The sequence below is a fragment of the Dipodomys spectabilis genome, unplaced genomic scaffold (assembly GCF_019054845.1).
Source record: "Dipodomys spectabilis isolate Male_0828 unplaced genomic scaffold, ASM1905484v1 ptg000083l, whole genome shotgun sequence".
Lineage (NCBI taxonomy): Eukaryota > Metazoa > Chordata > Mammalia > Rodentia > Heteromyidae > Dipodomys > Dipodomys spectabilis.
In genome coordinates, this window is record NW_024870760.1 from 3,269,612 (window position 1) to 3,331,456 (window position 61,845).

A 61,845-nucleotide genomic window follows, 5' to 3' on the forward strand; every position below is an offset into this window, starting at 1 on the left:
TTCCTCCTATCTCAGCCTCCTGAATAGCTAGGATTACAGGCATGAACCATCAATGCCAGGGTGAGGATGGGGGTTTGGGTTTGTTTTTTAAGCTGGTTTTGAATTCTACTTATTAGATCCTCGTCAGGATCATTAGAAAAGATCTTTTCTAATTCTATAAGCTCTTTTTAGCTGTGACTATGTTTTGCTGTGCAAAAGCTTTTTAGCTTGATTGAAGCTCACTTGTCAATCCTTTCTCCTATTTTCTTTCATAGTCCTATTCAGGAAGATGTTGCCTATGCCAACCAGTCCTAGTGTTCTTACTCTTTCCTGTAGTGGTTTAAACGTTTCCAGTTTTACTTTAAGGTCTTTGATTCATTTTGAATTGGTATTAGTAGAAGATGAGAGACAAGGATTCATAAGGGATCTGGTTTCAATGTTTATCTCTTCTATTTAGCATTATGCCGGGAGGGTGCTAGCCAGGGCAACCAGGCAAACAAATGAATAGAAGAGAGCAAGATTTGGAAGGCAAAAGTAAAACTGCTTCTTTCATAGATGACATGGCTAAGGAATATGTTGAAAACAATTAGAATAAGTAAATTCACCAAGATTGCAGGATATGTATGATAAATATACACTTGCAATGAATTTTATTTTGTGAGATTGTGTGTGTGTGTGTGTGTGTGTGTGTGTGTGTGTGATACTGGATTTTTTTTTTTTTTGGTTGGTCGTGGGGCTTGAACTCTGGGCTTGGGTGCTGTCCCTCAGCTCTTCAGCTCAAGGCAAGCGTTCTACCACTTGAGCTACAGCACCACTTCTGGTTTTTCTAATGGTTTATTGGAGATAAAAGTCTGATGGACATTCCTGCCCAGGCTGGCTTTGAACCCTGATCCTCAGATCTCAGCCTCCTGATTAGCTAGGATTACAGGCACGAGCCACCGGCACCCGGCGATACTGGATTTTGATTTTAGGACCTTGTATTTGCTAGGCAGATGCTCTACCACTTAAGCAACTCTTCTATCCTGCAATGAATAATTTGAAAATAAAAGTAAAGAAACAAGTCCAGAGTTGGGGTTGTAGTTTAGTGGTAGAATGCTTGTGCCACATGCACAAGGCCCTGATTTTGAACTTAAAGAAATGTCAGACACTGGTGGCTCATGCCTGTAATTCTAACCTATAATCTCAGGAGGCTGATATCTGAAGATAGTAGTTCAAAGCTAGTCCAAGCAGTAGAGTCCATGAGACTCTATTTCCAACCATCCAAAAGCCAGACATAGAGCTGTGAATTAAATGGTAGAGCATCAGCTTTGAACAAAAAAAATAAGGGACAGTGCCCAGGCTTTGAGTTCAAGCCCCAGTACCACCACCAGCAGCAGCAGCTGCAGCAGCAACAACAACAAAACCCCCAAAGACTAAGTAACAGTGCTGGAATGTGGCTTAGTGGCAGAGTGCTTGTCTAGCATGCATGAAATCCTGGGTTCGATTCCTCAGTACCACATAAACAGAAGAGCCAGAAGTGGCGCTATGGCCCAAGTGGTAGAGTGCTAAACTTGAGCAAAAGAATCTCAAGGAGAGTGCCCAGGCCCTGAGTTCAAGGCCCAGGACTGGCAAAAAAAAAAAAACAAACAAACCAAAACTACGTAATAGGTGTTTTGAAGGATGTAAAGAAATCAGAAAGGGTAGGATTATAAAATGATGTAGCTGCTCTAGAAAACTGCCAAAATGTTGAACACTCATATGACCCAGACATTCTTCACCATCAGTGTTCATTGTATAGAACTTCAAAGGTGCCCCCCCCACAACACACACACACACACACACACACACACACACACACACACACACACACAAAGGGTGGGGATGTGGCCCAAGTGGCAGTGCCAGCCTAAAAGTTCAAAGCCCTGAGTTCAAACTCCAGTACTGTCCAAACAAAACAAAAACCATGTTTTAGAGTAGTACAAATCCAAATTCATTAATCAGAAAAAAAAAAAAATTTGAGTCAGCGTCTTATGGTGCCCAGGCTGTCTTCAAACTCTAGATGCTCCTGCTTCAGCCTCCCAAGTGCTGGGATTACAGTCGTATACCACCACACCTAGCTAAGAGAAAGAAATCTTCCATCAAAATTTACATTAAGTTGTCAAATCAGTAGCCCTCTCCCTTTTCCTTCTAAAATTCATTATTTCAACATTTGTGCCAAGAAGTTAACTTACAAATAAACCATAAGGGCAAATGTACTATGCCAATCAAATATCATAAATATTAAGCAACAGCCAACATTAATATTTAAATACATTATCAGTGAACTTGTACTCAGAATGTTTAAAGGTGTTATGCTACAAACAACATGCTAAGACTAAAATTGGATAGCTTCTAGATCATGTGTTTGGCCATATTGGCACTCTCTAGCTAATTCCAAGTTGTCCTTCAGGTAGCAGCTGTTGGAAGGTCATGCTATTTTTATTGGTACAAAAGCTAAGTACATCTTAAAAATAGACAATATAATTCCCTGAGTATTTATTGACAAGTAGAAAGTAAAAGATTGTTAAAATCAATAAAAATTATTAAGTTGTAATCATTGTGTAAACTGAGGTTTTTAAAACTTATACTTGAATTACATCCCCAGACCTTTTAGTTTTGTAGTTCATTTGTAAGATCATGTGCTTTTGCCCCAGCTGGTCTCAGACTATAATCCTCCTATTTCCAATGTAGCTTAGTTTACATACATGAACCACCACATCAGCTTCTTTCGTTTTTTTGTTTTGCTTTTTTTTTTTTTTGCCAGCTGTGGGGCCTGAACTCAGCTCTTCAGCTCAAGGCCAGCACTCTACCACTTGAGCCACAGTGCCACTTCCAGCTTTTCTGCTTATGTGGTTCTGAGGAATCGAACCCAGGGCCTCATGCATGCAAGGCAAGCATTCTACCACTGAGCCACCTTCCCAGCCCTTAGCTTGTTTTTTGAGATAGGGACTCAGTTTTGCCCAGACTGGCCTCAAGCCTCATCCTTCTTCTCTACCTATCTATCCAGGATTGTTTCATCACTACCAGCCCAAAGCTAATGCTTTCCAATGATCATGTACTTATAAATTTTCTAGGGGCTGGGAATATGGATTAGTGGTAGAGTGCTTGCCTAGCATGCATGAAGCCCTGGGTTCGATTCCTCAGTACTACATAAACAGAAGAAGCCAGAAGTGGTGCTGTGATTCAAGTGGTAGAGTGCTAGCTTTGAGCAAAAAGAAGCTCAAGGTCAGTGCTCAGGCTCTGAGTTCAAACCCCAGGACTGGCCAAACAAAAAAAAAAAAAAAGGTTTTTCTAATATAAAAGCCACTGGTGGCTAACACTTGTAATCCTAGCTAATCAGGAGGCTGAGATCTGAGGCTCAAGGTTTGAAGCCAGTCTGGGCAGGAAAGTATGTGAGGCTTTTATCTCCTAACCATCAAAAAGCTTGAAGTGGAGCTGTGGCTAGAACACTAGCCTTGAGCATAAAAACTCAGGGACAGAACCCCATGCCACGAATAAAGAAGAAATTACCTGACTTCTGTTACTGTAACCCCTCAGAGTAAATCACCTTTATAATAACACTTCATTTGACCCAATGTTGCCTATAATAGGCAGTAGAAATGTAAATTCCAAATATAAGCACTGCCAAGTTTTGCAGATGTATAAAAATGTGAATCTGTATATTAGAAAAATTCTAGAAGGACCTGGAATGTTCAAGTTAGTTGGAACTGTGCTTAGTTCAAGTGGTTTTGTGTGTGTGTGTATGTGTGTGTGCCTGAGGTTTGAATTTAGGGCCTGGACGCTGTTCCTGATTGAGCTTTTGTGCTAAAAGCTAGCACTTTACCACTTGAGCCACAGTTCCACATCCAGCTTTTTGGTGGCTAACTGAAGAGTCATGGACTTTGCTGCTCCATCAGAACCATGATACTCAGATCTGTCTCCTGAGTAGTATGATTACAGGCACGAGCTACCAGCACCTGGCTTAGTTTACTTTTATATGTTTCTGGGTTTCATATTTTTCAACTAAGTAAGTCTTACATATTTTATACAGAGAAGACTGTAAATACATGTTGTAAAAGAGAAATACATTAAAAAAAATGTTAGAGCCAGGTGGTGGCTCACACCTGTAATCCTAGCTACTCAGGAGGCTGAGATCTGAGGGTTGTGGTTCAAAGCCAGCCTGGGCAGGAAAGTCCATGAGACTCATTATCTCCAATAAACTCCTCAGGAAAGCTAGAAGTGGTGCTGTGGCTCATGTGACAGAGTGCTAGTCTTGAGCAAAACAAGCTCAGGGACAGCATAGCACCCAGGCAGAGTTTAAGCCCCAGGACCTAGGGCTGGGAAGGTGGCTCAGTGGTAGAGTGCTTGCCTTGCATGCCTGAGGCCCTGGGTTCGATTCCTCAGCACCACATAAGCAAAAAGAAAAAAGCTGGAAGTGGCACTGTGACTCAAGTGGTAGAGCGCTAGCCTTGAGCTGAAGAGCTGAGGGACAGCGCGCCTAGGCCCAGAGTTCAGGCCTCACGACTGGACCCAAAAAAAAAAAAAAAAAAAAAAAAGCCCCAGGACCTGGGGGTGGGGAGGTTCCGGGAGAGATAATGGGATGGACACATAAAAACCACACTAGAGACATTACATAAAATTAAAATTTTTAATAGGAAACAACTTATGATGGCTAAGTATACAAGACAAATTTAATCCTTAAAAATAATTACAGAAGTCTAGTGGTAACTTGAAATAACTATGAAGCAAACCATCTTTAGAGAAAAGTATTAATGCCAGACTCTACTAAAGTGCATAAAAAGCAAATTTATTTTAGAATTTATAAGAAAAGTACATTGAAAGTACATGTTATTGCTACACAGCAAGGTAGTCCTCAGTGTCAGTAAGCCCTGATCTAATAGTCTGCCTCTTAGTATAGGCCTCGAACTTTGTTTCAAAAGTCCAAAGTTACAAGCAACTTTCTTTGATAGCTTTATGTGTAGCATTAGCAGCAGATTTAAAAAAAAGACTAATTCTTGGTTTATTAACTCTCTAAAGCTATGTCAGTTTCACAAGAAAAATCTATCATTTTTTCATGAAAACTGGTAACAGGACTGTAAAATGTTCAGACTTTTACAACAAGTTATAAATATTCATTATTAACAACAACAAAAAAAGCTCAATGTAGTGGCTCACACCTGTAATCCTTGCTACTCCAGAGGTGGAGATGAGGAGAATCATGGTTGAAGCAAGCTGGAAAATATTTGAATCCCCATCTCAACCAAAAACCTGAGCATGGTGTCATTCCAATAGGCCCAGGCAAAAAGCAAGGCTCTATATGAAAAATAATGAAACCAAAAAAGGCCAGAGACAAGACTCAAGTTATAGAGCAGCTACCTAGCAAGTGCAAAGCCCTAAGTTCAAATTTAGCACAGTCAAAATACAAACAAAATTTAAAATACAGTTAGATTTTAAATAAAAAATAATTTACAACTAGATGCAGTGGCTCATGCTTTTAATGCCAACGCATTGGGAGGATCCTGGTTAGAGGACAGATAAAGCAAGTTCGTGAGACATGCTGGTGTGCAACAGTGATGTCAGCTACATAGGAGGTCATAGGAAAGAAGATCATGGTCTGAGGTCAGTCCTGAACAAAAATGCAAGACTCTACCTTAAAGGAAAAAAGGGTTAGGGGCATGGTTCCAGTGACAGTGCACCTGTCTAACAAATGACATGCATTTAAAAATCATTTTTGTTACAGTACTGACATTTAAGTGATGAAAATGAAAAGAATAATGTACTTTCTTAAGACCACCAATGGACAAACCTACTAAATTAGGGACTGTGCACGACGGACTAAGAGGACACCTCAGTGGTAGGATGCTTTGCCTAGCAGGAGTGTGCCTGGGTTTCTATCACCCCCAAAACAAAACCAAACAAAATGTGCAGAGATGACTAACAGGCAAGCCTGACATCTATCACAGCTTCTTTCAGAGTCTAACTGGCAGTCTTAGTAACCTTTATCTTTGTTCACTTAAAAATAACCTAGGCCTGGGAATATGGCTTAGTGGTAGAGTGCTTGCCTAGCATGCATGAAGCCCTGGGTTTGATACCTCAGTACCACATAAACAGAAAAAAGACCTGAAGTTGTGCTGTGGCTCAAGTGGTAGATGCTCAAGGCTAGTCACTGCTCTGCCACTTGAGCCACAGCGCCACTTCTAGCTTTTTTGGTGGTTAACTAGAGATGAGAGTTTCACAGACTTCCTGCTTGGATGGCTTCAAACCATGATCCTCAGATCTCAGCCTCCTGAGTACCTAAGATTACAGGCATGAGCCATTGGCACCTGGTGTACATCAGTGTTTTTATCACAGTGAAAAAGAAAAAATATGGTTTCAGAAGGAAGCCAGAGAGACTAGAATGAATCTTTTTGACCAGAGAGATTCAGCAACAAAAGACAAATTAACTACAGAAAAACCCACAACATATTACAGCAGTATTTTCTGAAGTACCTACCCAATTCAGTCTTATAAATATTTATATAAATGATTTGTGTACTTTCAGGTGCTTTGTTACTAATATTTATGCTTTTCTTGCATTATCATAATTAAGCAAAATGTGTTTTCACTTATGTAATGGTATTGTAAAGCTAGTTTCTCCTAAATTGTTTAATATATTCTCATTTATCTAAGAAAAATAATCATTGATTTGACTATGACCCAAACCCTTACAGAAATACCTCCTTGATTACTTATTAGCATAAAGAAAACTAAGTATATTTTTGTTCATAAACTATTGAGTACCTGAAAATAAAATACCATTTATTAAAATAAAATATCTATTTAATTCATACTAAACACAATAAAGATTTGTACAAGCTTTTTATCCTTACTTTGTAAATACATCATGATTTTTAAAGCATTATCAATCAGCTCTATACAAAAATGAAATATGACATCCAAATAAGATAGTGGTTTTAAAATAAGAAACATTCAAACAGCTAATAATGTACCATGTGTAAAAATTTAAATAAGAGACAGATACAGTTCTAATTGAAATGTCAACCTTATAATACAGAGCGATATTTACAAGCAAACATGATCCAAACAGCACATGCAGATTCAGGGTAAGTAAATACTCGAACACGAACTGCCAGTCGCACCTGGTCTCCACGGCAACAAATTATTTCTTCACAAAAAGGAGACCTAAATAAAGAAAATGTATTCAACTAAGAATGACTGTAACATTTTTTTAATTAAAAAAAATTTTAGAGCTCATTCCTGTGGCTGACACCTACTAACTACTTAGGAGGCAGAAATTGGGAGGATCATGGTTTGAGGCCAGTGTGGACAAAAAGTTTGCAAGACCCTCCATCTCAACTTAATGAAAAGCTGGATGTGGTAGCATGCAGTACCACACAAAGTACAAATAAGAGGATCACTATTTAGGCTGCCTAGGCAAAGGCAAAACTCTTTGAAAAATCACCAAAGTAAAAAGGGATATGGGCACTGATCCCATGGCAACATCTGCCTAACAAGCATGAGGGCCTGTTATTCAAACCTCCGCACTACCAAAAAAAGAATTTTATGTGTGTGTGTGTATTTATTTTTGGTCATGGTACTTGAACTCTGGGCCTGGGCGCTGTCCCTCAGCTCTTTGGCTCAAGACTAGCGCTCTACCGCTTAAGCCACGGTACCATTTCTGGTTTTCTGGTGGTTAATTAGAAGTAAGAGTGTCATGGATTTTCCTGCCTGGGCTGGCTTTGAACCGTGATCTTCAGATCTCAGCCTCCTGAGTAGCTAGGATTACAGGCGTGAGCCACTGGTGCCTGGCCCCAAATTACTTTTAAGTAACCATAGATTTAATCTTTTTCTACTTAAGTCAATATTTAAGTATTTAAGAACTTCAGAACTAGATGCATGGCTCTAAGTAGCAGTACGCCAGCTGTCAGTGAAAGCACTATGGCCCTGAGTTAAAGCCCCAGTACCTGCACAACCACGTTAAAAAAAACTAAGTATTAAATATTTTAAAACATTATCAAAATGGTTCTGAAGTTTTAGTTGAGCTACTCATACTATTTTCTAATAATGTGTAAATTTAGGAAATTACACTACAGCACCCAGATGCTAGTGGCTCACATCTGAAATTCTTGCTATTCAGGAGGCTGAGCTTTGAAGATGGTGGTTCAAAGCCAGCCTAGGCAGGAAAGTTCATGAAACTCTAATCTCTAACCACTAAAAAAGCTGTGGCTTAAGTGGTAGAGTACTCAGTGGAAAAAAAAAAAAGGAAAAAAAAGAAATGCCAGGTGCCAGTGGCTCACAGCTAGGTGCTGGTGGCTCACGCCTGTAATCTTAGCTACTCAGGAACCTGAGATCTGAGGATCACAGTTCAAAGCCAGCCGGGGCAGTAAAGTCTCTTATCCAATTAACCACCTGAAAAACAGAAGTGGCATTGTGGCTCAAGTGGTAGAGTGCTTGCCTTGAACTGAAGAGCTCAGGGACAGCACCTATGCCCAGAATTCAAGCCTCACAAGAAAGAAAGAAAGAAAGAAAGAAAGAAAGAAAGAAAGAAAGAAAGAAAGAAGGAAAGAAGGAAAGAAGGAAAGAAAGAAGGAAGGAAAGAGAAAGAAAGAAAGAAAGAAAAAAAGAAAGAAAGAGAAAGAAAGAGAGAAAGAAGGGAGGAAGAGAGGGAGGAAAGGAGGGAAGGAGGGAAGGAGGGAAGGAGGAAAGAAAAGAAAGTAAGTATACTAGAGAAGATCAGAGCTTTTCAACCGAGTAGCCTATACTCACTGGAAAGTCACTGGGAAAATTATCCCAGACTATCCAGGTCTATCTTTCAGACCCAATGAATCAAAATCTGTAATAGAGCGTAAGTCATGGCTGAAGCTCCCAGGATTCTACTAGACTGAGTTCTAAGATTCCTAAGCCAAAAACATTATGAATCCATAAATGACACCTTACCGGAGACAAGTGGCAAATGCACGCCTTGCATTTCTATACACAAAATGTATCGGAAACCCTTTAAATGTGTGACCATCAGGCACAGCCCTCCTTATGGCATCTTGGAATTCTTCATTGCCTGCAGATATACTTGTTGTACGCTCAAATTCATAAGAAGCCAAAGCTGGAGATAAAAGGTAGGAAAGTTGGTCTTCCCAAACAGTAGTAAGGCCAAGATCCTATAACAAAAGGAAAAGTGAAACATATTAACATTTAAAAAATCTATTTAAAAAATGTTTTCTCTTTTTTGGGGGATGAAGGGTTTTGTGGTAGTAGAGTTACTAAGCAGGTACTCTAGTACTTGTCAAGCCCAAAGCCCTTTTTGCTTTAGTTATTTTTTGAATAGTCTCTTGTGTGTTATGCCCAGGACCAGTCTGGACTGTGATCTCCCTATTTATATGTTCCAAGTAGAAACAACAGATGCATACTCCACAACCAACTATTGGTTGAGGAGGTGTAGAAAGCTTTTTGCCTGGGCTGGCTTTGAACTGTGATCCTCCTGATTTCTGTCTCCCAAGTAGCTATGATTATAGATGTGAGCCTTATTTTTTTAATAGAAGTGTGTATGTGCGTGCGTGCGCGTGTGTGTGTGTGTGTGTGAGTGTGTGTGATCTAATTCTATAGCCCTGCTCCCACATGCTAGGATTACAAAAGCACATCATATGCCTGGTTAATTGTTCTTTAATAGATGTCAATAAATTATTTTTAAATGAAGGGCTTTCATGTCCAGAAGTATAATCAGTAAGATCCTCTTGCCAGCTCCACTGCTGAAAACATAACTACAAAATACTCTTTCAAATGTTCCAGGAATTCCAAGTAAGGAATATATTAAAGGTAAAGTTAGAGAACATATTTAATGAATCACATCGACATTTATGGGTTAAGAAAAATGGAAATGAAACATAGGTCCCATGGTTTCCCTTATTTGCAATAAGTATAAGTCTAGGACAAGCAGAAAAGATCAAAAGCTATATACATATGACCAGATAAGATGATGTTAAGTGAAATGAACCCCAAGATAGGGACACAAGTAGTTTTTTTCTCTCTTGCTATTGTTTTTAACGTATTTAAAATGTACTATTTTTTTTTGCTTCTCTTGTATGTTCTTCCTCCACATTATAACTCCTGTTTTCACTGTATTTGATGTCAGTGCCCTGAATCTTGTATACATTTTTCTAATTTGGGGAGGGGAAGGGAAATAACAAAATAAGGATACAGGTAGACCCATTGTAACAATGAGATATACAAGACGCTATGTTGAAAATGAACTTTACAATTTGGGGGGGGGAGGATTTGGGGAGGTGGGGAGGGAAAGGATGGTAGGGGAAAAACAAAGGAGGAGGAAACAATGCTTGATAATTGTAATTGTAATTGTAACCCCTCTGTACAATATCTTTACAATAAAAAACAAAAAAAGAAAAATGGAAGAGAGAGCTTCCCTAAGAAGTAGAATTTAATAAACACCAAAAATGAATGAGGCATAAATCTTTTATAAGAATTTTAAATTTGGTCTTTTGTTGGTTTAATATATTGCAGATAACTTTTCCCACTCAAAGGCTTCAGTCTCTTCATGGTTTCTTTTGCTGAACATTAAAGTTTGGGTTTATTTGCTTGTTTATTTTGTGGTACCCAGGATCTAACTTCAAGCATTCTATGCAAGTATTTTGCCATATAACTACATCCTCAGCCCAAGGAGATTTTTTTTTGTTTTTTTTTTTTGCAGAGGAGAGGGGAACAGTTAGTTATGGGGCTTGAACTGAGGGCCTTGGTGCTGTTCTTGAGCTCTTTTGCTCAAGGGTAGTACTCTACCACTTTGAGTCACAACTCCACTTTGTTTCTGGTTATGAATTGCAGATAATTTCAGAGGGACTTTTCTGTTGGGGCTGGCTTTGAATAGTGAGTTGGGCTAGTTTCTAGCCATGACCCTCAGACCTCAGCCTCCTGAGAAGTTAAGTGTGAGAAATATGTACACTTGGCTAATATCTTCATCTTAAATGACCCTTTAAAAAAAAATCTTTCGCAAGGTCTTTTACAAAAATAATCTACGGAGCTGGAAAGGTGGCTCAGCGGTAGAGTGCTTACCTCCCATGCATGAGGACCCTCCCATGCATGGGTTTGATTCCTCAACACCACATAAGCAGAAAAAGCCAGAAGTGGCGCTGTGGCTCAAATGGTAGAGCGCTAGCCTTGAGCTGAAGAGCTGAGGGACAGCACCCAGGCCCAGAGTTCAGGCCTCATGACCGACAAAAAAAATAAAATAAAATAATCTACGTGGGAGGGGGTGGGGAGAGTGAGGCAGGGGAGGAGAGGGAAGGGATAGTGGGAAAACAATAAGAGAAGAGAAATCAATGCTCAACAAGAAACGTACTCGTTGCTTTACTCATGTAACTGTAACCCCTCTTTACAGCATCTTTACAATAAAATAAAAATTTTTAAAAATCTATGTGATTCATAGACAAGAGATTTGATTTTAATTAATAATACAAAAATGCAAATTAAAGCCAGAACTGAGTACCATTTTACATACAATGAGACAATAAAAATAGAAACAAGCCTGGGGGGGGGGGGGGAAGTGAAAAAAAATCCAGGTTTTATTGGGAGGCAGTAATGAGATGTAAACTCAGGGCATCAAACTTGCTAAGCAGGTGCTCTACCGCTCAGCCATAAATAATTTTTGTGCCAGTTATTTTTGAGATAAGGCACTTCTTGCCCAGACACATGCCTAGACACATTTAGGTCCTATAGTAGTTGATGACAGGTGCATACCACTATGCCCAACTTTATCCCTTGATATGGAGTCTCATTGGCTGGCCTGGAATTGTAATCCTCCCAATCTTAGCCTCTTATGAAGCACATACTGTTCTCAATAGTTGAAATGGGTGTTTCTTGAATTATTCTGCCTAAGCTGCCCTTAAACCAAAATCTTTCTGTTCTTAGCCTCCCAAGTAGCTAGAATTACAGACACAAACCAAAGGGTATAGCTTAATTCAATATTTTAATGGAGCAATTATCTGAATAAGCCACTTCATAAAGAGGAATACTAATAGTGATATTCCACAAAAGTCTGATGTAAGTCCAACATTTCTCATTTCTAGAAGGAAGCAATAATTATATAAAAAGTAGTGGATCCAGCAATTTTTGAGTCTTAGAATTGATCTCTCATCATTTTTAAAACTGCAAGCTTTATAAAAGCAGGGACTGTAAGGGGGATGGGGGCCTGGTAAAAGTGAAATAGACTTGTTTTTGTTAGTGCAGGGGTTGGATATCAGGAGAGGGTAAGTCTGACAGAGAGAATGAAGGAGTTTAAGTTGAATGCCATCACAACAGATTAAATGGCTGGGCACCAGCGGCTCACATCTGTAATCCTAGCTACTCAGGAGGCTGAGATTTAAGGACTGAGGACAGGAAAGCCCATGTAAGACTCTCATTTCCAATTTAACCACCAGAAATCTGGAATTCAAGCCTCACACCCAATACAAACAAACAAGCAAACAGATTAATTCTAACTATGACAACCTGTTGAAGATACTTTTGTGCAGGGAGGGAGAGCAGAGAGTGAAGCAGAGGATAAGCCTGGAATACAGCCCAAACATGGAAATACAATGAATGAAATCCTTCCACCCCTATATAACTAATATAAGAAAAAGAATAGAAAGCTGGATGCCAGTGGCTCACGCCTGTAATCCTAGCTACTCAGGAGGCTGAGATATCTGAGTATCATGGTTCAAAGCCAGCCTGGGCAGGAAAGTCCATGAGACTCTTATCTCCAGTTAACCACCAGAAAACTGGAAGTGGCACTGTGGCTCAAATGGCAGAGCATTTGTCTTGAGCAGAAGAGCTCAGGGACAGCGCCCAGGCCCAGAGTTCAAGCCCCACAACCAACCAAAAAAAAAGAAAAAGAACAGAGGAGGTGATGGAGACAAAATTTGTCTGAACCCCTATATTTTTGGCTAATTAGTAGAATATCAAAGACATTTATGAAAAATAAGATCAGAACATAAATCTCCCATGTGTTAAATATTTCAATAGTCGTTCATACTGAAAATCTTCTAATGTAATTCTCATGTAACTATGTTTGAAACATTTTTTGCCAGTGAGCTAACATGCTTTTATCATTATATCTTTGAATAGCCTATTATTTACCTGACCTAGAACATTTTATATAAAAGAGAAGCTAAGAAAGCAAGAGAACACTTCATAAAGATGTGCTGTTAAAATTTATTTAAACAGCACACACTGTTTTAATCAGAAGTCATTAGAAATAATTCAATGAAGTGTCCTCATCATGTAAGAAGCAGTTACGAAGACCAATAGAACTCCAGGATGCATTAAGGGAGAAAATAGTATGGAATGAGTTGATAGTATATCAATTAATGCCACATTTTCAACTGCAATACCAAGTCTAATTTCAATCAACACACCTTAACAAATAGAAAATGAAAATATCAGGAATGAAAAGAGAAAAAGAAAGGTAGGGACTGTATTTGCCTTTTTTGGTTAGGATAATGACTAGCACTATCATACATACTAACAGGAAAAAAAAAAAAGGAAAAAAACAGATAAGCTTACAAATCAACTATTTCAATATTAGTTACTTACTTTCCTGTGTTCTGACACCAGGAGCCTCAGCTGCATTTCTATTTCATTACTTGTTACTGATGCATCAATTGTGGATGCACACAGGGGTGGGAAAGGAGGAAGGGATGTGGTAGCTCCTGGAGCACACACAGACTTAATTGCTTCTTCGCTCATGGGTTTCCACTTAGATTCATCATTCAAATCAAACACGCAGGTTTCTACTGCATCTGAGGGTTGGCAATTTCCCAGGAACATCTGATGGTTGAAAACACAACCAATGGTTCTATATGGGTACAATGGTTTGGGCTGTTCAGCAGGTGGAGGTTCATCGGGATTGGTAGGTTTGTGGATGTACCTAAAAAAAAAAAAAAAAAAAAAAAAATCAAACAATAATTCCCCTAGTTACAATTCAAAAACTACAAAGACAGGATCCTGTGGAAGAAAAAAAAGTTATCCAAACAATTAAGGCCATAAAGTTTAATACCTGTTTTTCCCTAGGCTAACTACATGGTATATTTATAGAAACCAATTTTATTCCATGAACAACAGACTATTCTATGCCCACTGTCAAGATAAAAAAAATTAACCTTAGAATATATAACTAAAATAGCTATACAGTAAGCATAACTAATCAAAATGATCATCAGCCAGGAAGAAAAGAGTGCCCAGTGCTGTTATCTTTAGAACTCTTAACGCTTAGAGAAAAACTGAGAAAGAATATAGACGAATAATTTAAAATTATAAGACAGTGATATGGCAGAAACAAAGAAAAAGAAGCAACTCCAGGAGAGAGGAGGCTCACTTCAAAAATATGACAAACTAAATACTGAAATAAATATTTAGTGGGATTACCACCATGAAATTGTTACCCAATCAAAGTTTCCAAAGACGACTCTATGCCAGGTACATACAGGCTCATGCCCATAATCCTAGCTACTTAGGAGGCTGAGATCTGAGGATCGAGGTTTGAAGCCAGCCCAAGGCAGCAAAAAAGCTCAGAGGGTCCAGAGTTCAAGCCCCAGGATCAGCACATAAAACAAAAACTCCCTAATGTATAATCCAAACTTATGTGCTAACTTAGGGATGATGATCAAGAAAAAAGTTTACCAATTACATAAAACTAAAAGTCAATGTGACATATTTCTATCAAAATTATGTGGTAAAGAATATTTTAGGAGTACCATATTTTTCCTTAGATTTCATTACTTAGCTGCTATAAGTGAAATAGTTTTCATAGTTTCAAGAAAAAACTTCTAATAACTAAAGTATAAGATGTACCTTTGAATAGCATTGTTATAAATGAAATTTCTCTAATTTAAAATACTTAGGGCTGTGCCAGGTGCTAAAGCCTCATATCTATAATCCTAGCTACTCAAGAGGCTACTCTGAAAAAAGGCCAGGCTCTTAAGTTCAAACACCAGTATCAGCACAAAAAGAAAGAAAAACATCATGACTGGGAATGTACCTCTCAAAGGTAGTGTCAAACTTAGCATGCACAAGACCTGGGCTTTGTACCCAGTCCTATAAAAATAAATATTTATGCTTTAGTATCCCTATGAAGTTAGTTGACTAACCTGTGTCCTGTTAAACTCTCCCAAAAAGTGATGGTTCCATCAGTTCCACAAGTCATAACCCATGCATGCGGTACCCCTTTTGCCTTGGTCCCAACACAGACAAAGGCTTCTAATCCGTATCCAAGAAGAAGACTACACAGAAGATTAGCATGATCTTCACAATCTCCCTACAAAATGAATTTAAGCATTTAAAATAAAATTAAGTATTCATATTATTTCATTAAGTACAAAATTACAATGAAAATTTACTAATAAATGTTTTCACATTAGTCCTATGTTAAGCTGAAACAATGCAAGAAAAAGATACACTAATTACTTTTCAAAGTTAGTGCTCATAAATCTGATGGTCCTAACAGTATATAGGAGGCATTTAGACCCAGAAGTTTACAAAGAACTCAGTCTTCATGGAAGGAAAACTAAGAGGCTTTAATAGATGAAGAAAGGACATGAATGGGCAAGCCAACCTATCATTCAGATAAAAAAAAAAATGAAAACTTCAGTGAGTTATAGTGTATATATGTAATTTTAAGGAAATAGGTATATATGAAAATGGAGGGAAAAAAGCAAAGTTATCATAATGCTTTCCATTAGGGTAATATATATAGATAGATAGATAGATGCACATGCTTCTCTTTTTTTCCAAATTCCCTTTGATACAGTTATATACAATTAAAAAAAAATTATGAGCCAGCTGAAATGGCTTATTCCTGTTAATACCAGCTCCGTAGAAAGCATGTATCAGAAAAAAATCAGTTAACACCAGCACAAGGCAAAAAAGCAAGATCCTATCATAGCCAGACCAGTGACTCATGCCTGTAATCCTCTACTCAGGAGGCTGAGATCTGAGTGTCACAGTTAGAAGCCAGCCCCAGCAAGAAGTCCATGAGACTACCAAATTTACTACCAAAAAGTCAGAAGTGCAGCTGTGGCTCAAGTGGTAGGTAGAGTGCTTGCTATCCTTGGACAAAAAAGGGACAGCACGGCACCCAGGCCCTGAGTTCAAGCTCCAGGACTATCACACTCACACACACAAGTAGGACCTGAGAAAATGCTAACACATGAATTATACAATTGGACCCTTGTTCTCATCTCCTATTCACTCTATACCTGGTTCCTTTTTCAATTTTTTGGGGCACAGGGTCTTCCTATATAGCCCAGGCTGAGCTCAAACTTGTCAATCTCTACCTTCCATCTCCAGAATGCTGTGATTACAGGATTTTGTCACTACACACAGCTCTATAACTTAAATTTCTTAATCACATTAAGGAAGAAACTACAAGAGCAATTTAAAGATGCTGATTCTTTATGGGGGCAAGGGCAAGAAGTGGTACAGGAAGTTGAAGATATAGCCTCATGCTTACAAGGCAGACATTCTACCTCTTGAGCCATTCCCCCAGCTTCTATTTTTGAGGTAGGGTCTCACTTTATGCCTAGGTTAGCCAAGGTTGAAATCCCACTTATGCTTCCTAATATTGCTGGTGTGCCACCATGCCCAGGTATGAGTTCAGATGGAGTCTCACTAACCTCTATTTTGCCTTGGTTGGCCTTGAACTATGATTCCCCAATCTGCCACCTAAGTAGGATTATAGGCTTAGGGTACTGCACCTGGCTCTTAAGTCGTTCCCTTTATATACTGATATATGTTATTTAAAAATGGTAATTGGGGCTGGGAAGGTGGCTCAGTGGTAGAGCGCTTGCCTTGCATGCATGAGGCCCTGGGTTCGATTCCTCCGCACCACATAAGCAAAAAAGAAAAAAGCCAGAAGTGGTGCTGTGGCTCAAGTGGTGAGTGCTAGCCTTGAGCTGAAGAGCTGAGGGACAGCGCCGAGGCCCAGAGTTCAGGCCCCATGACCGGACCCAAAAAAAAACAAAAAAACAAAAAACATGGCATTAAAAAAAAATTTAAGCCAGGCACTGGTGGCTCACACTTGTAATCTTCGCTGCTCAGGAGGCTGAGATGTGAGGATCATGATTCAAAGCCAGCTTGGGCAGGAAAATCTGTGAGACTTCTCTCCACTGAACTAAACTACTAAAAAGTCTAGAAGTAGATCCATGGCTCAAGTGGTAGAGCACTAGCCTCAACTCAAGGATGGCAACCAGGCCCCAAGTTCAAGCTCTAGGACCAGCACAAACAAAACAAAAACTTGACTTGTTCCAGCTGACAGCATGTACATGTACATTTTTCCTAAAGTAATTCTTTCATAAGTATACTATCATTTCCAAATAGCTATGTTGTACTGCTGTAATTATGTGTGTATGGTACCTTGTTTCTACAGAGAAAGGCCAGCAGAGTGCACCACTGCTCCTGTTTACCTCCTCCTCCAATAACAGGAGCGCGTTCATAACCAAGGACATTAACAAATCTTGCTGCTTGCCTTGGGGTATCCAGAAGTCGTCCAGCTCGAAGTGGTTTGACATAGGAACACACTGGTCTATTTATCCCATTCTCATCCTGGAAAAAGACAGGAAAACATTATCATTATCTATAACTATGCTACTGTGCAGTTTAACACCAAAACTTTTCTAAATTTTAATAAATTAAAATTAAGTAAAATTCGGGCTCTGAAGGTGGCTCAGTGGTAGAGCACTTGCTTTGCATGCATGAGGCCCTGGGTTTGATTCCTCAGCACCACATAAGCAGAAAAAGCCGGAAGTGGCACTGTGGCTCAAGTGAGAGCGCTAGCCTTGAGCTGAAGAGCTGAGGGACAGCACCCAGGCCCAGAGTTCAGGCCCCACGACTGACAAAAAAAAATTAAATTAAATTAAATTAAAATTGTTTCAGTTACATTGTGAGTTCTCAACACAACTGGAAGGTACCACATCAGAAAACACAACACAGAACATTTCTATTACTGGAGAAAGTTCTACTGAAAAGTGGGGCCTGAACACTGGAAATGCCCTTTTCAGACTATGTTAATAGGTTCCTAGTTTTACTTTAGTTTTTATGATTAGATTGACTGTCTTAACAGTTGTTCCTTAATTTCACAGCTAGTCAAACACAGGAAGGAAATCAACTCAGAAATTACATATTATTCTAACTATACAAACAGAAGTAGCTGTGACATGCTGTTTGATCTTACAAAGTCATTTTCCCCTTCCTATACTATTAGCCAACTAACTACCAATCTTCCCCATGCAGAAACTAAACCATTCTTAGTGTATCCTTAGTATAGGATAGGATCAGGAATATATGGTAAAGCTAGATGAACATACAGTATCTGAGAAGCATAAATCAAAATAATATACCATTATATATAGAAGAATCTATATGGGGTGATATATATATATATATATAAACATATAGATAGATAGATAGGCAGATAATCATTCTTCAGAATTTACAGCTATAGGGGCTGGAAAGGTGGCCTAGTGGTAGAGTGTTTGCCTTGCATGCATGAGGCCCTGGGTTCGATTCCTCAGCACCACATAAGCAAAAAGAAAAAAAAGCCGGAAGCGGTGCTGTGGCTCAAGTGGTAGAGCACTAGCCTTGAGCTGAAGAGCTGAGGACAGCGCCCAGGCCCAGAGTTCAGGCCCCATGACCACCCCCCCCCCCAAAAAAAAAGAATTTACAGCTATATGCACATTCAGTACAAATTATACTTTAAATTTTTTTTTTTTGTCGGTTATGGGGCTTGAACTCTGGGCTTGGGTGCTATCCCTGCGCTCTTCAGCTGAAGGTGTGAGCACTCTACTGCTTGAGCCAGAGCGCCACTTCCGGTTTTCTAGTGGTTTATTGGAGATAAGTTTCACGGACGTTCCTGCCCGTCTTTGAACTGCGATCTCAGCCTCCTGAATAGCTAGGATTACAGGCATGAGCCACCAGCACCCAGCTTTACTTTAAATTTTGGATTCTGGGGCAAATAGACACCTGAAGAAATCTCTGGCCATAAAAGAAATGCAACTCAAAACAACATTGAGATTCCACATAACCCCAGTTAGAGTGGCCATTATCAAGAAAACTAATAGGGGCTGGGAAGGTGGCTCAGTGGTAGAGCGCTTGCCTTGCACGCATGAGGCCCGGGTTCGATTCCTCAGCACCACATAAGCAGAAAAAGCCAGAAGTGGTGCTGTGGCTCAAGTGGTAGAGCACTACTAGCCTTGAGCTGAAGAGCTCAGGGACAACGCCTAAGCCCAGAGTTCAGACCGCAAAACTAACAAAAAGCAAAACAAAACAAAACAAAAATAATAACAGATGCTAGAGGGTATGTGGCCAATGGGAATGCTACTATACTGTTGGTGGGAAAGTGAACTTGTTCAATCATTCTGGAAAGCAGTATGGACATTCCTCAAAAGACTAAATATAGAGCTTCCCTAGGACCAAGCAATCCCACTCCTGGGCATTTAACCAAATGACTACAAATTAGCCTACATTAAAGCCACCAGCACAACCATGTTCACTGAAGCATTATTTACCATAGGTAAGATACAGAATCAACCCAGATGCCCCTTAGTAGATGAATGGATCAAGAAAATGTGGTATATATACACAACTGAATTCTATGCTTCCATCAGAAAGAATAACCTCGCCCCATTTGTAAGGAAATGAAGAGACTTGGAAAAAATTATAGTAAGCAAAGTAAGCCAGACCCAAAGAAACACGGGCTGTATGGTTTCCCTCATTTGTGATAACTACAATATGTCTGTAAATCTACAAGTTAATCCAATGGATAGTAAAAGACAAATAATTATACTTGGACATAATTAAACTGCACTTTAAGCATCGCAGTGAGAACATAGGAGGATATTCTTAGGAGAGGATCACAATGGCTCAGTAGCTATGTGCATATGACCATATAAAATGAGGCTTATCGAAATGAACTCCGAAAAATGGAAACAAGGTTTTTTTTTTATTGTACTGTTTGCAGTTATTTCTTTCTTTCTTTCTTTTTTTCCTTTGGTCTATTCCCTGTTGTCACTACTTTTTATTTCTGTACCCTTTGTCTTGTATATATGTTTATCTGATTTGGAGAAGGGAAGAGGAATCACAGAAATAGTGGGACAAAGGTTGAACCCACTCAACAGTGACACTAAATGAATTTTACAACTTGGAGGGAGGGGAGATGAGATGGGAAAAAGTGGGAGAAAATGGAGGGGTTGCACTGTTCAAAAAGAAATATACTGCCGGGTGCCAGTGGCTCATTCCTGTAATCCTAGCTACTCAGGAGGCTGAGATCTGAGGATCACAGTTCAAAGCCAGCCTGGGCAGGAAAGTCCGTGAGACTCTTATCTCCAATAAACCACTAGAAAAACACAAGTGGCGCTGTGGCTCAAGCGGTAAAGCGCTCACCTTGAGCTGAAGAGTGCAGGGACAGTGCCCAGGCCCAGAGTTCAAGTCCCATAACCGACAAAAAAAAAAAAAAAGAAAGAAAGAAAAAGAAGAAACATACTGATTATCTGACTTAAAAACTGTAAATCACCTTTATAATAAAATTTAAATTAATAAAAATTTTGGAGGGGGCTGGGAAGGTGGCTCAGTGGTAGAGTGCTTGCCTTGCATGCATGAGGCCCTGGGTTCGATTCCTCACCACCACATAAGCAGAAAAAGCTGAAAGTGGCGCTGTGGCTCTAGCGGTAGAGCACTAGCCCTTGAGCTGAAGAGCTGAGGGACAGCGCCCAGGCCCAGAGTTCAGGCCCCACGACTGAGAAAAAAAAAAAAAAATTTGGATTCTGTTCTCCAGAATCGCAGAAATACAATGTATGATACTATCTCCCAATGCTGGGAAGCCACAGCTTCTAGTCACCATATGATTACAAGGGTAAACAACTAATCCTCTACAATAAAATGTGTGGCTAAGCTATGATGCATGGCAGTTTAGATGTACTTTCAACTTCCAGTATTTAATTGATGTAACTCCATCATAAGTAAAAAAGCATCTGTAGTTTAAATTCTCCAATTAAATACTTCTGGTCACCACTGGCTTAGAAATCTTGGTTCTACAGAATTATTACAATTAATATTGTTTTTGCTTAACTCTATAACAAAAATATGTCCAGAGCCCTTGTTTAGCACACAAGAGCTGAATTTACAAATAAATCACAACATGTCCAACTAGTTAATTATTTGGTTGTAACTATAAGGCCAGGGTATAGTCTAGTAAAACAAATTCTATCCATTTTTGTTGTTGTTGGTTGTGGAGCTTGAACTCTGGGCCTGGGTGCTGTCCCTCAGCTCTTCAGCTCAAGGTTAGTGCTCTACCACTTGAGCTACAGTGCCACTTCTGGCTTTCTCTGTTTATGTAGTACCAAGGAATTAAACCCAGGTCCTCATGCATGCAAGGCAAGCACTCTACTACTGAGCCAACTTCCTAGGCCCAAATTTTATCTACTTAAATGAAATACATTTAAGAAAAGGCTTAAAAGCCCAGTAGCTGGTATGAAAAGTAAAACAAACATTGTATTACGCTACTCACCTACTCAATGAAATAATTATAAGAATCAAACTCATAGAAACAAACTCATATTTCTACAAATGTAGAATTAAATATTTACGTATGCAACACTAAATCTCAAATATAGGCATTAAACTGTTGAATGTAATTTACCAACCTGTGCAAAAATCTTAACCAGTCGTGAGTTGTGTGAGGGTCGAATTTGCAAATATTCTCTCCACCACTGTTTAGCATACACGAGAAATAATCGTTCTTTCTCTGCAGTTTTTTGACGTTCTAAGGCAAGCTTGAAATTAAAAGAACACATATTTCTTAATTTCCTTTCAATCTCTTTAACTACATGTATATAACAATTATACCACCATCCTTGTCTGCACCTACATCATTTCTTATTTGTAAGAGCCTCAACACTTTCCTATTTCTAGTTACCCCAGTACCTCATTCAGTCTTTCCATGACAGTCAAAGTAAGCCAGGTACCAGTGGCTCAGGCCTGTAATCCTAGCTACTCAGGACCTTGAGACCTGAGTAAGAATCACAGTTTGAAGCCAGTCCATGCAGGAAAAAGTCCATGAGACTCATCTCCAATAAACTACTCAAAAAAAAAAAAAAAGCTGCCGGGAGCTGGGCACTGGTGGCTCACACCTGTAATACTAGCTACTCAGGAGGCTGAGATCTGAGGATCAGAGTTCAAAGCCAGCCCAGGCAGGAAAGTCCGTGAGACTCTTTTCTCCAATAACCACTCAGAAAAGCGGAAGTGACGTTCTGGCTCAAGTGGTAGAGCTCTCACCTTGAGCTGAAGTGCTGAGAGACAGTGCCCAGGCCCAGAGTTCAAGCCCCATGACACACACACACGCACAAATACACACGCACAAATACACATGCACAAATACACACACACACACACACACACACACACACACACACACACACACACATGCTGCCGGGTAATGGTTGCTCACACCTGTAATCCTAGCTTCTCAGGAGATTGAGATCTGAGGATCACAGTTCAAACCCTGGCAGCAAAGTCCATGAGATTCTTATTTCCAATTAACCAGCAGAAAACCAGAAGTGGTGCTATGGCTGAAGTGGTAGAGCACTCACCTTGAACTCAAGAGCTCAGGGACAGTGTGCCCAGTCAGAGTTCAAGCCCCATGACCGACCAAAAAAAAAAAAAAAAAGCTGAGGTACAGCCACAGCTCAAGTGGCAGAGTGATAGCCTTAAGTAAAAGAAGCTCAGGAGGGGCTGGGAAGGTAGCTCAGTGGTAGAGTGTTTGCCTTGCATGCCTGAGGCTCTAGGTTCAACACCTCAACACCACATAAACAGAAAAAGCCACAAGTGTCACTGTGGCTCAAGCTGTAGAATAGAGCACTAACCTTGAGCTGAAGAGCTAAGGGACAGCACCCAGGCCCAGAAATCGAGCCCCATTACAGACAGACAGATAGACAAACACACATGTATGATCATTTCCTTGTTTAAAACACTTCAATCATTTCCATTATGCTCTACACCTCATTGGGCTTTAAATTTGATAAGCTCAGCACTGTTTAGACTACTATGCTTCTTGCCATGCAGATTTTTACCTACTTTAATCACTTGATACTAAATGTCCCCCTGCCCCCCACAAATCCCTCTGCCACACATTACCCTGTTATTTTCCACAGAGAACTTTCTACTACTTGCTATTGTTTGTTGAGTCCACCAGGAATATCTATCTATCTATCTCCCTATCTATATCATAGCAGAAGCATGAGAAAATACTTCAAAATGTTAAATTTTACATACATAAATGTATATACTTTTTAAGAGTTTCATCAGGATGGTTCTCTTCCCCATCTCCTTTTTTTGTTGTTGGCAATGCTAGGGATCAAAGCCAGGGCAAGGCACATGGTAAGCAAGCATTCTACCACTGAGTAGAAGCTATTCAAGTCCTTGCTTTGCAATTCTGACCTGGTTCTGCATTCCCCAAACTACACTACTGATTTCCCTATAGGAACAATACCATCATTATTTTTCTCATCCCTTTTGTTAACCTTTGAGTACTAATCTAAAAAGTAACTGTTATCATGCCCTCCATCTCAGGTCCTGACCCCTCCCACAAAACCAGTTGATCTGTCCAGGCCTAACTGCAGGTGGCCTTCAGCCCTAGCTGTTTCTCCCACTTCACTTCCCAGAGCCCTGTTTTACCCCAGTCCCCAGCTCCATCAGAGAAATGCTTGCCTAATTGTAACTGTTATAATCAGAAAACCCCATCCCAGCTATGTGCCATCATTAGCATTCAGCTGACAGGCATATACACAGATTTCCCATACTTCCTGCCCCAAGCCCCCTGACTATAAATTTGACCTTAAACAAAGGATGAGTGCTATTCTCCCTCTCATTGAGGGAGGTGGCCTTGTCAGCCTTGCTGACAATAAAACTCCTTTTCCTATATGTGACTGTGTCCATGTGGTCTTCTGGGATGGTGACTTTCAGTAACAAATTATGATTTTCTGAATAAAAAGTATTTTATAGGATCAATAAATACTACAAAAAAACATGCATAAAGAAGAAAACTATTTACCTGTGTATTCACTACTTCTTGGGATAATGTTTGATTGAGTGCTGGGTACATTTCAAGTTTTATATTTAAAATTCCCACAGAAACTTTTGATTCTGTGCCTGCAAACATAAATACGTATATGTTAATACTTATATTCAGAAATCAAATGTACTTTTGGTGTGTGGTTATGTGTCCGTACTGGGGTTTAATCTAAGGTCCCAGATGCTATCCTTAGTTTTTTCACTCTAGGCTGCACTATACTACTTCCAGATTTTTGGGGGAGTGGGGTGGGGTAGAGTGGGGTGGGGTGGGCAGTGTTAATTGGAGATGAGAGTCTCACAGACTTTCTTGCCTGGGCTAGATTTGAACCATGATCCGCAGATCTGTCTATTGAGTAGCTATCATTATAAGCATAAACCACGAGCCCCTGGAAAATACTGCATGTATTTACTCAACTAAAGTCTTAACAATTTTAGGACTGTCATGCTTTCCTATTTAAATAGAGTACTTAATATTAACTTTAATATGCATGTTAAAAATAACCAATTCCCCAGGCACTGGTGGCTTGTGCCTGTAATCATCTTTACTCAAGAGGCTGAGATCTGAGGATCAAGGTTCAAGGCAGCCACAACAAGAAAGTCCATGAGACTTTTATTTCCAATTAACCACCAATAAGCCAGAAGTGAAACTGTAGAGCATTATTAGCCTTGCACAAAAAAGCCCAGAGAGGGGCTGGGAAGGTGGCTTAGTGGTAGAGCACTTGCCTTGCATGCCTGAGGCCCTGGGTTCGATTCCTCAGCACTACATAAGCAAAAAGAAAAAAAGCTGGAAGTGGCGCTGTGGCTCAAGTGGTAGAGCGCTGGCCTTGAGCTGAAGATCTGAGGGACAGCGCCCAGGCCCAGAGTTCAGGCCCCATGACCGGACGCAAAAAATAAAAAAAAAAAAGCCCACAGACAGTACACCAGTCCTGAGTTCAAGTTCCAGGACTGGCGCGTGTGTGCGCACATACACATATACACATACACACACACAAAGAAATCAGTTCATTTTTCATTTACAAGACCATTTATCTACTAGTAAGAGACATATTTTCTTAGTAACCTAATCACATTTTTTACACTCTGATTTAATAATTTGTGAATTTTTCTTCATTAAATACACAGTATCAACCAGACTTACATTAAATACAAATCCAAAACACCTGCTAATAACTCACTCATTGTACCTCCATGAAAAAAGCAGAAACTATACTTGGTCATATACAGTAAACCTACTTACTCTTTCTTCTTACTATATCACTTGAGTACAGATTTTTCATTCATGCTTAGACTTAACAGAATTTTTTTTTTTTTTTGGGTCTGGTCGTGGGGCCTGAACTCTGGGCCTGGGCATTGTCCCTCAGCTCTTCAGCTCAAGGCTAGCACTCTACCACTTAAGCCACAGTGCCACTTCCGGCTTTTTTCTTTTTGCTTATGTGGTGCTGAGGAATCGAACCCAGGGCCTCATGCATGCAAGGCAAGCGCTCTACCACTGAGCCACCTTCCCAGCCCTAGACTTAACAGAATTAAAAAAGTCATGTGCCAGTGACTCACATCTGTAATCCTACTTAGAAGGCTGAGATCTGAGGATGATGATTCAAAGCTGGCCCAGGCAGAAAACTCTATGAAACTCATCTCCAATTAATCACACTTACACTCTCACTCTCACTCTCACTCTCTCTCTCTCTCTCACACACACACACACACACACACACACACACACACACACACACACACACACAGCCAGAGTAGAGTTGTGGCTCAAGTGGTAAAACACTAGCCTTGAGCAAAAAAGTCCAGGGACAGTGCCCAGGCTCTGAGTTCAAGCCCCAGGAATGGCATAAAAAATAATTAGAAACCAGCAGGGTGCTGGTAGCTCTTGCCTGTAAACCCTAGCTACTCAGAAGGCTGAGATCTGAGGATCACAGTTCGAAGCCAGCCTGGGTAGGAAAAGTCCATGGGACTCTTATCTCCCATCAACCATCTAAAAGCCAGAAATGGAGCTGTGGCTCAAGTGGTAACCTTGAGCAAAAGGGTTCAGAAAAGTACCCAGATCCCAAAACCAGTAATGAAAATTTTTAAAAAGAAAAAGGAAAATATACTTCACATTAGAACTAGTTTACAATTTCTTCAGCAAATCAGTGTATGCTGGTTTCCACATTATAACTATAATTATAACCATAGGCCTATTTTTGAAGGCATATAACTAGGATTATTTTTTAAATACAACTATATAAAGCAAACATTTTTCCTCTAGTTTTCATTTTATTCTGAGTCTGACTTTAAATTCAAATTTTTATTAAGGCTAGGCTGTCTATAGCCTTGTTTCACACTAGGAATAATCTTCAGTATTCTGAGTCAGATTTAAAATTCAAATTATTAAGGATAGGCTGTCCACAGCCATGTTTCATTCTAGGAATAATTTTCAATAACAAAGTAATTCCATTATATGTTATACATAAAACACAAGTGGGGTGCTGGGAGGATGGCTCAGTGGTAGAGTGCTTGCCTTGCATGCATGAGGCCCTGGGTTCGATTCCCCAGCACCACATAAGCAGAAAATGCTGGAAGTGGCGCTGTGGCTCAAGTGGTAGGGAGCTAGCCTTGAGCTGAAGAAATGAGGACAGCATCCAAGCCCAGAATTCAGACCTCCCGACTGACAAAAACAAACAACCACAACAACAACAAAAAAAGGTGGGTTTTGTTTTCTTCATTTTAGCAGAAATATATTACATAGAAAGCAGTATGTAAGATTCCAAAGAAATAATGATAAATTCATCATTTTTACCCTTTACTACTTAGTCATACCGATATTGAGTATGATGTCATCTCTTCCAGGTCTCACTGCACTGAAAAAGGCTAGAAGACCTACTCCCTACTTTAAGAAGCACTAGTCGGAGCTGGGCATGATGATGCAAACCTGTTATCCCAGCTCTGAGGGGGCTGAGGCAGGATGCCAGACTGGAAAAGCTTGTCAAGGCTGGGAATATGGCTCAGTGGTAGAGTGATTGCCTAGCATGCATGAAGCCCTGGAGTTCAATTCCTTATACCACATAAACAGAAAAAAGCCTGAAGTGAAGTGGTGCTGTGGCTCAAGTGGAAGAGCACTAGCCTTCAGCCAAAGAGGCTCAGAGACAGTGCCCAGGCCCTGAATTCAAGCCCCATGACAAGCCAAAAACAAAAACAAAGTTTGTCAAGCTAAAGCCAGACACCAGTGGCCCATAATCCTAGATACTCAGGAGGCTGAGATCTAAGGATCAAGGTTCAGAGCCAGTCCAGGTAGGAAAATCCATAAGACTCATCTCCAATTAATCACCAAAAAAAGTAGAACTATGGCTCAAGTGGTATAGCACTAGCATTGAGGTAAAAAAGCTCAGAGACAGTGCCCAGGTCCCAAGTTCAAGCCTAGGACCAGCACCCCCCCCAAAAAAAAGTTCAAGACTAAAAAGACAGAACCATAATACCTCTATCCTCCTTCCACCCCCCCCCCAAAAAGAACCACTGTACTATGTGTGCTAGAGAGTAAGCTATTTTAGTAGATGTAAGAACATTATTTTTCTTTATAGTCAGACTTATTCCAATATATAAGCAAAAAAAAAGTTTGAACCTCAATTTTTCTGCAATAATTTTACTGAAAAAAAATTTTCCCCTTAAGGTAAAAGGCCAGACTAACTCTAAAGTATTATATTGTTTATTTCTTAATATATTCCCTAAGGTTACTATTGTAATCCTAATAAAATTCTGTTTTACAGGTTTCTCTCCTGGCCTATAAAGCTGCTCTGAAGATATAAAATGCATTTACAAACTGCTTACAAAAAGTTAACACAAATCATCATACCTACACCCATAAGTTCCACAGTCAGACTGGTTACTCCATTTTCTGAGCCCAAAACAGATCGCCATTCCAGAAAATAAGATGCTATTAAAGTGGTCTCACCAAATATATCTGTTTTGATTAATACCATATGAATTGGATCACTTATTGATAACATTGTTGTTGAATCAGCCATTCTAGTTCCATCACCTAGCAACGTAAACCAAAAAAGAAATATACCACGTTATTTATTTACTCAGGGAACATAAAACAGTAATTTTCTTAAAAAGTATACTAAATAGAAGGCTTATAGAAAACCAGAGAATAATTTGGTAATGTCTCAAAAACCATGCCAGAGCCTGGAAATAAAAGTAGAGTCCTATTTTCACCACTTTTTTTTTTTTTCTTCAGTCATATGGCTTCAATTCTGGGTCTGGGTGCTGTCCCTGAGCTCTTCAGCTCAAGGCAAGCGCTCTACCACTTAAGCCACAGTACCACTTCTGGTTTTCTGGTGGTTAATTGAAGATAAGAGTCTCATGGACTTTCCTGTCTAGACTGACTTTGAACCATGATCCTCAGATCTCAGCCTCCTGAGTAGCTAGGATTACAGGCATGAGCCACTGGCACCCAGCTCACCACTAACTTTCGGTGAGTAGAACAAATATGAATTACCTAATTAGAGCATAATCAATGCTTTCTAATCCATAAGAAGTCACTAAGGTAGGGAACCTTTTCCTACCAAAGGTCATTTGGATATTTATAGCATTCGCCAGCCATACAAAATTATCAATTCAGGAAGATGACTGAGAACAGCCTACGACAAGTGTCTGGCTAACCCTAACCCTGTCACGTACCAAATGTTTGTGGGTCTCATGCAGCTCATGGGCCAGATATTCCCCACTACTGCTTTAAAACTACTTGTATGCTACAACACAAAACCATCAAATGTCAACTTTAATCTTCAAACTACCTTTATTCTCTAGCCTCCAGAAGTTTATTATCTACACTGTATTACTGACACAAAACTGAAAGGTCTACCGCCTTAAATCCAGCAAATTATCCCATTAATATTTTTATAGAGGAAATCTATTTTAAAACCCCAAATTACAAAGGCATAATTGGTAACTGTGCTTACTTCATGATTATAAAGTTTTCTAGGTTGACAACTAAAAGGCATAAAATAGAACTTTGTTATTGTCATTCTCCACTATAACGCTGCAACTGCTTAATATTTAGGGAAAATTTGCAAACAGAATAAAAGAAAGATGAGGAGAAGTCAAATCAAAATCAGCAAGAGGAAAAAAGAAGAGATTTATCCACTAAAAATCTCCTCTAATAGCAAAAGTTGGCACCGTTGTTCTACAATACTTAATAAAGATCTGCTCAATTAAATGACTATTAATGCTCACCTAAGCTTTCCCTGTGTACTTCAAGTAAAAAGCCATCATGAAAATCTGGTTCACAGGCACATGGAACAGGTTTAGAACGAAAACGTTGATTCCGATAATGTAAACATAAGGTAAAAGTTGAACAAACTTGTCCTGGTAAAGGCTCAGGTTCTTGTAGATGTTCCAAGAAAGCTTTTCCACCCAAAACCTGAAGGTAAAGATACCTCCGTGTTGGATCAATATTAGCTGTAAAGTGTAGCAATAAATATGAGGAGACTGCCAAACAATTTAATGAATGTGATCAAAACATAAGGAAACAACTTGACAACCAAAGATTAAAGAGAGAATAACAATTTTACTATATTATATAGCCAGATTATTTGCTTTCTGGGAAGGAAATGTACATAATGGTATTCTTTTGAGTTTATATTCTAGCTATTTTCAACAATGAATTCAGAGCCCAGATCTTTTGCTTTTTGTTTAGTTTTATTTTTTTTTGTGCTTTAAGTATCTTGCCTAGGCTGGTGTATTCCCTAGTCTGACATTTTCTACATAGGGCAGACTGACCTCAAACTTGAGATCCTTCTACCACTGTCTCCCAAGTTCTGGGAGTACAGGCCTGGGCCACCCCACGCAGCTGTACCTTTCACTTTCTGTTTATATATGTTTTATGTAACTTCACTTTCATAAACCAACTTAGCAAGCATATTTGTCAATTATTCTACCATTAAAAAAGCAAAACACTGGAGAGGGAAGGGATGGTAGGGGAAAGACAAAGGGGGTTACAATGCTCCATAGAAAATGTACTTATTGGGCTGGGAAGGTGGCTCAGTGGTAGAGCACTTGCCTTGCATGCTCGAGGCCCTGGGTTCGATTCCTCAGCACCACATAAGAAAAAAAAAAACGGAAGTGGCGCTGTGGCTCAAGTGGTAGAGTGCTAGCCGCTAGCCTTGAGCTGAAGAGCTGAGGGACAGCGCCCAGGCCCAGAGTTCAGGCTCCATGACCGGACCCAAAAAAAAAAAAAAAAAACCACGAAAATGTACTTATTACCTTATTCATGTAACTGTAACCTCTCTGTATACTATTTTTACAATAAAAAAACAAAAAAAAAGCAAAAAAAATTTCTGTAAAATGAATTAAGATATAAGAAACCAGTCTACTGGTTTTTGCATGCTCTGTGCTATATATAAAATCTTGAGGGGCTGGGAAGGTGGATCAGTGGTAGAAAGCTTGCCTTGCATGCCTGAGGCCCTGGGTTCGATTCCTCAGCACCACATAAGCAAAAAGAAAAAAAAGCCAGAAGTGGTGCTGTGGCTCAAGTGGTAGAGCGCTAGCCTTGAGCTGAAGAGCTGAGGGACAGTGCCCAGGCCCAGAGTTCAAGCCCCACGAGCAGACCCAAAAAAATAAAAAAATAAATAAATAAAATCTTGAGATGTATTTTATATAAAACAGAAACTAAGGACCTGAACTCAAGTGCTAGAACACATACCAAGCAAACACAAGGACCTGAGTTTTAATCCCTAGTACTGCAAAAAGCTAACTAGGGACAAAAATGTATTTTATTTTGGAAATAAAAATTGAAATATTTCCCATTAATAATACTATAGCACAGTAATATACCATCACTAATCACAACTAAATTCATGTAAAAGCATATACATACTTTTTTTAAATGTTGATTGTTTATCAAAACCAACAGCATGTTTCGGAGAGGAAGGAAGTTCTTGATCAACACTGTCCTAGAAAGATTTTTTTTTTAATTAGAAAACAAAAATTATAGTTAAGAAAATGCTAATAATGGAACTAAGCACTGACCCACAAAAAGCCCCATGTCCTCCGGAAGACAGAGGCATAAGGATCAAAAATTTGAGGGTATATATTGCAAGTTCTAAGCCAACCAGGGTTACTATGGAAGACTATCTCAAATATATATATATATAAACAAGAAGCCCCTTATTTTCACTAGTCTAATTAAAATAATTTAAATACCTGCATAAAAGCTATAACTGGTCACTCCTGAAAGTTGAATTACTAAGAAATTAAATTGTCTATCAACCTTGTCACCCACAGAATGCTAAAAACAAATTCTAAAAACCTTAGCAAATTTCAACAAAAAACCATGAACTTATTTTAATAAGGTGGCATTAATCCAGTAGAGGCTGATATTAGGTCCACAAATGGTTTCTGTAAACCTCAAAAACCCCTAAACAAATAAGTAAATAAATAAAGCCATATTACAATAATTCCTTGGTATATTATGAAGTCCACCCTATTTTTATAGTATTGAGGTCACAGTTTTTCATTATTACCTCATTTTCAAAATAGCACCTATAACTGTACACTGAGAAGCTAACTACTGACCTATTTGTATGAAGATATGAGGGCTCTTACATAATTTTTTTAACAATTGTATACTTTTATTTTAAAATAATTGTTTTAAACATAAGTTTAACTTAAAAAGTTATAGAATAATCTTAGTGAAAAACAACTTTGTTAAATAGTAAACTGACTAAAATGTGTTTAAGTTTCAGACTTAGAGATTAAGAAAAACCACTGAAGACAGGAATTAGGCATAAAACTTCAATCATATTGATATATATATACTATTTGTCTTACTCCAGCGTAGAGCTAACTTCAACTTGAAATAAGGATATTATTAGACAGAATGAACAAAGTGGTTTTACAGAAAGGACAGACCCCAAGTAAAGACCCTATAAACAGTTCCAAGTGCATATTCATTTCTACTTTTCCCCTACATTACTCACAGGAACAAAATTAAGTTCTTTCATCACATCATCAATGATTCCTCGCCGTCTAAGGGCTTTGATCAGATCTTCTGTTGATAAATGTTGTTGGTCAGGTGCCAATTCTTCACGTATTGTTTCCGCAAGAATTTCCCTTATTCTGCCATGGACATCCATCTGAAGAGGACTCACAGTATAGTTTACAACATTACAAAGCAATTAAATACCATCCACTTTTTAGGCTTCTAGAGCTAGCAGAAAACCTCCAGTTGTTATAGAGAACAAGATAAGCTTTTTTAATTTTTTAAATATAACTTTATTGTTATTATTAAGGGGTTGTACAGAGGGGTTACCTTTCATAAATCAGGCAATGTGTACACTTGCTTTTGGACAATGTCACTCCTTTCCTTCATTTTCCCTCCGTTTTTTCCCTCTTGTCCTTGGCCCACAAGTTGCATAGTTCATTTTCCACATAGTGTCTACTGGGTATCATGACTGCGTTTGTTTACACTTCTTCCCTCCACTCAAAGGTAAGCTTTTACACGATAACACTCCTAAGTAAAATTCCAAGAATCATCTCTAACGGTTACCTACTACCTTGCTTACCCTTTATTCACAAATAACACTCGATGACAACAAAATCGGCTAAGAAGAAATTATTCAGAGTACACCTACCTGGCGGAGTTTGCAGATGAAAGAGTTTCCGCTCTCACCTTAATAGACGTACAACCCTGCGCTACCTTATGAATCTGATGCCTCCCCTCCAGATGGGAAAGGTGGGCTGTGGAGAGGATTCGAGCACGGGCGCCCCATAACCAAAGGCTTTGTTACTTCAACTCCGGGCGCTCAGCTGAGCGCCCCCAGAGTTCTTGAGCTCGGAAAATGGTAACCAGGTTCGTTCATCTTCATTTTCTAGTCTCCTCTCCTTGCCTTCTTAAAGAACCGCGGATGGGAGGGCGCTCCGGGGTCCCCCTTACAGTAACCAGTCGACAAATCCGCTCCCAGGGCATCTCACACGCGATGCGACCCGGAGAACTCGCCCGCCAATCGCTCCGTGTTTACAACCGTCCAACAACCAGACCGTTCCATGACTCGCTATTTCTAGAACTCTCTCTGCTTGTTCTTCTGCTGAGGCTACAAAACGGCTCTGGCCTCACCCACAAGCCCTCTCCGGGGTCCCGGTCCCGCCTGCTCTCACCTTGCTCAGCTGCTGCTGGATGAGCTGCTTCAGTTCCGAGGCTTTCTCCGGAGGCAGTGACATGTTGGCGGCCAGAGCCTCCAGGCAGCTCCCCGCCTCCGACGCTCTAACACAGGGGGTCGCCGAGGTACAGCCGCGGAGCCTCAGTGGAGGACAGGCTCAGCGGCCGACCGCGCGCAGCAACCGAGGAGCGCAGCGCAGCGTCAGGTCTGCGTCCGGAGAGAACCAAGGTTGCCGCGGCGGCGGCGGCGCCAACTGTTTTCAAACGGCGCCGGGAGGACCAGATTTTGGGCTGTCCGCCCCATTGCCTGATCACTTCCGTCCGCGCCCCATCTTGTCGCAGGACCTGCACCACACAGCTTCAGCGCACTCGGTCACCTGGTCTTGGCAGCTGCCCCAAAGCTCTTCTTGTTTCCTCTCTCCACCCCTGGTGGCGACCTCTTTCAGCCCTGTGTGCCGGCAGGAAGCTGGACAGTCCCACAGAACCAGGCGCCGAGGGGATTGAAGGACCCTGTCGGCTAGGCGCCGGGCTCTGGGGACTGAACAGTGTGGAGTCGACGCCGATCTCAGGTTTCCGCTGTCCTAGCACCCTCGTTCTTCTCAAGTCCGGGTTCATACCTTTCCTCTCTGCCAAAAATGTTTGTTCCCTGCGGGGAGTCGGTGCCCGACCTCACGGGCTTCACCCTCTTGATGGTGAGTCTCGGCTTGAGCTGGCGGCTGCCGCCACCCGGACCCGGGCTAACCCACCCGACCTCGGGAGAAGTGGAGTTGTTTCTTCTGCTAAGGATTTTCAGCTTGAAAAAAAAAAAAATAGGAGGGAGGTTGGCAGATGTCCACATGGAACCTTTGGCGGTGCCACCAATAGTCGTCTACGAAATGTAGACTTCGTTGACTGTTAGGACGTTTTATGTGTGGGTATTACACATATACTGTACATACCTTGTGTGGGGCAGGCCTAAATTTTATCTTTGAAAGCCTGTTTCCGAATAGTGTAGAGATAGTCCTAAGCTAGCATATCATTGTCATTAGGCAACTACTGTTCGAGTAATAAAAGTAACGTTTGCCTGTGGACAGTGGTACCATTGCCGGCATTCAGTCATTGTTTCAGTAAGCAGGCTGTTAGGTATAAATATTAGCTTATTCTCAGAGAGTTTGCATTCTTTTGGAAAACTCGCGGAAATCAGTAAGATCAATATAATTAGGAAGTTTGAAAAACATACAGAAAAGCCTTAAGGTAATTGATAGGAGGAACACAACACATGGACCTGTGAAGAAAAGCTTCTTAGAGAAATTAATGTCTTTTACTGGGCTCCGATGGCTCATGCCTGTAATCTTAGCTGCTCAGCAGGCTGAGATCTGAGGACCAATGTTTGAAGCCAAACGAGGCAGAAAAATCTGAGGAACTCATCTCCAATTAACCAGCAAAAAAAATAAAACCGGGCCTCGGAAGGTGGCTCAGTGGTAGAGCGCTTGCCTTGCAATGCATGAGGCCCTGGGTTCGATTCCCCAGCATCACATAAGCAAAAAGAAAAAAAAGCCGGAAGTGGCGCTGTGGCTCAAGTGGTAGAGCGCTAGCCTTGAGCTGAAGAGCTGAGGGACAGCACCCAGGCCCAGAGTTCAGGCCCCACAACCGGACCCAAAATAAATAAATAAATAAATAAAACCAGCTAGAAGTGGAGGTGTGGCTCAAATGGTAGGGTGACAGCTTTAAGCAGATATGCAAAGCAGGAATATGAGGCCCTGAGTTCAAGCCCCAGTACAAAGCACAGAGAGGGGGAGGAGTTAATATCTGACACAGCATGGAGCATTGGGGCTGCAAAGAATGTGTAGTGGCACATTGGGAAGGAATTGTTTGGAGGCTCTGTGAATCCAGAAGACACCACTGGAGAATGTATTGTTTTTAGTGGTGTAAGACTAGAGAGAGAACTTTTATTCCAAGGGTCTTTTTAGTCAACAACATGGTGGCCGTCTAGGCACAGTTACTAACTGGAGTGATAAAGGGTAGAGTAGTAGCCTTATTGAAGTGGGTTAAATAAGTAAAAGCCTTACTAAGGTGTGTAGCTATATTTGAGATGGAGAATTGTGTATGTTGTGTATTCATCAGTTCAGAGATGAAGTTGTTAAGCTTTAGTGGACAACTTGGTGAAGTTTAGTTGGCTATGTAGGGTGAGAAGTGAGGTGACAGCTAGGAAAATACATGGAGTCATGAGAGGATTTTTTTTTTTTTTAGAATAAGAGGTATTAGAACATGTGTACATGCTGACAGGATTAATTTGTTAGTGAGGAAAGGAGGGATTATACACTTGAGGCTAACCAAAGTAACAAAATCATTGGGAAGGGAATTACTAGGTAGCCAGATGAGATTAATGAGAAGTTAGAAAATGCTTAGGAAATCCTGAAGATCAAAAGAAAACAGTTGTTGGAAGAATGCAATGGAGGAGCTCATTAAAGAGATACTTTGGGATACTGACCATGATGTCACCTAGCTAGTGGAGAGGCAGAGACAGGAAGATCCTAGTTCACTAGTAGCCTGAAAAAAAATAGTGAGATTGTCTCAAAACAAAACAACAAGAACAACAACAACAAAAAAGATGTGATGAATGCCTATAGTCTCAGGTGCTTGAGAAGCAAAAGAAGTAAGTTGGAGGCCAGCACAAGCAAAGTTATCATAAAATCCTATTTGAAAAACAAAACTAAAAGCAAAAGACCTAAAGGTATGACTCAAATGGTAAAGCACTTGCCTAGAGGTCCTGAATTCAGTCTCAAATACTGAAGGAAAAGAATACTTAGGATAGGAGACTGAGGCAGAGAGGATCTTGAGTTTGAGGCCAGCCTGGGTTATCATATATTCTATATTCTTTTTTTGGGGGGTCCAGTCATGGGGCCTGGACTCTGGGCCTAGGTGCTGTCCCTCAGCTCTTCAGCTCAAGGCTAGCGCTCTACCACTTGAGCCACAGCACCACTTCCAGCTTTTTCTTTTTGCTTATGTGGTGCTGAGAAATCGAACCCAGGGCCTCAAGCATGCAAGGCAAGCACTCTACCACTGAGCTACCTTCCCAGCCCCATATAGTCTATATTCTAAGGACTGAATCAGATGTAATTGATAAAGGAAAAGGAAGGAATTTCATAATTTAAGCCAATGAGGGAATAATTTTGCTCTTTTGTGAAATACAGATAAAAGGACAAGATTGGGCAAAGTTCAGATTGTACATATTGAATGAGCTTCCTATGCCATAATCTACATCCAGTAGATTGGAACTAGAAAATAATTGTGGGATATAGGTAGATATTTGGGTCTTTGTTGTTATAGGTATGTGTATGTAACATAAAAGGATCACTTCTGGGAGTGGATAGGGAAAGAGATAAGAAAGTAAGCAAACTGGCAGAAGGCCAAGATTGATTTTGTTTGTACCTCATATCCCTTAACACTTGGCTTTTTCACTGTCTGCACCATTCTTTTCCCAGAGTGATAAGATTCTTTAGCTTATTCAGGTATGTAGTCATTTTTCATCTGAAATGAGTCTTCTTGATCATCCTATTTAAAATTGAAATCGACTACAAGCACATTTACACTCACTTTTTCTCTATAGCACTTAAACATTGTTTATTACATGCAAGCCATTAGAATGGAAGCTTCATGAGGGCAGAAACGTCTGTTGGTTTGTTTTACTACATGAAATTCAATATGTACCTGTGCACCTGTACAAAAGCATTCAATTCTATTGCTTTGGTTATTACCTTCTGTTTAAACTTTTTAAAGAGCTGCTGATTTTGGTGACTCATTTAACATATCTTTTTTTTTTTTTCCAGCCAGCTGTATCTGTTGGGAATGTTGGCCAACTTGCAATGGATCTGATTATTTCTACACTGGACATGTCTAAGATTGGTTACTTCTATACAGATTGTCTAGTGCCAATGGTTGGAAACAATCCTTATGCAACTGCAGAAGAAAATTCAACAGAACTCAGTATCAATGCTGAAGGTATGTCTTTAGCATGGTTTTGTTTTTTGGATGGTTTTTTTTTTTAATATGTTGTTTTATATATGGTTTTTGACATGGGTCTTACTGTGCACCCCAGGCTGGCCTAGAACTAACTGTGTAGTCCAGATTGGCCTCAAAAAAAAACAAACCACAGGCTACTCAAGTGTTAAGAATTACAGGTGTATTCCACCACACTTGGCTTGAGTCTTTTTTTAATTTGGAATTAGACACAAAGGTGGGCATGGTGATACATACCTATAGCCTACTTACAAGGAAGGCTGGAGCAAGAGAATCATTTCAGCTCAGGAGTTTTAAGTCCAGCCTAAGCAACATAGCAAGAGCTTGTCTAAAAAGAAAAAAAAAGACAGGACCTAAAGAGCAATAGATAAATGAGCCCTGATGTTTAATGCTTAATGATGAAATAAAAAGCATAAGTTGGTTTTGATAGAAAGAAGAAAGACTCCAGTAGAACATTCCTAAGAGCTATAATTGAACCTCTGGTCTAAGAGAGCTCAGGGCAGTGTCCTCTAGGTCTGGAAAGAAAGGCTTAGTTTAAGTGAGCCCAAAGGCCTCGGCCACAGCAGGCGGGGCCTCCTTTCATCTGCATATCACTTTCTCCCCTTCTTGGTCTATGTTTCTTAGCTTGGGTCAGAAGACCCAGTGCCATGAGACTAAATGTAGTCTTTGTTTTTCTTTTTTTGTTGTTGTTGTTGGTTGTGGGGCCTGAACTCTGGGCCTGGGTGCTGTCCCTCAGCTCTTCAGCTCAAGGCTAGTGCTCTAGCATTTGAACCACAGAGCCACTTCTGGCTTTTTCTTCTTATATGGTGCTGAGGAATCGAACCTGGGTCCTCATATGCAAGGCAAACACTCTACCACCGAACCACCTTCACAGTCCTAGTCTTTGTTTTTCTGTAAAAGAATCCTAGACAATCAGTAAGAGAAGATGATAAACATACCCCATAGCATCTTCCCGCCCTAATATGAAGTTTATTGAGAAAGAAATAGAGAGAGAGAGAGAGAGAGAGAGTGTGTGTGTGTGTGTGTGTTGGTCCTGGGGCTTGAACTCAGGGCCTAGCCACTGTCCTTGAGCTTTTTAGTTCAAGGAAGCCACAGTTCTGACTTTTTGGTGGTTAATTGGAGATTAGAGTCTCATGGACTTCCTACCCAGCCTGGCTTTGAACTACAGTCCTTAGATCTCACCCTCCTAAGTAACTAGGATTGCAGGTATGAGCCACCAGTCTGGCTGTGATAGGATCTTGCTTTTTTTTTTTTTTTTTTTTGGTCAGTCATGGGGCTTGAACTCTCTGGGCCTGGGTGCTGTCCCTGAGTTCCTCAGCTCGAGGCTAGTGCTCTACCACTTGAGCCACAGGACCTTCCTGCTGGGCTGGCTTTGAATCTTGATCCTCAGATCTCAGCCTCCTGAGAAGCTAGAATTACAGGCATGAGCCACCATGCCTGGCTTAGGATCTTGCTTTTTGCCTTGGGCTAGCACAAAGAGATTGAGTTGTTTGATACTACCAATAGTATATGCTTTTCCTTGACCATAAGACTGTAATTTCTTCTTGACTGTCAGGCTTGATATCAGGGAACAATGGTTATAAATATAGGATAGAACCAAGTGAGTAGGGAAGAGTTCCTATTGATCATGAAGCACAAGAGCATCTAGTTGCTTCGTTTGATAGCCTCTTAATCATCTGTTTAACCATTTTTATTTTAAGTTTTAGCAGTCTTGAGGCTTGAACTTAGGGTCTGGTAACTGTCGCTGAGCTCTTCTGCTCAAGGCTAGTGCTCTGCCACTTTGAGCTCCACTTCCAGTTTTTTGGTAGTTAATTGGAAATAAAAGTCTCATGGGGACTTTCCTGCCTGGGCTGGCTTCAAACTGTAATCCTCAGATCTCAGCCTCTCGAGTAGCTAGGATTACAGATGTGAGCCACTGGTGCCTAGCTGCTTAACCATTGTAATGTCAAATCAGAAAGTGATAGAAAGGGCTGGGAAGGTGGCTCAGTGGTAGAGCGCTTGCCTTGCATGCATGAGGCCCTGGGTTCGATTCCTCAGCACCACATAAGCCGAAAAAAAAAAAAGCCGGAAGTGGCACTGTGGCTCAAGTGGTAGAGCATTATCCTTGAGCTGAAGAGCTGAGGGACAGTGCCCAGGCCCAGAGTTCAGGCCCTCTACGGGACCCAAAAAAAATAATAATAGACAGAAAGTGATAGAAGAGCTTGAGAGGCCATTGGTAGATTGAAAGACAAATGAACTAATATCTTAGTTATCATATATAAAGTTCTTAGCTTACAATAAAAAAAATCCTTTTGGGAAGTAATCTTACCACAGAAATTCCTGAAAGAAAGATAGCTTTGTTATTTTATGAAATTATTTTATGCCTTAAAAGATAAAAGATTTGACAGGCACCTGGCTTATGCCTATAATCCTAGCTACTCTGGAGGGTAAGATCTGGGGATCAAGATTTGAAGCCATCCTGGGCAAGAAGTGGAGCTGTGGCTCAAGTGGTAGAGCATTAACCTTGAGTACAAAAGCTCAGTGACAGCACCCAGACCTTTAATTTTAGGTGCTTTTTATTTCTTTATCTTTTTTTCTTTTTTTTTTAAGTTTTAATTTTTTTTTTATTAGTGCTGGGTATTGAGCTAGGTCCTTGTACTTCTAAGCAAGTGCTGTTCCACTGAGCTATATCCCTAGCCTTCCATAGCTAGATGAGGAAGACATGGCCTGGAGAAGTTCTGTGTTTGATAACTGGTGTATGATAACTGATGTAACTGAGATTCTTGTGTGTGTGTGTGTGTGTGTGTGTGTGTGTGTGTGTGTGTGTGTGTGTGTTGGAGAAGTTCTGTGTTTGATAACTGGTGTATGATAACTGATGTAACTGAGATTCTTTGTGTGTGTGTGTGTGTGTGTGTGTGTGTGTGTGTGTGTGTGTGTGTCAGTTGTGGGGCTTGAACTCTGGGCTTCGGCGCTGTCCCTGTGCTCTTCAGCTCAAGGCAAGTGCTCTACAGCTTGAGCCACAGCGCCACTTCTGGTTTTCTAGTGGTTTATTGGAGATAAAAGTCTCACTGACTTTCCTGCCCGGGATGGCTTTGAACCGCGATCCTCAGATCTGAGCCTCCTGAGTAGCTAGGATTATAGGAGTGAGCCACCAATGCCTGGCTTTGTAACTGAGATTCTAATCAAGGCAATGTAACCCCAAAAACCTTACCACTCTGCTATTGCATCTCACTCAAAACACACCCTACTGTGCTGTGGTCTCACACGCTGGCAGTAAATCAGTGCACGAATATAATTCTTACCTACTTTATTTATGCCTGTACTCAACCACTGGATCCCAGCCATTATTTTTTATTGTGAAAATACTGTACAGAGGAGTTACAATTACACGGGCAAGATAATGAGTACATTTCTTATCAAGCATTGTAGCCTCCTCCTTTGTTTCCCCTTCCCATCCTCCCCCCGCCCCCCCCCACCCAATCCTCCCCGTCCCTCCCCCCCAATCCTCCCTGTCCCCCCTTCCCTCCCCCCCTACGAAAGTTGTAAAGTTTGTTTTCGACATAATGACTTGTACATCTCATTGTTGCAATGGGTCCACCTGTATCCCTATTTAAATGCTTTGTTTTCCCCCTTCCCCTCCACAAATTATACCGACATCAAATACAGTGAAAGCAGGGGTTATACTGTGGGGGAGGGCCCAGCCATTTTTTTTTAAAGATGAGTTATTTAAAAAATGACATTCTATAACCTAATACATATATATGTATGTATATATGTGTATGTATGTGCATCTTAAAAGATAAAAATATTTTCTTACATAACTAAAATGACATTACTGTTAAAATTAGTATTTTCTAATATCTTCTTGTATCTCATCCTATTTTACTCAAAATATCACTTAAAACTAGCTTCTTCAGATCAGAACCTGTAATATATCTGACTGTTGTACCCTTGAATCATTTATTTTAGAAAATATGGGGCTGGGAAGGTGGCTCAGTGGTAGAGTGCTTGCCTTGCATGCATGAGGCCCTGGGTTGGATTCCTCAGCCACCACATAAGCAAAAAAGAAAAAAGCCAGAAGTGGCGCTGTGGCTCAAGTGGTAGAGTGCTAGCCTTGAGCTGAAGAGCTGAGGGACAGCGCCCAGGCCCAGAGTTCAGGCCCCCCGACCGGACTCAAAAAAAAAAAAAAATTAGAAAATAAAAGTCCCTTTTATTCTTCTTCATCATAAAACTGATCTATTGAAGAAAGTCTGACCCATAGACTATAAATATTACCTTCTGCATTTGTCTGGTCATTTCCTTGTGCTGTCATTTGGCTTATTCATCTAACTTTCGTAGTTTCCAAAACAAGCTAGGTCTGAAGGTTTGATTTAATATAAGATAGGTGTTGTTGGCTAAAATATATAAAGGGTGATGTTGTTTTCTATTACATCAGAAGAAAAAGTACAAGAAAACAGGATCCTAACTGATGGAAAATGTAGGAGTTGCTATTACTGAAGATGATGTGTCTTAGATAGTTTTTTTGTTTTTGTTTTTGTTTTTCTTTTTGGCAGTCCTGGAGCTTTTGAACTCAGAGCCTGGCACTCCCCCTGAACTTTTGTGCTCAAGGGTAGTACTCTACCACTTTGAGACAGGGTGCCATTTCTGGTTTTTGAGCGGTTAATTGAAGATAAGAGTCTCATGGGGATTTTTCTGCCTGGACTGGCTCCAAACCAATATCATCAGATCTCAGCCTCTTGAGTACCTAAGATTACGTGTGAGCCACCAGCATCCAGCTGTGTCTTAGATTGTAAGTTTAGTCTGCCTGTACCCTACAGATTACTTTTCACACCTATATCTGTTAAGTTGTACTGTATATGTATGTCAAAGATAGACTAGCAGCCTGTGTTTTCTTATACCTACTCTCTTTTTCCTCATTCCTAATTTTGCTGCTCTACTTCCTTTGGCCTGAATGTACCTGGGGCTCACTAGACTGACTTGCTGACTGTGGCATAATCCTTACTCTCACTATATCATATGAATCATAAGGAGATAATTCCCAGAAATTGTAACATGGGAGAACTGATTCTCAAAGCATTTGCTTAATTTAAGGTTATGTGCAGTCCTTCCTTTTTGTGTACATATATGCATTTGTGTTTATGTGTGTTTATGTGAGTATTGGCAATTGAATGAACTCAGAGCCTGAGTGCTGTCTCTCAGCTTTTTTGCTCAAAGTTCACACTTTAACACTTGAGCCACAGCTTACTTCCAGCTTTTTGTTTGTTAGAGTTAAGAGCCTTATGGATGGGGCTGGGAAGGTGGCTCAGTGGTAGAGCGCTTGCCTTGCATGCCTGAGGCCCTGGGTTCGATTCCTCAGCACCACATAAGCAAAAAGAAAAAAGCCGGAAGTGGCGCTGTGGCTCAAGTGGTAGAGCGCTAGCGTTGAGCTGAAGAGCTGAGGGACAGCGCCCAGGCCCAGAGTTCAAGCCCCATAACTGGACCCCCCCTTCCCCCCCCAAAAAAAAGAGCCTTATGGACTTCCCTAGCCTTAGCTGGCTTCAAACCTTGATTTTCAGTCTCAGCCTCCTGAGTAGCACCCAGCTAATGTGATCTCTTTATAGTATCTAAAAGCTTTATCTTAGGACTGAGGGTGTGGGTTAAGTGGCTGAGCATCTGTCTAACAAACATGAGGCCTTGAATTCGAATGCCAGTATTGCCTCCAAAAATCTTTTACTATAAAAGCTTAACCTTGGAGCTGGGAATGTAGCTTAGTGGTAGAGTGCTTGCCTAGCATGCGTAAAGCCCTGGGTTTGATTCCTCAGTACCACATAAACAGAAAAAACCAGAAGTAGTGCTGTGGCTCAAGAGCTAGAGTACTAGCCTTGAGCAAAAGAAACTAGGGTCAAGTGCCTAGGCCCTGAGTTCAAGCCCCAGGACTGGCGGGACAAGCCAGTTCAAGCCCCAGGAAAGGGAGGGAAGCTTAATCTTTAGCACAATTGACCTAGACCTGTCTCCTTAGTGGCTCTTTTGTTCATACAAGAACTTATTTGTAGATGTGAAATTGAGGAAAGGATCCTTAAGTGTTACTAGAATAGGCCCTTCTAAAATCTAGTGGAAGTTATTAATCTTCTTCCCAGAAAAAAAATATGTATACACATCAGCTCACAGAAAGTTTTATACTATTTCAGGGCCTTCGAAATGTTCTAAAGAATACAAGCATACGTATTCCATGATTTGATTATATGGCTAACATTCTCTTGCTTTTTACTATTTCTTCCATTAATCTCAGTAAGTGTTGCTGTTCTTAGAAGAGGGAAGTGTATCAGAAACTGAAAGTTTAGATTTCTTAAGAAATTTATTTGCTATAATACCAGAAATTTCTGGGGTATGTGGCCGGGGACGGGGGGTGGAAACCTCTGATTTTACATCTGAAGTCAGAAGAAAAGAAACTATTTTTAGAGATGTGGCTTGATGTGTTATGTAGTCCAGATCCAAACTCTTGGGCTCAAGCCGTCTGGTGCCTCACTTTCCACAGAAGTTAGGACAACTGAATGCATGTCATCATGCCAAGTTAAAAAAAAATACTTTTTTATGTTTTCTTACAGTTTAAAGATTAATATATTACATAGGATAAAGCTCATTGGCACATTTTAAGTTCCTTTTAAAATGTATTGTTTTAATCAGTTGATATGCTGCATATGTTTTAAAGCTGGATGTGGTACCATGTGCCTATAATCTCAACTTCTCAGAAGGCTGAGGCAGGAAAATTGTGAGTTGAAGGCCAGGCTAGGCAGCATAGTGAGACATCATCTTTAAAAAAGAAGCACATAAATTGTGTGTGTGTGTGTGTGTGTGTGTGTGTGTGTGTTATACATATGTTTGTGTTTATATATTTTTTGGTGGCTATTCTGGCGTTTGAACTCAGGGACTTGTGTTTGCTAGGCAGCTATTCTATCACTTGAGTCATAACCCCAGCCTTATCTCTTTTTATTTATTCTTTAATAGGGTCTTGGGGTTTTTTTGCTGGGAAAGCCTAGACCATGATCCTTCTATTTGTGCTTCCCAGGTAGCTGGGATGACAATTATACATCCACCTTATTATTGAGATTGGGTTTTGCTAACCTCTCAAACCATGATCCTCCCAATCTCCAACCACCATGTAGGTGTAGTTATAGGCATGAGCCACTATCCCCAATTTATATTGAAAATACTGAGATGACTGGGTGCTAGTGGCTCACGCCTGTAATCTTACTCAGGAGGCTAAGATCTGAGGATCGCAAGTTCAAGCCAGCCTGGGCAGGAAAGACTGTGAGACTCTTATCTCCAATAAACCGCCAGAAAATCAGAAGTGCCCTGTGGTTCAAGTGGTAGAGTGCTAGCCTTAAGCTGAAGAGCTAAGAGATAGCGCCAAAGCCCAGAGTTCAAGCCCCATAACTGACAAAAAAAGAAAAAGAAAATACTGAAATGCAAAAGCTATAATAATTCAGGTATTGTTTTATCATTAATAATTTCAACTTAGGGCTGGGAAGGGGGCTCAGTAGTAGAATGCTTGCCTTGCATGCATGAGGCCCTGGGTTCGATTCCTCAGCACCACATAAGCAGAAAAAACCAGAAGTGCTGTGGCTTAAGTGGTAGAGTGCTAGCCTTGAGCTGAAGAGCTGAGGGACAGTACCCAGGCCCAGAGTTCAGGCCTCACAACCAACAAAATAGTAATAGTAATAATAACAATAATTTCAACTTATTAACTTCTTATGATTTAATTTTCTTTGTAGTTTATTCATTGCCTTCAAGAAAGCTAGTGGCTCTTCAGTTAAGATCTATTTTTATTAAGGTTGGTATGTTACATTTACTTTTTAAAATTTATTAAAGTAAAATGCAATGAGAAAGTCTCATTAAGAATTAAAATTTTAAAAATCATTTCTACTATGTTATATGTATGGTTAAAAATAATGTGACCCTACAGAGAAATAACTTCATAATATTTCAGTATATTCCTCTTATTTCATGGTTATATAGAAGGGAATTGAGGCTTATATCTTGGATATTATGACATTTTCCATTCAGGTACTATTGGTAACAAATGTAGGTGTATCAATATTATAGATTTATTCCATTTGAATTACATTTCAGCCCCAAACATCATTGTATAAATTATGTGTATGTCAAGTTACATACATAAAGTACATAAATATCTTTCCACTGCTACCACTTAAGAAAAACCAGTCATCTGGCAGTTAGCTGGGTATAGAATCCAGGACCCCCCTCATGCTAGGCAACTGCTCTGCTACACTGACAATGAATGAAAACTTTAGTTGTCAGTTATACTAGTCATGTTTCCAGTGCTCAGTGGCCACACGTGACAAGAGGTTCATCACTATGATCCCTGGAGAGTTCTTCTGGACAGCTGCTCCACATGATCTGACCTTCAGCCCTACTGGCTGCCTGCCTAATAGTTTACACACATTGGGTTCCCACTGTTTCTCTGCTTGGAATGCTTTCCTTCTTGAGAACCAAATATCTTACTTCCTTTATTCTTTATCTAAATATTACTTCATCTGAAAGGTCTTCCCTGTCTACCCTTTCCGTGTTCTCTATTCTATGTTCATTTTCATCAAAAATCATGACTAGGGCCAGGCACTGTGGCCCAGTGCTGCAATTCCACTTACTAAGGAGGTGGAGATGGAGATGATTGCAGCTTGAGGCCAGCTCAGGTAAATAGATCCTATAACAGTTAATAAGCCAGACATAGTGGTTACCTGTAATCCCTACTACTTGGGAAGCCATATGTAGGAAATTCTCAGTCTGAGGCTGGCCTGAAAAATAACTAAAACTAAAAGAACTGGTGGTGTAGCTCAAGTTAAAGAGTACCTGACTACCAAGTGTGAGGCCATAAGTTCAAACCCCAGTACCACCAAAAATAAATGAAAAACATCAGTACTTGACATGTCATGTGTGTGTTTATTACCTACCTCTCTAGTGGAAAGTAAACATTCTGAGAGAATCAGGCCTGTGGTATTCACTCTTTTACCACAGCTCCTACAGCAGTGCTTTGTTCATAGAGATATTCTCAGTAAGTATTGGTTGAGTGGCTTATTTGAAATTAGTCGAGCACCATTTGTTCAGGATGTCAGAAATATATGAGGTTGTTTGGTTTTTTGAGATAGTCTCACTGTGCTATTCAGACAGGCCTCAAACTTGCTACCCTCCTGCCTCAACTTCTCAAGTAATGGGATGACAGGCCTACACCACCACACTCAGTTGGTAATAAGGGATTTTTGTGTGTGCATGTGTCGGTCATGGTGCCTGAACTCTGGGCCTGGGTTCTATCCTTCAGCTCTTCAGCGCAAGTATAGCACACTACCACTTGAGACACGGCACTAGTTCCGGCTTTTTTTGTTTATGTAGTGCTGAGGAATCGAACCCAGGGCCTCATGCATGCAAGGCAAGCACTCTACCGCTGAGCCACCTTCCCAACCCGAAATAGGGGATTTTTAGTGGCAAGGTTAACTCTATAAAACATGTTTTCACTTTTTATTGAAGTATACATAGAGCGAAGGACACAGTTCATAGATATATAGCCTGATGAGTTTTCACAAAGTAAACTATGAAACCCAGCCTCCTGGTCAAGAAATAACCTTTCAAAGGACCATGATCCTTCTCACATAGATGGCATCTTTAATAGTGTGTGTTCCTCTAGCTTTCTGTATGCGACATTCTGTCTGTGATGTTTATCCATTTTGTTGCCAGTGACAAGTGTTCATTCTTTCTTTTGGCATCCTGCTGTGTAAGTAAACCATACCTGCCAGTAGCTTGAGGCTACCAGGAACAGTGCTGCTTTCATCATTTGTGAATTTATAAGACTCCTTTCTTCATTAAAAGAGTTAGTACTTGAGTTTTGCATGGAGAGTAACCTACCTTTATAGATTATGCCACATGGCATTTTGGTCCTCTTCCAGTGTCTTTTTTTTTTTTTTTGTCTGTCATGGGGCTTGAACTCTGGGCTTGTGTGCTGTCCCTGGGCTCTTCAGCTCAAGGCAAGCGCTCAACCACTTGCCACAGCATCACTTCCAGTTTTCTAGTGGTTTATTGGAGATAAGAATCTCATGGCCTTTCCTGCCTGGGCTAGCTTTGAACCACGATCCTCAGATCTTAGCCTTCTGAGTAGCTAGGATTACAGGTGTGAGCCACTGGCCCCCAGCCCAATGTCATTATTTTGGGGGGGGTCCAGTCGTGGGGCCTGAACTCTGGGCCTGGGCGCTGTCCCTCAGCTCTTCAGCTCAAGGCTAACACGCTACCACTTGAGCCACAGCACCACTTCCGGCTTTTTTTCTTTTTGCTTATGTGGTGCTGAGGAATCGAACCCAGGGCCTCATGCATGCAAGGCAAGCACTCTGCCACTGAGCCACCATCCCAGCCCCGCAATGTCATTTTTAAAATTGAGATATGTACCAGGAGGTGATGGCTCATGCCTGTAATCCCAGCTACTCAGGAAGCTGAGATCTGAGGATCATGGATCAAAACCAGCCTGGGAAGAAAAGTCCCTTTGAGACTCTAATCTCCAATCAACTACTCAAAAAACAGTTGTTGCTGTGGCTTAAAGTAGTAGAGTGCTAGGATTGAGCAAAAGAGCTTAGGGACAGTACTCCCAGGCCCTGAGCTCAAGCCCTACAACCTACAAAAAAATTGAAATAGGCAATTTATATGCTTCTGAGTTAACTCTGGAGATGTAAATAATGATTTTTAAATAGTAAACATTTACTGAGCATGGTTTCTTTACACTAACACTATTTGAAATATATATATTAGTCTACTTTAATCTTCACAATTCCATGAGGCAGCTACTGACATTATTCATTAGGTGAGAAGTGAAACCCAGGAAAGTTAAGCAATTTCCTGAGGCATACACTCCTGAAGAACTGGAGACAGCATTCTACTTCAGACAACTTGCCTCTTTCTGGTGTTATACTGTTTTTTCTCTTTGTGTGTCTCTATCTCTTTCTCTTTCTCTTTTTCTTTTTTCTCTCTCTTCCCTTTCTTCCCTCTCTTCCTTTTCTCCCCTCTCTACTCCCTCCTCTTTTTCTCCCATCCCTCTCTCTTTTTTCAATGCTGAGAACCAAACTCGGGGCCTTGCACTTACTACACAAGCACTCTTCTACAGAGCTAAATCCCCGTACACCTGCTGTCTTTTTTATAATTAGCCATTTTTCACTTCCATTTTAAATTTTAGCAACTATTTTTCATTTTCATAAAGCAGGTCCCCCTCCCCAAAATTTTGTAACTCAGATTTGGCAATTGTTAAAATGTTGTCACACCTGCTTGATCTTTCTGTGCCTACAAACACACACACACACACACACACACACACACACATTTTCTGTAAACTAATCCAGAAATTGGCTAGCAATAGGATACTTCACCCCAAGTGTCCATACTTTCAACAGCAAGGACAGGTTGCTAGGGCTTTGACTCTGCCTAGTATGCATGAGGCTTGTGGACAGTGTTCTGTGCCACAAAAAAGGGCATTCTTGTCACAACCATAACACTTGAAAAAATCAGCATATAATAACTTATTATAAAGTGTTACTCAGGGAGAGAATGAGGGAACAGATGATACTGTATAAAAGGAAATGTACTTATTACCTGATTTGTGTAAGTGTAACCCTTCTGTATATCACCTCTAAAAGGTGTTACTCACTTATTTCCAAAATTTCTTTCAGTTTTGGATTCAGTCAAGAATCACATGTTGGGCTGGGAAGGTGGCTCAGTGGCAGAGCGCTTGCCTTGCATGCATGAGGCCCTGGGTTCGATTCCTCAGCACCACATAAGCAAAAAGAAAAAAAGCCGGAAGTGGTGCTGTGGCTCAAGTGGTAGCGTGTTAGCCTTGAGCTGAAGAGCTGAGGGACAGCGCCCAGGCCCAGAGTTCAGGCCTGACAACTGGCAAAAAAAAAAAAAAAAGAATCACATGTCATAGTCTTCCTCTTCTTTCTATTTGTTGTTGTTGGTGGTGGTGGTGGTGGTGGTGGTGGTGGTGGTGGTGGTGGTGGTGGTGGTGGTGGTGGTGGTGGTGGTGGTGATTGTGGGGCTTGAACTCTAGGTCTGGGTCCCTGAGCTCTACAGCTCAAGACAAGCACTCTACCACTTGAACCACAGCAAGACTTCCGGTTTTCTGGCGGTTAATTGGAGATAAGAATCTCACAGACTTTCCTTGCCTGGCTGGCTTTGAACCACGATCCTCAGATCTCAACCTCCTGAGTAGCTAGGATTACAGGCATGAGCCACCAGCTCTTGGCTTTCTTTCTATTTTTCCCTGTATTATTTTGAGAAAGGAGGCCGTGTGTCCATCACTCTGTAGTCATCTAGTGATTTCTTCATGATTAGATTTCAGTCAGAAATTTCTAGCAATGACCATGTGATAAATATTAACAGTAGATTACTTAAGTAACAGAAAGGGAAATTATATTTAGAGTAGAATATTTTGGAATCTAGAGTTCTCAAAAAATTGTAAAAATAAATAAATCACTGCCCTTTTTATTTGCAGTTTAAAAATAGTGGATCTGACAGTACTAATAATTTTATTTTCCAGAAATTGTCATTATCACATAAAGTTGACAAAATATTATATAGAATATTCTTATAACTAAGATCTCATTTTGTTTTTACTATTTCTTGTCATACAAAGTACAAAGCCAGGCCATTCTGTGAAAAACTGCTTTCCTGGGTGAAAAGTAGTAATTGTTCCAGGGTTATTGTTCTCTCGAGCAGCCATTCATCTCACTGTAATGATCTCCAGCTTCGCAGGTATGTTCCTGTCTTTATTAATGCTTTACTCTGATCACTTTTCTGTTGAAAGGTTCAGATAAATTCTTAAAGCCATGTATATCCTTACCTCTCCTAATTTGGTAGAGTAGGTGGAGAGGTAAGTATAGTTGGGTAGATCCTCTGAGGTTAGTATGTCTGAGTACAGGGAAGGCTTTGGTGGGAAAAGTTTTAGAACCATACCAATAGTATTTGCCCTTGTGTATGGCCATTGCACAGAACTTGACTGACTGAGAGGAAAAAGGATACCCAAGATTTATTGATTGATAAATTTTTGTGTGTGTGGCACTAGTGTTCAAACCCAGAACTTGAGCCCCATCCCCCACTCTATTGACTGAGAACTTTCGAAAAATTAAACTGATACACTATACTGATATATTATCTTCATTTATGTTCATATTCAATCATCTGTAATTGTATAAATCCATTTGTCTCTTGGAAAGCTTCATAGCATGTCAGAGTGAGTCCTTAAATATGAGACAAAGTATCCTAGAAGTAGAAATATAAAGTCTTACATTTTATCATTATCATAGAAAGTTGATAAAAGTATTATATAGACTGCTCATTATACTCTAAAATCTGACTATTAAGTTATAGTTTACTGTGTATACACCCAGATGAAAAATATCAAGTCCATAATCACCTTTCAAAATGAGCTAATTTCTAGGACTATCAAAATACACATAGGAATCATGGCAGAAAGGAAGGTTGCTATTAGAAGTAGATTTGTTTTTTTTGTTTGTTTGTTGTTATTGTTTTTTTTGTCAGTCAGCGGGGCTTGAACTCTGGGCTTGGGTGCTGTCCCTCAGCTCCTCAGCTCACGGCTAGCGCTCTATCACTTGAGCCACAGCGCCACTTCCAGTTTTCACAGTGGTTTATTGGAGATAAGAGCCTCACACTTTTCCTGCCCCTGCTGGCTTTGAACTGAGATCCTCAGATTTCAGCCTCCTGAGTAGCTAGGATTATAGGCATGAGCCCAGCAGTAGATTTGTTTTTATAGTGGCTTTGCCTTGGTTTAAATTTTCCTCTGTTTACAATTCCTCTCCTAAATATATAAATAGTAACCTAGAGTGATTATTTTTGCATAAATTATCCTTCCACAATCTTCTGAGACTGGTATTTTGCCTATGCAATAAGATATATGGAAATCAAGGTAATTTACATAGAAACCTGGTATTTGCCACTTACAAGTGTTAATATTTGTGAATTTTCTAAAAATGCAAATTATCTGATTGTTTTTAGTACTCCCTTCCGGTACCTACTGACACCTTCTATGCAAAAGGGTGTTCTAAATAAAATAAAGAGCCTTAACTGGGAAGAAATGGAAAAAAGTCCATGCATTCCTCAAATGAATGATTCTGAATTATGTATCCGTATTCCGGGAGGAGGTATCACAAAAGCACTCTATGATGAAAGGTGAGTTTGCTTGAATTTTGTTACTTATTTTATTTAAAAATAAAATTGGTGCCAGGAGCCAGTGGCTCACGCCTGTAATCCTAGCTACTCAGGAAGCTGAGGTCTGAGGATTGCTGTTCAAAGCCAATGCAGGCAGGAAAGTCCATGAGACTCTTATTGCCAATAAACCACTAAGAAAACTGGAAGTGCTACTGTGGCTCAAGTGATAAAGCGCTATCCTTGAGCTGAAGAGCACATGGACAGCACCCAGGCCCAAACTTCAAGCCCCACAACCAACAAACAAAACAAAACAAGATAAAATACAATAAAATTGGCAATGTGGGCTATATAGTGAGACCCTATCTCAAAAGAAAAAAAAAGCTGGGTACTGGTGGCTCTCATCTGTAATCCTAGCTACTCAGGAAGCTAGGATGTGAATAGTACAGTTCAAATCCAACCTGGGCAGGAAAGTGCATGAGGCTGTTATTTCCAGTTACCCACCAGAAAACCAGAAGTGGTGTTGTGGCTCAAAGTGGTAGAGCACTAGTCTTAAGAGAAAGAGCTCAGAGAGGACTGGGAAGGTGGCTCAGTAGTATAGTGCTTGCCTCGCATGCATGAGGCCCTGGGTTCAATTCCTCAGCACCACGTACGCAGAAAAAAGCCAAAAGTGGTTCTGTGGCTCAAGTGGTTGGGCACTAGCTTTGAGCTAAAGAGCTGAGGGACAGTACCCAGGCCCAAAGTTCAGGCCCCACGACCAACCAAAAAAAAAAATAGCTCAGGGACAGTGCCCAGGCACAGAGTTCAAGCCCCACAACTGACAAAAAAAAATTAAAAAGGAGCTGGCTATAGTGGCTCACACCTCTGAATCCTGTCTTTGATCCTGCCTAGTCAAGAGACTGAAATTGGGAGGATTGTGGTTTGATGTCAGCCTGAGAAAAAAGTTGTTGAGCTATGAAAGCTGGACACAGTGGCTTAAGCCCAGCCATAAGTAGAGAATTGTGGAAATGGAACTGGCTCACGTAAAGCACCAGCACTGAGTGAAAAAGCCAAGGGCAGCACCCAGGCCCTGAAATTAAGCCTCAGTACTGGCACACCAAAGGAAAAAAAAAAAGGATTTCAGGCCAGAGAAAAATCAAAACAAAAATAACCAAAACCTTTTTTTGCTTTAGAGGTATGGTTCCAGGGATTGAGGGTTGGCTAGCAAAAACAAAGCCTTGAGTTCAAACTCTGGTATCAAAAAAATAAAAGAAGAAGAAAAAGAAAAAACTTAATTGGTACTATGGCTCACATCTGTAGTCTCAGTTCTCAGAATGCTGTGACCAGAGAATCACTTGAGTGTAGGAGTTCTATATCAGCCTGGTAAAATAGTGAGACCTTGTCTCAAAAAATTACATATACGGGCTGGGAAGGTGGCTCAGTGGTAGAGTGTTTGCCTTGCATGCCTGAGGCCCTGGGTTCTATTCCTCAGCAAACATAAGCAGAAAAAGCCGGAAGTGGCGCTGTGGCTCAAGTGGTAGAACGCTCGCCTTGAGCTGAAGAGCTGAGGGACAGCGCCTAGGCCCAGAGTTCAGGTCCACGACCGGCAAAAAAAAAAAAAAAATTACATATACGTACATACATATATCTATATCTCTATATATAATAAAGTATATTGGATTACTTACTGGACCTTTGGGAATGTATTTATCAATATATTCTATAAAATATCTTCAGGAGAAAGATTTAAATTTTATCTGTAGGTTGGTCTCTGAAAAGCTGCATTTAATACTGTATTAAGTGTGACATCTTAGGAATCCTGATAATTAATATAGCCTGTTAAACTTTTTCGAAAATGGCATTAAAGCCATTTTTGTTCACACCTATAATTCTAGCTACTCAGAAGGCTGAGATCTGAGAATTGCAGTACAAAGTCAGCCCAGGCAGGAAAGTCTGTGAGACTCTTACCTCCAATTAATCACCAGAAAACTGAAAGTGGTGCTGTGGCTCAAGTGGTAGACCACTAGCTCAAGTACAGCACCCAGACCCCAGAGTTCAAGCACCAGGACCTGCACACAAATAAAAAATACTAAGAATATTCTGTGTATAATTGAGAAAAATATAGACTTTTGTTGGTGAGTGGAGTGCTAAAAGTATTCATTCTCTTTGTGTGTGTGTGTGTGTGTGTGTGTGTGTGTGTGTGTGTGTGTGTGTGTGTGTGTGTGTGTCTGTCTGTGTCTGTCTGTCTGTCTGTCTGTCTGTCTGTCTGTGTCTGTTTATCTTGGGGCTCCAAATCAGGGCTTGGGTGCTGTCCTTGAGCTTTTGCTCAAGGATAGCATTCTACCACTTGAGCCACAACTCTTCTACTACTTTGGCACTGGGCCAAAGTAATGATTCTTTACCTTCCATTTTTAACAAAGGGTAGCATTGAAACTTCTCTGGCTTTTTGTGTCACAGCAGTAGTAGAAGCAGTGTAAGTTTCAGACCACAAGCCTTCCTAATGTGTAATTGAAGCAAGAGCATCTAGAATTAAACTTCCCTAACCAGGTGCCAGTGGCCCATGCCTGAAATACTCTCTACATAGCATACTGAGATCTGAGGATCACAGTTCAAAGCCAGCTTAGGCAGAAAAGTCTAAGAGACTCATCTCCAGTTAACTACAAAAAGCCAGAAGTAGTGTTGTGGCTCAAGTGGTAGAACACAAGGCTTGAGTAAAAGAAGCTCAGGGACAGAGCCCAGGCCCAGAGTTGAAGCCCTAGGGCCGGCAAAACAAAAAAAAACAGACCTCTCTGACTCTCAGGACTCATGATCGGAGGCCCATGCAAAGATTGAGAGCCTCTGAAAGATTTAAGGATGGCAAAGTGAGATAATACGAGCAAGGCAAAAAAAACTTTACTTTTCTGTTTGCTAGAGATGGATCTGTGGCCAACCAGCTGAGTATCAAGCCAGTCTCTGAGCTTACACAATCTCCTGTGTATTCTTAGTCTCCTACTTAGGAACTACGTGGTTGTCAGTCCTGTACTCAAACCTTTTCTTTTTTTTTATGTTTTTTATTGTTAAAATACTGTACAGGGGGCTGGGAAGGTGGCTCAGTGGTAGAGCGCTTGCCTTGCATGCCTGAGGCCCTGGGTTCGATTCCTCAGCACCACATAAGCAAAAAGAAAAAAGCCGGAAGTGGCGCTGTGGCTCAAGTGATAGAGCGCTAGCCTTGAGCTGAAGAGCTGAGGGGTAGTGCCCAGGCCCAGAGTTCAGGCCCCACGTCTAGACCCGCCCCCCCCAAAAAAAAAGAGAAAAGAAAATACTGTACTGAAGGGTTACAGCTAGATGGGCAAGGTAATGAGTACATTTCTTATCAAGCATTGTTGCCTCCTCCTTTGTTTTCCCCCTACCATCCCACAACTACATTTCCCCCCTCCCCTCGCACATTTTCTGATAGTTCTAAGAAAATCTGTAAGAAGAACTCTGAATGTTTTTCTTATAGTTCTTGGTTTGGGGAAATAGTTTTGCTTTGTTGGCAAAGCGGAAACTGCACCGACATCGTGTCAACTGATCACTGGCGTTGAGGCCTTTATAGCAATATAGAAAGTTGACAGCTGAAGTTAGACTTATTTTAAATCACTTCCACTCTATACCTTTTCCAGTTACCCAGGTATGGTGGTATACATCTGGAATCCCAGCACATAGGAGGCTGAGATAGGAGGACCTATTTGAGGCTGTGTAGTAAAGCTCTGTCTCAAAAATAAACCAAAAGAACCCCTGTAGGCTAATCATATTTTCAGTCTGCTTTGTTTTATTTGGTAGCTCTGTAGGGGTTTTTTGGTGGCCTTATCCTTGCTGGGAAGACTCTACCACTTGAGCGTGTGTGTGTGTGTGCGTGTGTGTGTGTGTGTGTGTGTGTGTGTGTCTGTCTGTCTGTAGACTCTACCACTTGAGCGTGTGTGTGTGTGTGTGTGTGTGTGTGTGTGCCCTTTCCTGGGGGGCTTGAACTCAGGGCCTAATACTGTCCTTTAGTTTTTTTGGTCAAGGCTGATGCTCTGCCAATTGAATAACAGCTCTACCTCTGGCTTTTGGGGAGCGAACTGAAGATAAAAGTCTCATAGACTTTTCTATCTTAGCTGGCTTCAAAATACAATCCTCTCTGATCTCAGCCACCTGAGTAGCTAGAATTATAGGCATGAACCATTGGTATCCTGCAGTTTCAGTGTCTCTAAGTTTGTTGCCTTATCATAATAGTTCACATGTCCATTGTCTGTGTTATATATATGTCACTGTCTCTGTACTTTGCCACCATGATCTCTATTATTCCTCATGACAGTTTTTGATGTGGATTCTGTTACCTTTCTGAGGATCACTGTTCACACTTTTAGGTAGGAATGTAAGAGTTTGAATCCTGGCATTCTGTCCTGGTTCTTGTTCTGAATCAATTCATTTGTGAAACAGACAACTAGAGCTTCCTCAAGGAGTGTCATACAGATTGATTCATAAAATTTGCGGTGTTTTGCATGTATGAAATACATAACAGTATCCGTAACAGTTTCTTTCTTTATTCCCGTCTTGCACCTTTCCTTCACTACTTTAATAAGAAAGGTGTTATTTTCGTTCAGTCTCTTTTTTTCTTCAATCTTCTGAAGTAGGTTTTGGGAGTAGATCAGAAGGTACCTAATGTGCTATAATCAAGGATAGACAACATGGTTTTTCCTGTACCCTTGGGGTGAGACACCAACTTGCACATTCCCCATGAGGCTACACATAGAATGTTTATGGGGCAATGTAGACCAGCAAATCATCTTAGGATGTTATATCTTTTCCTTGCCTAAAATTTTACCAGGCAGGTTAACCTACTTGTAAAATTAACACACTAGAATCAGCATCTTCTATCAGGGGAAGAATATTAAATTGTTCTTTTTATTTCTTTTAGCTGTTCTAAAGAAATTCAAATGGCAATTCTGCTGAAATTTGTTTCAGAAGGGGATAATATCCCAGATGCGTTAGGTCTTGTCGGGTACCTAAATGAATGGCTTCAGATAATCAAACCATGCGTAAGTTTTATTACAGCATGTCTGTCATTTTTCTAGTTATATATTCATCAACTTGCATTTGCTATATTATATAAGTATACTAGATAAATGATGGGTTGGATCAAAATTTAATTTAAGCCGAATTTCTGAAAATAAGATAATTAGCCAATCTATTTCTTACAGTTGTTTGATTAAAACCAATTTTTCAGAAGAAAGTCTGAGTTCATTGTGTTCGTTGCTTGTGCTACAATAACTATGCCAGACATATTCTTTTAAGAATGAACAGGTAGGACTGGGAAAGTGGCTCATTGGTAGAGTGCTTGCCTTGCATGCATGAGGCCCTGGTTCAATTCCTCATCACCACATAAGCAGAAAAAGCCAGAAGTGGTGCTGTGGGTTAAGTGGTAAAATGCAGCCTTTAGCTGAAGAGCTGAGGAACAGCGCCCAGCCCCAGAGTTCAGGCCCATGACTGACAAAAAAAACAAAACAAAACAAAAAAACGAATGAGCAGGTATTCTGTGAAGTTTAGTATTATTTTAGGGAAATAAAAAGTATTGCTATATGAGTCATAATGAAGACGGTGGATGAGTTCATTGCATCATAGGAATGCAGCGGCTTTTAGGCAGAACGGAAGCACCACAGGGCTGCTTTATATCCTGGGTAACTGATGCTTTTGCTAAGAAAAATGGAAGCTAGTCACTTTGTTTTCCAACTTCTATTCCTTTTTAATTTGATTTTACTTAATAGGCCTTTGTAGCCATTCTGGCATATGTAGATTGTTTGAAACTAGAGTATGTCTTCACTTGATATGAAAACATAGGAACTTATTAATTTTTCCTAACAGTAAGACCTAAAAGTATCAAAACCAGAAGGGAGATACGGCAACAAAACTGAGGGATTAAAGTATTTTGTTCAAGCCGGGGCGCTGGTGGCTCACGCCTGTAATCCTAGCTACTCGGGAGGCTGAGATCTGAGGATCGCAGTTCAAAGCCAGCCCGGGCAGGAGAGACCGTGAGACTCCGATCTCCAATAAACCACCAGAAAACCGGAAGTGGCGCTGTAGCTCAAGTGGTAGAGCGCTCGCCTTGAGCTGAAGAGCTGAGGGACAGCGCCCAGGCCCAGAGTTCAAGCCCCACAGCCGACTAAAAAATAAAAAAGTATTTTGTTCATTTACAGAGTGAAGATCCTACAGCGTCTGCATTACCCTGGAAGCTCCCCAGCTCCTGGAGACTGCTCTTTGGCAGTGGTCTTCCCCCTGCACTTTTTTGATCTGTTGCACCTTTTGTCCCAGACACTTAATACCAACACAACTAACTGTCCAGAGAATATTAGGAAATCCTAACTTGTCACAGAAAATCCCAAAGACAAAGGAGTAATCATAAGGTTTTTTGTTGTTGTTGTTGTTGTGTTTTTTTGTTGTTTTTTTTTTGTCAGTTGTGGGGCTTGAACTCTGGGCCTGGGCGCTGTCCCTCAGCTCTTCAGCTCAAGGCGAGCGCTCTACCACTTGAGCCACAGTGCCACTTCTGGCTTTATCTGCTTATGTGGTGCTGAGGATTTGAACCCAGGGCCTCATGCATGCAAGGCAAGCACTCTACCACTGAGCCACCTTCCCAGCCCCAACATAAGGTTTTTGCCAGCTTTTCCTCACATACAACAAATGTAAATTTTGTACAATAAATTTTATTTCGTAACTTGGTCTGAAAGTATCTTTTTGTTTTTTGTAATCTAGACAGATAGTTTCCATTGCCTACCACATACCAGTCAGTGTCTACTCCAGATCTGTAGGTTAGCTGCTTTACCTCTGTGCCTTGGCTTTCTCATCTGTAAATCTAGGGCATGTAATACTAATGGGCATGGAATCTTCCTGCAGCACTCTGTAAATCAGAATATTCCTTTTGATATGTTCATCATCCTGGATTCTGTAATCTCTTTCCCTCTTGGTGACAATATTGAGTGGGAATTGACATCAATTAGCATTGTCGTTGTAAGCATTCCCACAGAGATACCAATTTAATACGTGGGCCAAGAAATCAGAAACCAGTCAAGATCACTTCATCAAGTGCAGATCCAAATGGCCATGGAAAGGTTAAGGGTCATGTCACTTTGCCTGTGGTTGCCCCCCAGCCAAAGTGACAAACAAGCACGAGCAGAGGACGTCACCAGCTTACAGCTGCTGGATGGCTGGGTTGGAGAAGGCTGGAACGCGTGTCTTTTGGGTAGTGTTTTTCAGAATACTACCCAAGGTACTGGTTTCTCCCACACTTGACTTGAGTCATGGATGGAACAGCCATAGCTTAGTTACCCCAAAGCCACTGAAATCAAGGGCAACTGGTTAGGGAACCCTGGTGGCACTACACCATGCAGGTCCACAAAGGTTACTATGGCTGGGCACAGAAATCCAATTTATAGCTTTTCTCTAAGGAAGAAGAGAACGTAATTCCCATGAGTCTGGCTTTTCAGAGCTTGAGGATTGCTGTCTCAACCTAAGTTGGAAAGTGGCGCTGTGGCTCAAGCGGTAGAGCGCTCGCCTTGAGCTGAAGAGCACAAGGACAGCGCCCAAGCCCAGAGTTCAAGCCCCATGACCGACCAGAAACAAACAAAAAAAAAGACTACTACATCAACCTAAGTTGGATCACTTATGGGAATCTGTGGCGTCTTGATTACAGGGAACCTACAGAACAAAGGCAGTTTACTGCAGCAGCACCAGTGAACCTGCAGTACTGCTAATGGACACCAGAGAGAGTAAGAGATCAGTCTGGAAATGAAAACAGCAGGTTGGCTTTGAAAATATACAAGCCCCAGTCTATCCAAGGGTTCCCTCCTGTACAAAGCTAGGCATTGGTGGCTCACACCTGGATCTTAGCTACTCAGGAGCTGAGGATTGCAATTCAAAGCTAGCCTCGGCAGAAAACTTCAGATTCTCTATCTCCAATTAAACAGCAAAAAGAAAAAAAAAGTGGAACTGTGGCTCAAGTGGTAGAGTGCCAGCCTTGACCAAAAAAGCTAAGGGACAATGCCCAGGCCCTGAGTTCAAGGCCCTGTACCAGCACTCCCCCTAAAAAAAAGAAACTATCAAATATATAAAACTATAAAAACCCTGGGCTGGGAAGGTGGCTCAGCGGTAGAGTGCTTGCCTTGCATGCATGAGGCCCTGGGTTCGATTCCCCAGCACCACATAAGCAAAAAGAGAAAAAGCCGGAAGTGGCGCTGTGGCTCAAGTGGTAGAGCGCTAGCCTTGAGCTGAAGAGCTGAGGGACAGCGCCCAGAGTTCAGGCCCCGTGACCGGACCCTCAAAAAAAAAAAAAAAATATATATATATATATATACACACACCCTAAGGGCACATAAAGAAATATAAACATGGTTCAGTCAAAAGAACAAAATTAAAAATCCCAGGGAGGGGGAGGGGGAGGATGGGAAGGGGAAACAAAGGAGGAGGCTACAATGCTTGATAAGAAATGTACTCATTATCTTGCCCATGTAATTGTAACCCCTCTGTACAGTATTTTCACAATAAAAAAATAAAAATTAAAAAAAAAATCCCAGGAAGAGGCTGGGAAGGTGGCTCAATGGTAAAGTGCTTGCTTACCATGCATGAAGCCCTGGGTTCCAGTCCTCAGCATCACATTACAGAAAAGGCCGGAAGTGGCGCTGTGGCTCAAGTGGTAAAGCGCTAGCCTTGAGCTGAAGAACTGAGGGACAGTGCCCAGGCCTAGAGTTCTAGTCCCACGACTGACCAAAAAGCAACAAAACAAAAATACCAGGAAAAGGGTCTGGGAAGGTGGCTCAGTGGTAGAGAGCTTGTCTTGCATGCATGAGGCCCTGGGTTTGATTCCTCAGCACCACATAAGCAAAAATGAAAAAAGCTGGAAGTGATGCTGTGGCTCAAGTGGTAGAACACTAGCCTTGAGCTGAAGAGCTGAGGGACAGTGCTCAGGCCCAGAGTTCAGGCCCCACGACCAGACCCCGAAAAAAAAACAAAAAAAAACAGGAAAAATAGATCGCTGTTACTTAATGAATTCATTGTCTTTAACAGTGCTCTACAAAAGAAAACATAGGCAACTAAAAACCACAAAATGCATGAACAAAATTGGACCCCTCAAAATGTAACTGCTTCTTTCCTTCTACTATAACAATACCACAGAGTTCCAGGAAAACCCAGTGTAAAACAACCAAACACTGTAAGCCAGAGCTGTTTAGACAGTTCCAGAAGGACACATGCAGTTTATTGACTTACAAAGAAGGTCATAGATGGCAGCAAGAGTGGTGGGTCCTACGACTTGAGTTGGAGGGAAGCTTGCTACTACTGTTTGGATCTTAAATGTCTCCAAGGGTATATGTAATAAAGACGTAATCACTAGCCTTTGGCCCTGTTGGGAGATACTGGAACTTTTAGAAGGTGGACCCTAGTGGAAGGAAGCTGGGTTACTGGGGACATGTTCTTGAAGGTGATATTAGGATTCTGGATCCTTCTCTCCCCCACCCCCTTTGTTTTTTTTTGGTCAGTCATGGAGCTTGAACTCTGGGCCTGGGTGCTGTCCCTCAGCTCTTCAGCTCAAGGCTAGCGCTCTACCGCTTGAGCCACAGGGTCACTTCTGGCCTTTTCTGCTTATGTAGTGCTGAGGAATCGAACCCAGGGCCGCATGCACACAAGGTAAGCACTCTACCACTGAGCCACCTTCCTAGCCCAGATCCTTCCCCTTTCTCTGCTTCCTGGGGAGTAGCTTTGTTCCCATCCCATGCTTGCTACCATGACTGCCTTGCCATAGGCCCAAAAGCAAGTGACCACAGACTGAATCTTCTGTTACCATGAGCTAAGATCTTTGCTCCCTCCAAGTTCATTCTCAAACATTTTGTCACAGCAACAGAAAGCTAACAAGCTTTATATAGTAGTACAGGCAAAGCTTGCTTGCATTCAACCAGAATAAACCTGGTTTATAACAAGCTCACATAAAAAATGTTTTTGTGGCACTGACAACACCAGGATCTAGCTGAGAGCTCCACATATTATGCTAATAGTTTTGTTTATCTGTTGGGCAGGTATGCAAAGAAGACAGGCTAGAATTACTTAGGGGCAGTCACTGCAGTTCTCATTGATGATTGCTGCGGGCCATGCTGGATCGCTGCATACAACCTGGAGAATTTGTAAGGAAATGTATTTCTCACCATTCTGAAGGCTGGGCCATTAAGAGTGTGGTAGTGACATTTGGCAAGGATCTTCACAGCATGCTGATGGGAGACAGAAGGGTAAGAATAAAAAGAGAGCTCACTCTATAACAAATTAACCCATTCCTATGGATGGATTAACTCCATTCCTAAGATAATTGTTTTGTTTTTAGTACTGGGGTTTGAACTCAGGACCTCAAACTTGTTAAGCACTCTACTACTTTTTCAGATAGTGTCTCATGTTTTTTGTCTGGGGCCAACCTCAGACTAATCATCTAACATATCTCCCCTATAGCTGGA

At 40.8% G+C, this 61,845-nt stretch overlaps 2 protein-coding genes across 4 annotated transcripts; one reads left to right on the plus strand and one right to left on the minus strand.

Moving 5' to 3' along the window:
• Nucleotides 1-6,272: 6,272 nt before the first annotated feature.
• Nucleotides 6,273-33,417, minus strand: Cep76 (centrosomal protein 76). Of its 2 annotated transcripts, XM_042683680.1 has the most exons (12): nt 33,217-33,417; nt 32,040-32,195; nt 30,938-31,013; nt 29,296-29,520; nt 27,911-28,096; nt 24,056-24,153; nt 21,651-21,779; nt 17,368-17,556; nt 15,105-15,271; nt 13,552-13,885; nt 8,914-9,131; nt 6,273-7,158 (listed from the first exon to the last, which is right to left on the minus strand). In XM_042683680.1, exons 1-12 carry the CDS (start codon nt 33,277-33,279, stop codon nt 7,020-7,022), a joined length of 1,980 nt encoding a protein of 659 aa, XP_042539614.1. In that variant the 5' UTR covers nt 33,280-33,417; the 3' UTR covers nt 6,273-7,019. The 2 variants fall into 2 exon arrangements, with proteins under 2 accessions (XP_042539614.1, XP_042539615.1); XM_042683681.1 differs by lacking the exon at nt 33,217-33,417 and having other exon boundaries at nt 29,296-29,482; nt 32,040-32,128.
• Nucleotides 33,418-33,735: 318 nt separating this feature from the next.
• Nucleotides 33,736-57,669, plus strand: Psmg2 (proteasome assembly chaperone 2). 2 transcript variants are annotated; one of them, XM_042683668.1, is made up of 7 exons: nt 33,736-33,909; nt 37,027-37,198; nt 44,947-45,005; nt 49,854-49,972; nt 51,233-51,406; nt 56,280-56,400; nt 57,556-57,669. In XM_042683668.1, exons 1-7 carry the CDS (start codon nt 33,853-33,855, stop codon nt 57,646-57,648), a joined length of 795 nt encoding a protein of 264 aa, XP_042539602.1. In that variant the 5' UTR covers nt 33,736-33,852; the 3' UTR covers nt 57,649-57,669. The 2 variants fall into 2 exon arrangements, with proteins under 2 accessions (XP_042539602.1, XP_042539603.1); XM_042683669.1 differs by having other exon boundaries at nt 37,027-37,093.
• The last annotated feature ends 4,176 nt before the right edge of the window (nt 57,670-61,845 follow it).

Bases quoted from the DNA above. Each gene is read 5' to 3' on its own strand.
- Cep76 (XM_042683680.1), bottom strand. From the start codon at position 33,279: ATGTCACTGCCTCCGGAGAAAGCCTCGGAACTGAAGCAGCTCATCCAG. The intron at 31,014-32,039 runs GTGAGTAATGTA...AAATCTTTCTAG, and splicing joins AAGAACTTAATTTTGTTCCT to GACAGTGTTGATCAAGAACT. The intron at 17,557-21,650 runs GTTGGTAAATTA...GTCTTTTTCCAG, and splicing joins TGGTTAAGATTTTTGCACAG to GATGAGAATGGGATAAATAG.
- Psmg2 (XM_042683668.1), top strand. From the start codon at position 33,853: ATGTTTGTTCCCTGCGGGGAGTCGGTGCCCGACCTCACGGGCTTCACC. The intron at 33,910-37,026 runs GTGAGTCTCGGC...TTTTTTTTCCAG, and splicing joins CGGGCTTCACCCTCTTGATG to CCAGCTGTATCTGTTGGGAA. The intron at 51,407-56,279 runs GTGAGTTTGCTT...TATTTCTTTTAG, and splicing joins AAAGCACTCTATGATGAAAG to CTGTTCTAAAGAAATTCAAA.